Source organism: Leptonotus elevatus, chromosome 14 (genome assembly GCF_054856555.1).
Source record: "Leptonotus elevatus isolate MCC_2025b chromosome 14, RoL_Lele_1.0, whole genome shotgun sequence".
NCBI classification, from domain to species: Eukaryota; Metazoa; Chordata; class Actinopteri; order Syngnathiformes; family Syngnathidae; genus Leptonotus; species Leptonotus elevatus.
In genome coordinates this window covers 15790772-15851719 of record NC_141252.1, presented here as the reverse complement: position 1 = coordinate 15851719, position 60948 = coordinate 15790772, and the positions used below count along the sequence as shown (strand labels likewise).

The 60948-nt window shown below is 40.3% G+C and overlaps 3 protein-coding genes across 3 annotated transcripts in view; all 3 read left to right on the top strand.

The window, feature by feature from the left end:
- The first annotated feature begins 435 nt into the window (after window positions 1-435).
- On the top strand, window positions 436-5969 carry LOC147163152 (potassium channel, subfamily K, member 16-like). The gene is made up of 7 exons (XM_086095157.1): window positions 436-1614; window positions 1697-1968; window positions 2057-2281; window positions 2794-2908; window positions 2986-3152; window positions 3229-3397; window positions 5149-5969. Exons 2-7 carry the CDS (start codon window positions 1921-1923, stop codon window positions 5355-5357), a joined length of 933 nt encoding a protein of 310 aa, XP_085951283.1. The 5' UTR covers window positions 436-1614; window positions 1697-1920; the 3' UTR covers window positions 5358-5969.
- Window positions 5970-8273: 2304 nt separating this feature from the next.
- On the top strand, window positions 8274-16047 carry LOC147163151 (potassium channel subfamily K member 17-like). Its single transcript, XM_086095168.1, has 5 exons — window positions 8274-8489; window positions 13925-14039; window positions 15342-15508; window positions 15569-15737; window positions 15809-16047. Exons 1-5 carry the CDS (start codon window positions 8274-8276, stop codon window positions 16045-16047), a joined length of 906 nt encoding a protein of 301 aa, XP_085951294.1.
- Window positions 16048-48553: 32506 nt separating this feature from the next.
- The window catches only part of LOC147163150 (potassium channel subfamily K member 5-like), a 12643-nt gene continuing 248 nt past the window's right edge, over window positions 48554-60948 (top strand). The window contains exons 1-5 of the mRNA XM_086095626.1: window positions 48554-49013; window positions 56715-56826; window positions 56956-57122; window positions 57221-57389; window positions 58641-60948. The exon at window positions 58641-60948 is cut by the window's right edge and continues 248 nt beyond it. Coding sequence (XP_085951752.1) covers window positions 48828-49013; window positions 56715-56826; window positions 56956-57122; window positions 57221-57389; window positions 58641-59578 — 1572 coding nt within the window. The 5' untranslated portion in view covers window positions 48554-48827 and the 3' untranslated portion in view covers window positions 59579-60948. The remainder of the gene's footprint in view (window positions 49014-56714; window positions 56827-56955; window positions 57123-57220; window positions 57390-58640) is intronic.

Sequence of the window (60948 nt, the reverse complement as noted above, 5' to 3'; positions counted from 1 at the left end):
TTGGCTACGCATTGGTTCCTCTTTTGGTAGCCTGGAGAATGCTCGATCCTTGTATTGCCTTTTTTTGTTGTTGCAGCTGGTCTACAACAGCTGTCAATCATTGTTAAAGCGTGGCGTTTGCGGTTTACTCAAAGTGACACTCGTTTTCTTTGCTGACAAAAATGCCCATTTTGGGACGTGTGACGTCAACGTCCGGAACTCTATTGAAGGACAAATATTTCACCTCTCTTTCTGTTGAGCCTTTTTGAAATACTGCAAAATCCAGCTGAAATAATGAATATATTGAGTGTTATCTGTGCATGCAGAAGATTATTGAATCACATTGTCTAGGTGTGTGTTTAGTAATTTAATGTTATGTTTTACTCTAAACATTAGCAAATGTCAGTTAACAGTTTTTTCTTTTCCTACAGAATTATTACACCATCTCAGAAAGGATAGCATCCATTCATTCATTTTCAACGCCACATATGCTGTTCAGGGTTGTGGGCTGCTGCAGTTTCTCCCAGCTGACTTTGGGTAAATGGCGGACTACATCCTGAATTGGTTGTCAGTCAGTCACAGGACACATATGGAGACAAACAACCATCAACTGAACCCATGCTGCTTGCACACAAGTTAGGCGAGTGTATCATTGGGTAGCAGTCCTGTCAAAATCCTTCACAATTATCCCAATTGTTGGCATCGTGCTCTGATTCTTTTCATGCTTTCTGAAGACAAAAGCCACAGAAATCCATTAGAATCCCTCTCGTCGCTTTGTGGCTGGCAGTCAAATACTGCTCAGTCCACCTCTCCAATGTCAACCCTTTTCTTTTCTTATTTTTTTCCTGGAGAGCTCAGTATTGTTCATTTGGTAATTTTATCGATTTGACATGTCATCACCATTGTTCTCTTTTTTTTTTTTTTTTTTACATATTTTTTAAATATAAATTTTTATTTTGTATGTGGGTGAGAATGTGTATGTGCATGTGCGTGTGTGCGTGCGTGTGAGTGTGTATTCATTAGTTCACCTAAAACCTATTAAAAAATTCCCATACCGTTCACCTAAACCGAACACTTCAGAATCCAGCCAGTCGTGAGGCCGTCAGGAGACCCGAGGAAGGACCAAAGAAAGGAAAGTGAAATCCAGCACCGACCAGACACTACCCACCGGGCCACCAACCGAGTCCTTCACCAACCCCAGAAACATCTAAATTCCAAAAAATCAGGGAGACCTCAAGAGACCAAAGGAGAGACTGAGGAAAGGAAGGAAGGACAGACGAAGCAGAGTGACATCCACAGACACCAGCCTCCATGTCAACCCTTTTTTAATACCTACTCCACCATAAACATTAACGCCATTTCAATTTGGTAAAAACGTATGATTGTTCTAGCAGGCGCCGTTGAGGTAGAGGGAAAAAAATGATGCTTTCAAATTGTCAACATATAATGACATTAAATTACCCCGCTTTGACACATGTCAAGCTGTGGCAGCAATCTACATTATTTTGACAATTTCCACAAAGGTGTTAAATCATTTGTGACAGATTGACATTATCCCCGGGTTTCCACTCGACTTGTTGGTACCCTTGCAGCGTACAGCTCTACTGAACTGCTTAACCGCCGGACAGCCGTCAGGTGAATTATTAACTTTTGTTCTGCAGACAAGATGCTTCCTTATTAGTAGAAACGGTTGAAACGGTTGTCTGTGTGTGTCCAGATGTCGTCCTAATGGAGAAGAGGTGTTTAGTCATCACCCGAGCGACTCATAAATCATGTCCCGGCAGATACTGGGCTTCTTTGACCAATCAGAGGAAAAGCAATGAGTGGGGATGCTCCTACTTTGGAGGGCAATCCACTGGTCACAAGATGCAGCTTTACTGAAGAACAACACTTGTTGTGTTATAGAAACTCAGATACGAAGAAAGTTTTTCTCTCTCAACAATGGCATCGTCAGTCTCCATGGGATATCTCCAAAGATGCCGATCTACGGTGTCGACTCAAGACCTTTAATGTTAAATCTTTTCATAAGATTTAGATCTCAATCTGATCACCAGCCTGTGTGTCTATTGTGGTTTAGCGGAAATTTTTGATGGCGAGGATCCAGCTGGTCCGTGTCAAAGTGAGCTGGACCGTACTTTTGGCTCTGGCCCACCTCACCTACCTGCTATTTGGAGCCATCATTTTCCAGATTCTGGAGCGAGAGGCTGAAAGCAACAACCGGAACCACTTCCAACTTGAGAAGTTGAATTTCTTGGCTAATTACACCTGCCTGGATGGACCGGCTTTGGAGAAGTTTGTTCAGGTTTGGCTTGTTTTTGTTCCTCTCGTTAATCTGCTGTAGAGCAAAACCTTGTCAATAATGTGAGGATAAACAGACAGCTTAGTGTAGCTGTCTGTTTTAATCATTGAGTAAATTTGAGGAGGGAAAGAAAACAGCAAAATATCAATATCATTAAAGGGTTAAGCACATGCTAATAAAATGCTTAGCAGATAACGGCCTGGCCTAATAAATCAACAATCGGTCAATTTTACTGTGTATGTATTGTAGGCTACTTGTTCGGCTTTTAATACAATGGCTGTAACTTGTAAAGAATTAAAGCTTCATTGTGACAAGTGAGATTTTAAGACCTTGTACTCTGCGATCTGTAAAAAACAATGATTCCATAGTGATTTTTTATTTTTTTTTGCCTTATCTTACCTTAGCTAGCTTAGATAGATAATAAATAATTGACAACATAGTGACATGGGATGTTGAAATTTCTAGTTTTGTTTTTAATAAAATACTTAAATACACATGTATGGATACATTCACAGGTGATATTAGATGCCTGGGAAAGGGGCGTGAATCCCTCGGGCAACTCGACTAACCCAAGTAATTGGGATTTCAGCAGTGCCTTCTTTTTTGCCGGCACTGTGGTCACAACGATAGGTGAGAGCCCACCAGGCGCATGGTTTCAATGTCCGACCTGCGCTGAATGACAAAATAAATCCTCCCTTGCTTGACAGGCTATGGCAACCTGTCTCCCAGCACTGTGTCCGGTCAGGTATTCTGTGTCTTTTATGCGCTGTGCGGCATCCCGCTCAACCTGGCCTTCCTCAAACAGCTGGGCAAGTGTCTCACCATCCACCTGGGTCGTCTGGAGAGAGGCATGGTCTCTGTGGTTCCGCACAAGGTAATAATAATAAAGGATAAACTTGTTTGGCTCCGTGTGGAATGTTCAAATATATGTTTGCTGTGCTCCTCTGCAGCAAACTGTCGAGGCGCTGGCAGTGAGTTCCTTCTTCATCACTGGTAGTCTGCTGTTCCTGGTCATCCCGCCGATTCTGTTCAGTTACGTGGAAGGCTGGACATTTGGCGAGGGATTCTATTTTGCTTTCATTACCCTCAGCACCATTGGGTTTGGAGATTATGTGGTGGGTGAGTAGAGAGCGCAAAACAAGCACTAAAAAAGTTTGGGGTTTGGGATCTTGGTTTATTGTGATTTCATAGATTATCTTGGATGAGGCAGATCCCGAATAGATTACAGCGTTCACAATTAACGGTGTCAAGCTTGTGTTCGGCTCATAGACTTCAATTGTAACATCGATCCAGAAAACCTTTTTCAGATGCCATAAAACCTTACAAAAAAAGTTCCAACAAGCAAAATGGTGCAGTGATGTGCCCGTGGATTGTGTAAATCGGACATGAGGTTTCCCAGATTTGTCAGATGGAGTCCTATTATTTCCAAAGGCATAAACAAAGCGGGAGCTGTGTCTTCAATGGATTAAACCGTGTGGACGACCTCACTTCCAGCTAAGTGTCTTCAAGATAAACACGCATTATACATTTGGGTCTGGGCCTGTAAAGTAGCTGTAGATGGGCTAGGCTATAGCCAAATCGATAACTAGCAACTGAACGAGCTAGCTAGCTTTTAGCTCTGTTGAAAATGTACTTAAGCTCTAGATGCAAGATCGTCCACAAAACTGGACATCGGTTGTATTTGCTTATTATTTAATATTGTATATCAGATATCATTACTAGACCACCAGAGATGGGCAAAAATATGTTCTTTCATCAGCTAGTCATCACCTAAATTGGCGAGTGCCTCCACATTTTCAGCAAGTTCTTTATGACGCGACGATTCGTAAAAATACGCAAGACTGAGAAGGACCATCTATACTTACCCTGATCGACTGTCGTAAACCTGCTTCCGTCTGTGCTCAATCCGTGTATTTTTACGAAGCTTTGCATCATAAATAACTCACTAGGTTTAGCTTGATGATTGTTATTAATGTTAGGCGGATAACTTGGTAGCATACGCTGGGTGTAGGAGCCAAACAGAATGTTTGGTGGTTTCTTCCTGTCTAGGCTGCGTGCATGTGTTGTGTTGCTGTTTTAGAGTGTAAAATGTGATAAATATTTATTCATCTACATATTTCTTTTGTGTTAAATCTAGGGCTGGGCAATAAATCGAATTAATTTGTCATTTTAAAAATCGAAATGTTGAAAATTTGCTAAATCGTAAAATCGCGTTTTTTCTTTTGGATTATTAAAAGCTGTTGTTCTTATGTTCTGTTATATCCAAATGTTTTTGTAAGTTGTAATTTTGCACAAGTGGTAGAATGCTAGATGGGTGGTTACAAGACATGTTTACAATAGCTACCAACTACTTAATTGTGGCATTTAAGCACAAACTATGAATGCTAAGTTAATTTTAAAAGTGATTTTTAATCAGTATACATTATTGTTGTCTGAACATTTTGCACAGGAATTCTTTTTGAATAAATTAAACCTTTAAATAAACGTTTGCTGGGTTTATTAGATTAAAATCGATTTAAATCGTAATTGTCCTGAATGACTGCAAAAATCGAAATTTTATTTTTGGGCCATATCACCCAGCCCTAGTTAAATCCCAAAAAAAAAACCACATCTAAAATCATATTGGAAAGAAAAATACATCTGAGGACCCAGTTTTCGTGGATTGGTAGGTTATATTTTGCAGCTAATTGGTGGTGGTTGCCATGTCAATGACACACATTGAGACACTGGTGTCCTTATTAAAAGTCAGTGTACCATCAAGATAAGCAAGCAATAACACATATTGTTGATTTAAGATGATCCTTTGATTTGAGAGTGAGTACCAGGAGCTTTTCAATGGACGTATGCTAAGCAGATGTCTACTCTCGCAGGGACCGACCCAGGCAAGGAGTATATCTCTCTGTACCGTAGCCTGGCCGGTATATGGATCATCTTTGCCTTGGCCTGGCTTGCTCTTATCCTCAGCATGGGATCACGAATAATGGTGCATGTCATCGGCTTGACTCATCCCAGCTTTAAGAAACAAAAGGAGGAAGAGGACGTGTCATCCAATAAACTGGAAGACACTTCAAAGATCTGACAGCTTACTATATGTCAGATCTTTTGGGGTGGTAATAATGACATGGTGAAATGAATTTCAAGTGCATGTTTGATGCTCTTTTATTTTATACCCAGAGGGAAATTTGATTTACACTTCAGACTTTTCATGTGGCATTCATTACTGTGTATCACATAGAGTCATTCTCCATTTCTCCCCTTTCGTCATTAATATTGTACATTTGCCTCTTTACATCTTGAGTTTAATGTGGTGCTAAGTCTACCTCAATAAGCCATTACGAAAGGTTGGAATTGCTATGTAAGTTGTATCATTATTGTGATAGACTAAAATTGTGTTTGTTCTATTCTGTATGTACTGTTTGTTTTATAATAATAATAACACAAAAGACTTGAACATTTAAATTCTTATACATATGTAATGTACATACTGGACTCTTTAATGGGTAGAGTTGTATCAAAACTATGCCTTTACAGAGATAGTAATGTAATGTAGCTGTACGGCATCCTACTGAGAATTTTCTCATACAGTACTGTAGATCTATTTGGTCAGCTTTTTCATTTTAAGATAACATTGTAGTTGTACACCGCTACAAACTAAAAACAACAATATTAAACGTATTGTAACTTCAGTTCATACATGTCTTAATCAGACCATCCATCTTCTTTTGCTTATCCGGGATCGGGTCACAAGTATTGGTTTCGGGCCGATACCCGGCCTTCTCTCAAGGTAGCGGTACTCACGGCTACCCTCTTGTGGCCATCAGGAACTAGAAATTGGAAGAATAAAATAGAAAATTGCCAGTAATTTTAAGGAAAAATGCTATTATGTGACAAATAGGTCTTACCGTATTTTCACGACCATAAGGCGCACCACACTATTGGGCGCAGGCACGGTTAAACATCCACTAGCTCAAAACATATGGTAGCATGCTATTACGCTAAAACATATTCTAATGCTAGCGCATGTTTTTAAAAAGGCAGCGAGCGGAACAAAACTGAGTTTGGTTGAAGTAACAATGTAAACAGTGAGTTCAGTTGTACTTGAAGTATATAACAATGTCCTCACATTGCTTTTGATCAATCCTAATCCACAAATCCCTCAAAGTCCTTATGATTTTCTGTATCTGAAACAAACAACGGGGCAAGCCAAGTTCCCCATCAAACACGCCGTGTTATTGTCAGAGTCAGTCTCGTTGCCGTGTCCTCTGAAATGATGCCGGCTTTTGCGTTTGCCCAAGCATTTACGATCCATTGACAAATTGTGGTGGCGTAACTCTGCACGGCGCCGCCTCCCAGTCTTGGTAAAGCTGTGTTCGCCAGCCTCCCGGAATGATAGCAAGCTCCGCGTTCATTTGCCGAACTTTGTTTTTCACAGCGGCTGAGAAATGTGCACGCATTGAGTCACAGAAATAAGGAAGGAAAGTTGACACACGGAAAAAAACAAAACACTTTAGTATGTAGTGTGTAGACTTGCACTTCAAAGTGACTTTTGCGATGTCTGTTGCTGTAAGAGCACGTTGTTCGGGAAACGATACACTACTGTATGTAGTAGTTTACCCCGGACACCCCTTTGCATTTGGTATGTTCCATCTCCCTCACTCCACTGCATGTATTATTATCAGATTTTGGAACTTGGTCCATACACAAGGCGCACCTTACTGTTAGGCGCACCGTCGATTTTTGAGAAAATGTAAGACTTGAAAGTGCGCCTTATAGTCGTGAAAATACAGTACTTAAAATAATCTGTGGGGGGGGGGGTTCAGGGAAATTGTATGTATCAAAAGTAGTAGTGGTACAGCACTCTGAAAAAAAGTTGTATCAAACATTCCTACTATATATATATATATATATATATATATATACAGCACTCTAGGCTATATATTAAAAGTGTCATCTTAAACCTGTATAACTGAATTGGGGTTTCTTTTCGAGACTGTAAATAAAAATAAACTGAGATATGATGGTTGCACGGGTATGCACAAGACTCGCTTTCAAACCCATTTAAATGGGAGTCAAAAGACATTTGGTACCTGCTAAGTGTGCCTGGTTAACCATAAATGAAGTTGATATTCTAGTAGGTGTTCCCTGACTTTCTTGCTTTCACTGAAGCCTCAAAGGTCTAGAACTGTTCAAAATTCCTTCCACCTTGTCAAAAGCCCCAATTCTAGCTGCCCAATTATAAAGGGTGTGCATACTTGTGCATACTTGTGCAAGCACATGATCTCATTTGTTTATTACCCCCCCCCCCCCCCCCCAATTGAGTTGTACAGTTCATAGGTACTGTAACATAAGTGGTGCCGAGAAGTTTGAAAATGATTCATCTTTGTCTTCTTTTTTTTATACCACAAGAAACTGGCATTTGAACAGGGGTGCGCAGACTTTGTATATCCACTGTGTATACGCATTAACATGCGAGTCAACATCTGTGTTTGTGTGCCGACGGAAAACTGCAGAGAATAGCGCCTGTTTGGGCTATCTAAAGCAAACACATTAATCAGGATGCGAGGTAGCCTGAGAGCACATTACACGCAAAAGTGACCCCAGGAAAAAAAGGAGAAAAGTGCCTTTTACCTGTCACATTTTAATGTGTTTGCTTTTAAAATGGACGCTAGTGTCACTTTGTGAAATCTTAAAGAATGAAATGTTAGACAGTATCACCTCAAATGTTGGTTTATGGACAACAGGCAAATAGTAGTCTTGACATTTATGAGATATTCTTGTCTGCAAATAGTCACATCTGACATCATACTGTGGTCCAGCCGCAGCCGGCATCTCATTTCTCTGCACCAAATTTGCATGACAGGCCTCGGATGTGATTAAAACAGTAGTGCAGGTGGAGTTCGATTTGCCTTTACGTTTATGCACGCCTTGTTGTCGACAGTCGATAGCCGTGGCGTCTACCTGCCGTTACCACAAAAATCTTCCACAGAGAATTGAGATGGGAATAAAGGAAATGTTCCATTTGGCCCGAGTGCCCTCCATCTTGATGCTGGGGGCGGTTTATGTGGCCTACGTGCTCATTGGCGGGGTGGTATTTTGGAAGTTGGAGGGGGATCTCGGGGAGAAGGACATCAGTCTCTTATTGATGAACAAAGAGAAGCTGTTGTCGACGTACACGTGTCTGGACCAAGATGGCCTCCAGGAGGTGGCTCAGGTAAGGAAGATCACTTCTAGTAAACACTCTGCTGTTCAATACTTTCATCCAATTTTATTTATTTATTTTCTGGAGAGCTCAGTTCATTCGGTAATTTTACCGATTTGACATGTCATCATCATTGCTCTCTTTTTTTAATTAATTAATTTTTTTTTTTTTTTATTTATTTATTTATTTTTTATACATTTTTATTTTGTATGTATACTTTCATCCTAGTTAGGTGGACATCAGACTGGCCCCACTAGTTCATGTTGTAACCAGAAACCGTCTTATAAATGGTCACAAATGGAAATCCACTCTGAATTAAAATAAGCGAATAACCGGGATAAGCCATTTTTTCTTTTCTTTTTTTTTCTTTTTTTTACACTTATGAGACAGTGTTTAGGATTTAGTGCCATCTATTGATGAACTAATAATTCTTTCATTTTAAAAACCCACTATTAACTCATTCACTGCCATTATAGAAACTATAGAAAAATTCCTTTTAACTATTTCTATTAGTTTTTTCCCCACTTTTGTTAACAAGAGTATGAAAACCTAGATGTTTTTATTGTATTAGAACAGACAAAATTTGTGAAGTCATGCGATTAATTACGATAAAAATTGTAATCACTTGACGCCCCTAATTTGTAATAATCTTTTCTTAAAAAAATATATATATATTATTTAAAATTATTATTATTTTTTTTTTTAAAGAAAAGATTATTAAAAAGCTTTTAAAAAGGGGCACTAGGCGATTAAAATTTGTAATCGTAATTAATCGCATGACTTCACTAGTTAACACAATTAATCACAAATTTTATATCTGCTCTAAATGTAAAAAAATAAAATAAAAATTCTAGGTTTTCATACTCTTGTTAACAAAAATGGAACAAAAATGTTAAACTAATAGAAATTGTTCCAATGAATTTTTGACGTCTATAGCTGTCAATGGCAGTGAATGAGTTAATTTCAATAGTATGCAAAAAAATATATGTTCAACATTTCTTATATAATCATAGGTCTAGTAATCGCTAATTATATTACATAGGTCGCGCCGCACCTTACGGAAGGCTGACATGTTTCGCCACCATCTTTCTGCTACGGATAACCAAGGGAGAAGAATTACGCGAACGTAGTTAGCCTATGGTGGTGCTTGCAGCTAATGTTGGACCCAATGCGTTGACCGCCGCTTACCTTCCGCAGCTGAGTCCCGTGATTCAAGCTTATGGCCCTGGTCTCCATTTGCTTTGCTCTTGCTATCTTTTGCTAGCGTCTCCCACGAACCGCGCTTGTTATCCGCTCCAGCTCGTCCTTAATAGCCATTACTCCTCGCTCGCTCAAAATAATAATTGTAGTAATTGGAGGTTGCCTTGTGAAGTGTAGTCTGCTAACATAGCCAATTTGGGGTTTTCAGCAGGGCTTGTAAAAAGTGGCAAAGATGTTTGCAGGTGTTTTTTGAGAGTTTTTGTTCAAGATTAATTTTGAGCAACAAGTAAAAATCTGTCTATCTTTGCAACATTTTATGAATTCAAAAGAGTATTTTTGTAATAAATGTACATTTTATATCTTGCAGTTAAGCTATAACACATTTACTTTTTAATGAAAACTAATTGAAAAACTATTATGGCCGAATAACTTTCCGCCATATATGGTACAGTCTAGAACATTCCTGGCCGCAATCAACGTGCGCCATTTTAAACAAGGCCGGCGACGTAGTCTTCGCTAACTCGGGCAAGCGTTGGCTCGTTGCATTTTGAGCAAATTACTCCACATACAACAGTACATTTCAATTTGTACAAATAGGAAAATAACCCTCAAATGACCAGGAGCCAAATAAAAATAAAACGAAAAATTAAGTGACTGCGTCATATGCTAGTTTCAAGCTACATTGCACCGAGTTGCAAACCGTAACATTTTAAACATATTTAAAGCACATTTAGCTCACATTTAACACATCACTGGGCATTTGGGGTTGCTTATAAACATTTAGCCACACAACAATGTAAAAAAGAACCTGTAAGTATCAGAAATACACCACGTAATTCAGCGACGCTGGACACTTTTGTCCATGCACTCGGATTATGAGCAACCCTTCTCCGCTGTACAATACGTTGGTCCCTGTGACATTGCAGGTTAGTGCTGCCACCCAGTGTTCATTTCGCAAAACAGAAAATCACCTCTCAATGTAAATAAACACATTGCAGTAAAACAATTACAATGAAGCCCAAAAAGTGACATGATGGATAAAACATCTCAACAAAAGTATCACACATAAAGCACATAGAAGAAACTAAACAGACAAACACAACAGAGAAGATCCTGAGAGTTTCATATCGTCGACTGGAATCTTTCCACACTTTAAGACAAAGCAAGCATTGCCCGCAAATGCTTGAATAATTCTATTCTTCAGTCTTCCATTACCTTCAGGATCACTTATCAACTCGTGGTTTTAAATGGGGGACCACCTGATTTCCATCTGACCGCTTTGCTTTTCTGCTGTTTATACAATTTGCTTTCAGACTGCATGTCGCCTCTTAAAATACTTCAACAGATGCTCTTTTAAGCTGTAGTTATGCAAAACATTTTTGGGGTATGATTCTACATCTTCTAGGTGCCATATACTACAGCTGCTTTATTTGGGCAGTGCGTCCCGGCGAGCCTGTGAAAGCGTTTAGCTTTAAATGTAGCGTCATATTCATTTGCAATGGGCATGTAATTGTCGCAATTCTTCAAGCTGGCTGCTCAGTTATCATTTATAGCGTGTGACACATATTGAAAAGTGATGAAGCTCTGACCGTGTCCTGTTCACAGTTGGGCCCTTGGGCCACATTTGAACCATCATTCACTTCCAAATGCGCACCACATCCTTGAGTTTTATTTACCGCACATCCTCGCCAAAGGAAATTTTGCTTTGGTGACGATGACAGCTAGAATAACTGCTCGTCACGGCTTTACTCTCAATTTTCAGTTTTCACTCACCGTAGTGGCCAAACTAAATGCTCTTGCCAAGTCAAAACACATCTTTCATAGTGACACTTTAATTTTCACTTCCTATCATTTGCAGAATCAACATCTTATCTGGGAACAGAAACTAGTCTGGCAAGACATACGAGGTTGAGAAAAAAAAAAAAAGGCACTGATGGTGTAATAGTGGGTCATTCACCCAAACAAGTCACTCCGATTCAAATACTCTAACATGCACGAATGCGGGACAAAGCCGGCAAACTCATGCAGAGAAAACGCACACAAGCACGGGGAGAACATGTTGATCCAAACAGGAAAGCCCGAGACAAGATTCGAACCTCAACTGTGCTAACCACTAGTCCACTGTGCTGCTCTCAGTCACGTGTATTAACATTTATTGTTCATATAAGTAGCCACATAATGTCATTGCCTAATGTTCTTGAATCTCTTTTCTCCACTTTGCTCCCATTTCCCAATTGTGAGAATAAGACTTAACGGGACAGTGTGTAGAATTTTTCAATGTTCATTCATTTTAAAGATGTATTGTGGAATTTGTCACTTTTTGTCACTTTTATTGCACCTAAGGCGCAGCTGCAGCCTCTGTGTTAAGCTTGTGCATGGTGCGCGTGAGTGCTTGTGCTTGAATAAACTCTTCTTCTGAAAATTACATCACAGTTGCTTAGGTAATGACCAATCACTGTACATTTGAACAGGTGAGCCGTGATTGGCTGTGATGTCATTTTCTGTTGACAGCAAGTGGCAAAATGGCCGCCTCCTGAGATAAAAGCAGGTGGATTTTGCTGCTTAACTTCTATTCCACAAACACAATATTAATCAGACTATCATGTGCAGGCAGGCGTTGCATATTTGAAACAACTTATTGCTTATCCCATGATTAATCCACATTCATATTTTTTTAGCCTTTTTTTTACTCAAAAGTACCAACAGTTTCCCAGTAGCTCACTAGATGGCGAGCTCTCTCATTTTCAAAATTGAAATGGATTTTCTAGGCAGTGGAATTGGATCTATCCATTTTTTATTCATAATTGGGTTACTTTTGACCCAACTGTTTTTAGAGTGCATCGAGATCATTTTTTTATATATTATTGTAGGTCTAGTAATTACTAATTATATTACATAGGTGCCCCATGTAGTGGTGAACTTTTACACACTGTCCCTCTTTTGGCGTCTTTTTGACTTTGTGACTTCATCCACGCAGGTTCAGAAAGTAAATTTTGCCAAACTAGGCTCTCGACATAAATTTTCAAAATCAGGGACTAGAAGTAGAAAATTGTTAGAATGATAAATAATAGACCTACTCAAGTAAAGTTCAAAGCCCCAGAACAAAAGTACGCCCTGGCGCGGTCCGTCGCTTCACGCCCGGCGACGCGGTTCAGGGCGGGTGGGCCTCCGGGGTGCCCCGTGGTTCCCTCTCCCTTTCCCTTTCCTCCCCCTTGCCGCCTCTCCCTCCTCGCCTCCCCCCTCCCGTCCTCATCCGTCCCTTCTCCCTCGTCACACTTCCTCCTCCTCCCCCCTCTCCCTGCTGCCCTGGCGCCACCCCTTCTTGTCGTCTCCTCCCCCTGTCCCGTTCCCCTTCATCCCCCTCCCCTGTCTCGGGGCTCTGGGGGCCGGGCGGTCGGGTGGGGGTGTTGTGGCCTGCCCTGCTCCAGAGAGCCTCCTGCCCCGATATCCGGGGGGCGAGTCCTATCGCCCTGCCATGCTGTCTCCAGGTTGCTGGGGGCGGGTGCACCTCCTGCCCCCGCCGGGCTGGTCGCTCCTCTTAACTCACTCCACTAGTTTTGCACAATACACTTTGTAAATAGGCACATAGGGCACATAACACACTCCTTGTGGTGGTGGGGTAGGGTGGAGACACTGTCTTTGCCCTGCAACTCCCCTTCAATTTTAATGCACCCCACAACTAGGAGGGGCGGATGAGTTGGGATGGGAAGCCATCGGTTGGGGCAGACCGTAGGTCACCCATCTGTATTCCCGGCGCACCACCAAGCCCCCCCTTTTTTTTTTTAATGCACCACATACACTCACCAACACATTTCTGGGATGCAGGTGGATCGGAGCGGGGGGATATCATTTCCCTCTGCTCCATCTCACCTGCTCCCAATTTTAATGAACCACACACACACACTTGTATATGAACTGGGTGGGGTCACATCCACGGTGTGGGGGTAGAGTTCGCCAGTCGGTGTCTGGGGTTTTGGGGGCCGGGGCGCGGCGATGGCTGGGTTGTGTATATCATTGCTGATATACTGTATGTTGTACATCACAAGGCTGTCGATGTTAAGACTGTTTGTTGTCTAGCCTGGTTGTATTTCACACAGAGATGATGACTATTATGTAAGACTGCTGAATTCTGAGAAGTGTCTTCACCCTACAGCACAACCCCCCCCAAAAAAACAAATGTCAACACGTTGTCTGCAGACATTTTGCTTTTTGTGTTGTTGTGCCCCCCCCCCCTCCTTTCCCCCCAGGTTATTGAAGATGCCTCTAAAGTGGGCCTGAGCTTGAAAGGCAACAGCACCTCAGACGGATTCTGGAAATTCACCAGCTCAGCTCTGTTTGCTGCCACCGTGGTCACAACAATAGGTTAGTTAGTAATAAAAACAAAAATGCTTTAAAAAAAAAAATTATTTAAATTTTAGGTTTTCAAAACTATAATAATAGTAAAATGTCCGTTTTCGTATTTCTCAATTAATTTAATACATGAGCTATTGGAGTTGATTTTTAAATGTTTTTATTTGGGTAGCAAGACAGCACAGACGTTAAGCCAGAAGAATGGAGGGCGAACACACAAATTCATACCACAAATAAACTTTAGAAGTTGGCAACTTGATAAACAAGGGATGGTAAGCGAGACCATCCTAGCTTGAAGATGTCAGGGTTGGGATGCATCTAAATTTAGAAGAAGTATTATGCATTGTACTAATTGTACTTCAAAATCTGTGGACTGTTATCGCAGTACCTGTATTTGATTTGTGGATGATTGTTTTTAAAAATGCTTTCAAACAATATTTGTGTTGTTTTATTTACTACACAATATTTACCGTGATATATATTTTTTATCTTGCACACAAGAAATACACGCACGTACACACACACACACAAATTAAAGTTAAAACAAATACTAAAACTAATCAATTAAAATGACCACGTGTGTAGTGTATTCTTGCTCACAAACACACACACACTAGTCTCACAGTTCTGAGATTCAGGGTTCCAATCTGGGTTTTCTGGGGTTTTAATGATATTATATACAGTATATGCAAATTTTTGTTTGCCCATCTATGTAATCTGGCATTATATGTTAGCATTAAGCAACAATATATGTTTTGGTTAAACAGTTTGCAGTTTAAATATACGTTGTTTAATTTTCACTAATTTTAGGTGACTTACAGCAAACTTATTAATTAGGAGTGACAATTGAATAGCCTGAAGCAAGCACATGTAGCTTCTGATTCGGAGAACGGTATGAAGGCACTAAAAACATGTACTTCAAAAAGTGTGTGTTAATGAGTTTAAATGTGTTTTAAGCATGGGGGAGAATTTATTAAAAAAAAAAAATGTATATGGTCTCTGGGGTTCACTACAGCCGCAAAACTGTCGCACTGACCCTGGTCACCATGGTAACAAAAGCCAGACTCGCCATTAGCTCAGCTGTATATATGAGATGGGATCAGGGTTGGCTCACTAACATTAGACAGCCCCCCCCCCCCTCCAAAAGGGCTGATTTCAACAGGACAAAAAAAAAGTGTTAAGTGTGACATAATTCTTGACTGTTGTGGTATTTCAACAAAAGCATATCACATACATGTTACAAAGACACTAGGAACTGTTTTGAAATGTGACAAATAAGAAGAATGTAATCTGCAACATGTTTATCAATTTCAGGTTATGGAAAAATTAGTCCCAGCTCCACCCCTGGTCAGATTTTCTGTGTGTTCTTCGCCCTTTTTGGCATCCCGCTCAATATGGTGGTACTTAACAGGGTGGGCAAGTACATGCTCGCCATTGAGCGGAACATCTCCGACTTCCTGGAGGGAAAGACGGGCAGACGGGTGAGGAGCTCTTTGGTGATCGTTTTGTTGATGTTTCACCTTCTCTTTTTCTCCTCTTAGAGATGGTCGCACTTCTTGGTCTACTCGGTGTGCTACCTGTCCGGGGTCCTCCTCTTCTTCATTGTTCCCATGCTCGTCTTCCAGCTTCATGAAGGTTGGACCTACTCACAGGCCATCTACTACTGCTTCATCACTCTCAGCACCATCGGATTTGGAGACTTCGTGGCAGGTACGTCTCAGCGAACGCTCGTCACGCTTTCTCACCACCATCGTCATCTTATTTAGATGTTTCATTTGCAGACAGTAACCCAGACAAAGCGTACCCGGAGTGGTACAGCGTCCTCATGGCCTCATGGATATTCTTCGGCCTGGCCTGGTTGTCGCTCGTCATCAACCACTCCATTGACATCCTGGAGAGGCTCAACACGCATGTCAAACAGTGGTGGGGGGGTCACAAGCAGGATGAACAGGAGAGGCGCAGCTGTGACAAACAGGTGGAGGAGGTAGACAAGGTCAAGAGGCCGCCTCCAACTCAATGAATAAGAAAACGTGGACTTTCTTATTCATATGGACATGATTTGTGGGGGCATGAATGTCAAGAAAATCTAAATCTTGAGGAAATTTAGATATTTTGTATAATGCTTGAAATTTGAAAATTATTTGGGGGGGGGGGGTTAATTTAAAAAAAGAATACATTTGTATTTTTAGTTTTTTACAAGACAAGAATTTTGAGAATGTAATTGCTATGTTGTGAGAAAAAAAAGTGCAAACAATATTCTTAATTTTAATGGCCCTGTACTCCTTTGGAATTTTTTATACTATAAAATCTTAATAAATTATTTTATTTCTTCTATCAGATGAGTTGGCTATTCTCTAGTCTAGGCTGTAATAATCCCTCTTTCCACTAGGTGGTGGTATTACAAAGAGCAGCAAAGGGAACTGAAACTGGAGCGTCAGCTCTTTTGAAATTGTTTTCCCAACTACTGTGGTCAGTTGTAACGTACAGACAGACATAAAGAGGCTCTTTATATGTCTTGTTTCCTAGTCTGAATTTAAATACACTAAAATCCACATTTACCACAACACATTTTTCTGTACTGAAGCAGGCCTATGTGTACTTTTTTCCCCACATGGAAATAAATATATGCGCAGTAGTGTAGGCGGTATGCTTGTAAAGGTCACAGTGGACCTTCCAACGGACAAACTCTCTCATCGTTTGTTTATCTAATTGAAAGTGAGTAAGGAGGAGCAATGTTTAAGACAGATGGCGGGCAGAAGGAACGTCAGAATGGAAAATGACAATATGCCAAAGGCCGCAAATCATGCAAAGGGGAAAGAAGAATAGGAGAGATGTTAGGAAAAGTGCAAAATTCCAAACCGTGGAGGAGCACAGAGAAGGCAAAGGCATAGTTCTGTAACTTCTGTGTGGCTCTCTAGAGCTTTCCCATAACCAAGCAGAGGAGGGGATCCCCTCCTCTGCTTGGTTATGGGAAAGCTATGGGGAGTAAGAGTGACCGATTGCAACCATTGCACAAGGGAAAAAACGAAACAAAAAAACTCATGTTTGACAACGGTTCAGTTCAGGTTCAGGTCTCATTATGCGTGGTGACAACGGTGCTTCTAATTTCCACGTTTCAGTCAGATAGGGACGATTGGAACTTTGTCATTAATAATATATTTTTAAAGACGCAACATGCCATCCAAACAGAAATTTCATTGCGACATTTAGGGACTGGTTAATACATTAAACCTGTAGTGTAACAGGATTATGATAATTAAAAAAACAACAACAACAACAACAACAACAACAACAACAAATCCATAATGAGCTCAACTGTCACAGACACATTTGCGCATTTGAATTTGGTTGATTTCTAGAGCTGTCAAACAATTACATTTTCAATCAGATTAATCACATTTTAGAGCTGTGATTAATCAGGATTAATCGCTTAAGTAAAAAAAAAAGTAGCCGCAAGGGGGTACAAGCCAGTGTCTTCTTGTGCCGGTCCCAAGCCCGGATAAATGCAAAGGGTTGTGTCAGGAAGGGCATCCGACGTAAAAACTTTGGCCAAATCAAACATGCGAATCAAAAACATGACTTCCATACCGGAAGGACTTGAGACAGGCGCTGGATGGTCAGGAGGTGCTTCCAAATGACTGGACAACTACAGCAAATGTGATCAGGGAGACAGGTAGCACAGTCCTTGGTGTGTCATCTGGAAGGAAAGGGGTTAAGGAGACTTAGTGGTGGAAAGAGGAGGTGCAGAAGTGGATCCAGAAAAAGAGGTTAGCTAAGAAGAAGTGGGACACTGAGAGGACTGAAGAAAGTAAAAAGGAGTACAGGGAAATGCAGCGTAAGGTGAAAGTAGAAGTGGCAAAGGCCAAACAAGGGGTTTATCATGACTTGTATGCTAGGTTGGACAGTAAGGAGGGAGATACTGATCTATACAGGTTGGCAAGGCAAAGAGACAGAGATGGGAAGGATGTGCAACAGGTTAGGGTAATAAAGGATAGGGATGGAAGTGTGTTGACAGATGCCAGTAGTGTGATGGGAAGATGGAAAGAGTACTTTGAAGAGTTGATGAATGAGGAAAATGTGAGAGAACGAAGAGTAGAAGACATGACTGTTGTGGACCAGGAAGTAGCAAAGATTAGTAAGTATGAAGTGAGAAGGGCGTTGAAGAGGACGAAAAGTGGAAAGGCACTTGGTCCTGATAAATTACCTGTAAAGATATGGAAGTGTTTGGTAGTCTGACTGGGTTGTTCAACAGGATCTTAGATAGTGAGAAGATGTCTGAGGAATAGAGGAGAAGTGTGCTGGTGCCCATTTTTAAGAACAAGGGAGACGTGCAGAGTTGTGGCAACTACAAAGGAATAAAGCTAATGAGCCACACAATGAAGCTATGGGAAAGAGTAGTTGAAGCTCTGTCTCCAGACCAAACAACATGGCTGGTCTTTTATAAACCTTTCCTTTCATTTGAGCTGAAACTCTTCTACATAAGTATTTTTTGTGATACATATCATTTATATATGATGTGTGATGATGTGTATTGCTGCTGGTAACGCTGTGAATTCCTTCAGTGTGGGATAGATAAAGGTGTATCTTATCTGATCTGATCTTATTTTATCTTATTTTATGTCAGATTCCTCCAGCTCGGATTGTTTCAGTTCCAATCTCAAAGCGTTCGAGGCGAATGCAAACAAAGATGGCTGATTCCGATAAAATTGTTTGTTCTGGTTCACGCAGTCAGTCCAAATCATGTTGTTACGTGGACCTATGTCAAAAAATTAAATGAAAGTAACAATAAATTAAGATTTAAAAAATATCTGTTCAAAATGTTATGTTTTGCAATTCGCAGTTTGCGTCTCTATGAGGGTTGTCCTCGTCGAGTGACGTCAGATCCAAGCTCAAAAGGCCGTTGTAGCGCACACTTCCTAGTATGAGGTCAGAAAAGTCCGGCTAATTCCCACCTTCCTCAAATGCAGCATGAGCCCATGGATTTGATCTCACAAGGAGTGGCCATTTTGCCACATGCTGTCAACTGGAAATGACACCGGTTTCATAGGACTGAGGTAACGCCCAATCATGGCACGCCCGTTTTTTGAAGCTGGTTGTTACCTGAGCCCTGAGCAACTGTGATGTCCATTTTGTCATGTTTGGCCTTACAGCCGTTTTCTCTCCCATGATATTATTTCTCTCTCTTATGGCGTCCATTACTATTACAGTATATGCCGATTGCCAGTTGTGTAAATTAGGTGATGACAGACAGCCAATCGGTACTTTCCTTACTGGGGAGTTGGCAACACTTCTCTAATCTATTGTTTGAATGGGATATTTTACAATTGGCCACCAGATGTCACTGTGGGGAGATTTTTCGAACGTTCCAAAACGATCGATTCTTTTTCTGAATCAATTCCAAATGATTTGATCGTTTCAATGTTCCATTTCTGCCAACTCGAGGAACAACAACAGGAACAAAGCAAGAACTGCAAGCTGCAAAACAGCTTGCAAAGCAGTACTCCGGCACCTTCCTTCATTTGGAGCTGAACTTAAAGTCTCATATTATTCACCTTTTCAACATACTAAAATAGTTCTCAAATGTGTAAAAGACATGTCTGTGACATGCATTCGTCAAAATTGACTTTGGATATAATATTTTTGCTGTCCCTAAATCAGCCAAAAAACGCTCTGTTCGAAACAGCCTGTTTTAGGGGTGTGTCACTTTTATGTAAATAGCTGCTCCAGGCCACGCCCTTCTCTCTGGAAGGGGCAGTGATTTCGGTCATGGTAGCCATGTGCTAATGTTGTGAATGGAAACGACATGTATTTTACACATTTGACAACTATTTTAATATGTGGAAAAGTGGCATAACGTTTTACCATAAGAAAAAGTAGCATAACGTTACTACAAAGACTATGTTGTAGCGTTAGTTTGTGATTGTTTAGGCAATGGTTATTTTGCCGTAACCAGCAAATCTCCCGCAAACGTTATTTTGCCGTGAATGTCTGAGATTTGCCGTGAATGCTTGTAGACATTTACAAGCGGTTATGAAAAACACAAATGTGCACATTTAGGCCACTGTGCGGTCGCAACGTGCAAGCCGTCAAGACCACTTAGCGGCCGGTTAGTATCACAAAGTCATGTAAACTAGCTGGCGAGTTGCCAGTCACGGCAAATTAACCACCGCGGATTGTATCTTGACAAAACATTACACAACCGCTTCATATTATCCAACCACTGTCTACTTTATCATATCTGACCTCTTGTAACCAAACAACCTCCACACGACAAATGTACCTCCCACTTTAGGCACTAAAAATACACAAGATGGTGCACATCTCTTATTAGAAAGGATAGGAAGGAAGGCTAAATAAAAAATGTTAAGCTTGCATCTTTCTCGTTTGCAGTCGTGCCACACTGTTGGGACTGAGCCATTATGTTTAAACGTGTTGCTAATCCAGCTCTGAACAGGCTTTCACTAACAAAACAGTCCTTTGAGAAATGATGTCGGTACACGTCCTTCAAAAATAAAAGTAATCCACTGTCTTCTCAAAGACTCGGGACGAAGGAAGCAACCACTTTTTCCTCATCAATGTTTCCCCTCTCAACGGAGCATTTGCGAGCAGGGAGAGAAAAAGAAAAGCACTGATTAGGCTCCCAAAACGACACTGTTAATGACATCACAACCGCTGAAGGGCAGAAGTGAAGTGGACATCTCACCATCTACTGTTTGCATAAGATTTCATGACTAAAAGCTCAGTGGCCAAACGCAAAGATGCTGATGCTAACCATTCATTAGCAAGAAGGAAAGGTTGGCGGGCTGGAATGTACTGGAAAGTACAGAGGCGAACCTCAAAGACTGCGGCAGAAAATTATATAGACTGTTGATGCAAGACTAAACCTTTACCAAAGTGAAGCTTGGGAAACATCACTTTCCTGATAAAAAAAAAAAAAAAATATTGTAATAAATTTTAATTAATAAATAAATAAATACATACATACATAGGGAGTGTTTTTTGAGTGATTTTTTCCCCCAATCTTGGCCAGATGATCCCTTTAATTAAAATAATTATATAAACAAATACAATTCTCTCTATATTGCAGTGTGAGTGTAAGTTAACAACTGCCATTTTTAAGCTACTGCCAAGGTTGGAACAGTTTTACTGATGAAATATGATTGAAAAATCGTGCCTTTTTTACTGTTTCAAATAAAATCATCGTGACTATGCTACGTCACTCTTTAAATCTTTCTGTAAAGATGACAGGCCAGATGACAGCAATATCTACAACAAAGCCTAGAGCAGTGTGGGTGTATTTTTTTTTTAAGATACTGTAATCGCCCTGGATGTGGAGAATGCAGGAAAAACATCACACCATCACTGTTTTCTCAGTAATTTGATTTCAATTTTATGGGTTTTTGTCTGCATGAAGATGAATTTTGGTTATTGGTATTTCTACTACTAATTAGTCAAAAAGTATACACTGTTGCTAACTTTGTATCTTTTTTATGTTGTGTTTGCTATGCTTTGGTGATCGAGAATTTCTATTTCTGTTAGCCAAACAGTGATGTTACTGATAATTAGGGGTTGGATCAGAGGATGTCGCTGATCTTGGGCCAGTGGAGCCCTTTGAGACTCTTTTGAGATTAAGGGCTAGAAAAGTAAACCTTGACTTGACCGTACTGTATGCTATGTCGATAAATACTATTATGTATTGACCAGCATCCATTGTGAATTATGTGTCTGTGACATCATCTCTTCAGCATTCACGTGTCGGTCGTGAGCGCATGGCCCTTTGAAGCCTGAAAGGCTTCCATTGAAAGATTTTTTTTTTAGCTTTTTTTTTTTTTTTTTGCAAACGATTACTGAGAATGTCATGTGTGAAATGTAGCCGCTTGCTGCACTGGAAAGTCCAACTTTTCCAAACCCTTGAGGAAAGATAGCAATCTTTCATGCTTATGAAATGAGCACTAATACATTACTTGTAATAAAAGCATGTACGAGCTTCTGTGCCCCCTTTTTCATGGTGAATCATTTAAATGATCACATTTTGATGCCATGCCGTGCTCACATTTGATGGTGAAGGCAAACAAGCTTCACAAGTTAGCATCAACCCTCAGTCTAGATTGGCTGCTTCCATATGTGACCCCGATCTAGCACTAAAAAGACCACGTGAATCAAATTTCAGAAATTCAGATACATTTTCCAAAAGGGCAGTGAAAATGCTTTTTTCATTATACATACACAGGACATTTTGGCCTTCAGGAATTTTGACAAAACTCCCATATGGCCAGTCCATGCCAGGCCGAAATGTGCGCGCATTGGCTGTGCACTTGGTAGACATTTTGTGTAGTAGCACAAATGTAATCCAACTCAGAATGTCAAATTTGTATTTAATGGTGTCAGTGCTCCCACAACTGCTCCAGCACCAACAGCAAAGATCAAGCAATGCCAATGACGACCACGCGAGGTGTATTATCACGAAACATTTGAGTCAGGTGTATGTCTTCACCTCCGCCAAACCCCTGGAGTCCGATCGAACCCAGGTTAAGAACCTCTGAGTTAGAGGGATAAGTAATCAAAAAGGCAGAAAAATTGAAAATGTCTCAATGCCTCTGTTATAGGGGTACAACTGGCATTTGATATAATATACATATATATATGTACAGTGGACCCCCACATATTTGTGGCTCGGCATGCATGGATTCACCTATTTTCAATACATTTTTTTTTTTCACCCAAAATTTTTTTTACTCCTACTCCTCGACCAATTTTAGTTTTTTAAATTTTTACCTATTACCTATTAATAAATACCTATTCCACCTGGATTTTTTCCCTCCAATTTTGTAAAAAAAAATAATAATAATTATATTTTTAATACTCCTATTCCCCCGTTGTTGTTTTTGTTGTTGTTGTTGTTGTTGTGTGTTTTTTGTTGGGGGGGGGGGGGTGGAAAACACAGTGTTTTTTAAAATAATTTTTGGTTATTTTTTTTACCCCCAATGCATTTCAATGGGTGTCAATTATAAACTTGAGGTGGCCTCTGAACCCCGCATCACAGCGCACTGGTGTATTGCCAGGTACACACAAATTTGTTTTAAAAATTCATCTTTCAAAAACAAGACAGTTGTTGCAACTGCAGATTATCAAATGTTAAATAGGTAAAACTTGTCGAGTCATGTAGATTAAGTCAAGTTAGCCAAGCAAGTTCCATGTCCTAAAATTGGCGACTTAAGTCTGGCTCGAGCCAGGTCATGTGACTCGAGCCCCGAGTTAGTTTTATTTTTATTTTTTTGTTTTAATTCGTTTTCAGGGCGGTTCTGTTAATTTTTATTATTATTATATATTTTTTATGCTTAGGTTTAGTATTAGTTTTTATTTAAAAAAAAAGTGTTTTACTTGTGAGCAATATTTAATAAACACAATGGTAAAATGAATAAAGTAACGCATTTCTTACCTAGCGTTGCATTTCGGCTCAGTTAAATGAAAAAGCAGGCGTGCTGAGCCATTGGAGCCAAAAGTCAAGCATGCAAAATTTTCGGCTTGGAGCGACATCATCTGAAGGTGCTTTTCTATTGGCTGCTGCTAGATGACATCACTTCTGTGTGACACGTTTTCAAACGCCCTTATTCCGGTTAAAGTAGCACTAAGGAACTTTTCAACCTTAATAAAATATTTTCATAACTCTTCTGATAAAACATCAACTTAAAACTAGTTGAATGGTACCTTTGCCATGGCCTGCCGGGGTCTGTATCATTTTTACTGGCACTAAACAACTTTGAGGAGGATGCCACACAAAAAACTACAAATGCGCTGACTGCTTTATGGCATACGTCAAAAGCTACCCTGGATGAAAGGACAGTCAAGGATCAACATTGTCCCAGATTTCACCCGCTGGAGTGAGCTAAAAAACGACGCAATGCTCTTGTCCTCATAGGAAACGTGGTCTTCCTTCAGACATAACAATACCGCTTTTGTCCATTTGGCGCTGCCATAATAAATGTAAACTGAAAGTTCCTTAGTGTTGCTTTAATATAAAAAATATATATAAATATATATACACTTAAAATCAACCCCAAACGCTCATGTATTAAATTACTAAAGACGGACATTTTCGTTATAATTAGAATTTGTTTTAGTTAGTTTTGTAAACGTAAAATGTTTTTGAACAGCATTTTAGTTTTTATTGAATTTCGTTAACAAAAATGTTTTTTGAATTTTTGTTTTAGTTATTTTGTTAATTTTCTAAAATAACCTTGGTCAAGACCCTGAAAAAGTGATAGAGAGCCGTAAAAAAAAAAGAAAAAAAGAGTTGCAACAGTCAAGGGTCATGTTGCTTAAATCTGTATTTGAAAGCATTCCAAAGTGCTGAATGTGAAGTTGTGGCTTGGAGGCAGATGTTACGTTCATCTTTTTTAGTCACTGGAATCCTCCTTGTTGAAGACAAAGAAAAGGAAAGGCTGAGGGTAGTGTTACACTGATCAAACTTATTTTGTTGTCGAGAACATTGCAGGTGAGCTACAGTAAATACCTGCAAGGAGACACTCATCAATAAAAAACATTCTTGGAAGCCGTTCAAGAGACAAAACAAAGCATTTCGTGACACATTTAACTCACTTGTTGAACCTACTTCTTTTTTCCTCTTTCAAATGAGTGAACTGATCTGTTTGCCTTATGCGTGACCCTTTCCGGACAGTCTCATTGGCCCTCAACTCTGCTTTGCAAGCCAATGGGACGACATAACACACAACCTGCCTCCAACATCTGTGTACATACGACAATGCACTAAATGCTTGCAAGATAACCTAACTTAACCTTCCTGCCACTAGCTCACTCTTTTTTAACCTGCTTAAAAAAATTAAAAAAAAACTTCCATCAGCTGATGACTGCAATCAGGCCACTGCTGAGCTGGCACAATGGCACGTGTGTTACCACAAAGTCATGCATCCAGAGAAGAGCGTGAGTGCTGTGGGCTAAACTGAAGAAAAACAAATTTATGAGGCGGAAAAGGGTGAAAAAAATCAATTATTTCCTTGCACCCTACAAACATAACATGCAATAAACTAATAGCTTCTAATTGATTAATTAATCGGCCAAGCTCCTTAGTGCATACTGAATCTTAGCTTCCCAAGACAATGTTTGCTTTTTTTTATTTTTTGCTTCACCGGCCTTACTGGATGAATTAGGGGAACCCGTGATCATCTGATTTGCCTTGCAAATGTGATCCAACTCCACTTTCAATACTTCTGTCCCTTTTCACCCTCACGTGCAAGTAAGTGTATGTTTATATGTTCAAATGAGGCACTTTAAACACTGACCAAAAAAACAACACGTGTGCTGAGTCATGTGTTGACCTGCATATTAGTCATGGGGCTGCTCCTCTGCCCATCTGTGTTTCTTAACGTCAGCATGCCCCTGTTATGTACAAAACATACCGGGACCAAGATGAGTGTAAGGACATTGGCCAAACAGAAGCAGCAAGGTCATACCGATACACTTCGCACAAAGCATCTGCCAGGTCAATGGCCAAAAACTGCTAAACAGTTCACCTCAAGTGCTGTGACATAGCACACACGTGTCAAAACATGTCGGTACGCGCGCACCAAGAGGTCAAAGCGACACCGTTAGGAACGAATCGCTGTGCTTCTTACTACATTACTGAATGATGGGCACAAATATGTATCATACTTCCGTAAGTTGATGTAACAGGAATATGTGAAGTGACCACGACCCATTAACACAGCTTTACAGTATGCGCTCGTGACGCAACGTGTGTTAAAATTGCATGGCGGTGCCTCAGAAGAAAGGCTTCGAAAATGTCACGGTGGGTCTGTCAGGATGCTGACATAAGGTCCAATTAATTCATTTCAGGATTCATCATTGTTCAGGCCATGAGTATTTTTTCTGTTGCTAATTTCATTCATCAATTTAAGAGAATAGAAGGGCTCATTGTTTGCACCCGCAGATCTATTGTAATAATGGCCGCTGTCCCAAAGGTTTAGATTTAATAGTGTTTAGTATTGTAATTGTGAAAGAACGTATCATATATGTACGTATACAGATGTTTATTGTAATTTACTTATAGTAATAAGAGTGATTGAAAAGTAACTATTTCAATTCTAAATTATTTATCATTTATTGTAATAAGAAAAACATGTTTTGTCTTTGTTTTTTAATGTGTAAGAGCTCTCAAACGATATGTTTTAAAAAATCAGATTAATCATGTTTAATCACTTAATTAAAAAGGCTTCTTATCAACATTTTCTGTCCGCCAAATTTGAAGAGCACCTGTGGGACGTCTTCAACATCGGGGAAAAATGGTCCCAGTAATTTGACATGAACAAATATTCTGAATGTCATACGCAAACATTTATTAATTGCTTTACTTGAATGCATGTTTATTGCTTAAACACAACCTGTCCTACCTTTAACATAACGATCGGCTGTCAAGTCATTCCATGCCAGATCACCCAAACAATCAAATTTTAACCAAGCAGATTTACATTTTAATGAAACTTGCTGTGCTTGTTGATCGTGATGGCACAACACAAAATCGCAAATGTTTGGTCAATCGGAGTAAGGGTTTGGGAGCTACAACCTGCCGAATTTTGAGTTTTTCTGTAAAAGGGGTGTGGCGGCCTTTCTTTGAACCCTTATATCAATCTTCACAAAACAGGTATTTTTGGAAAGAGAATTCATTAAGGTTTCCAAACCTGCAATCATTTAGAAGATTGGTGTAACTTTTAGTAACATATTGAGCCATTGTTCTAGTTGACCTTGAAATTGACCTTGTGAATCACGTGATTTAAACAACATTTTTCATGAAATGAAATCTCTCATGGGAGAGATTACATTTCATGAAAAATGTTGTTAAGGGCACGTGATCCACAAGATCAATGAAAAGAAAAGGTCAAAAGGTTACTAAAATGCACCAGTGATTTCCTTCTCAATGATTGTAGATTCAGAATCATTGTTGAATTCCCTTTCCAACAATATCTGACCAAGAAGTTCCTGAGATATAATGGTTCAAACTTCAAAATAAGTTGGCCAGGGCCTCTTTTCCCGAAAATGTCCAAATTTGGCAAACCATACCTACCAAAACCTGGTCCGATTGACCTAACATTTGATTTACTAAGATAGAGTGTTGCATAAGATTTAGTGTTGTGCCATCACTATCAACAGGTGCACAAATAGAGATGAAATTATCAGTCAATAAGTATTTCAAAATAGGAACTAGTTTTCCAACAACTTGTAGTTTGCAGTGGTACACTCATGTTGTTTCTAAAAATTGGACTCTCGTGCAGCTAAATGAGGTAACCAGCACAAATTTCACTGTGAAACTGTTCAATTTTACAACAATAATAACCATTGTTGAATTTGCATGAGCACATGTGGAGGGTGTGGCAAGTCGTACCGTGGCACATATTTCACAGTCAGTCCCAAAACATGTTAGATGAATTGACAACTGTAAATTAGGCAGAGGTGTGCCGCTGATTGACTGACAGCCAGCACCAAAGTCAGCTTACTCCAGTTTACACGTGGCAATGAACAGGATAAACATTAGGAAATTGATGGATTACTATGACTTTGTCAGTGTCATTGAAAAGTGAGCACTATTGCCCACAGAAGAGCAGGCGCTTTTGTGCTAACATGTATTTGATTGCACAGGTGCACCAGCATCGAATATGATCTGAAACTGGGGACAAGGCTTTCAAGACATTTTAATTGGGCTAATTACAGCAGCAATCAATCAATGGTGTGTACCATCGTGCCCGCAGGCGCCTGGTAGCCGCCAACCATCACATGAGTAGCCCGCGGGCCTGTTCTAAAAATAACGCACCTGTTATGGGATATTGAAATTTCCTAGGAATGTTGTACAAATTTGTATCTTTGAACACTAGCAGAGATTTATGGAAATGGTGTCACATGCAATATTGATCTTTTTCCTAATTGTTGTTAGAAATAATCAACAGAATCAGTGCCTTCACCGAAATGAATGTCATGAATTATTAATAAGAAAATAAAAAGGGAAATTTGAGCAAACCTCAGGAGTGTGTACCCATAAAGTATAGCGCTCAGTTTCAAAATGTTTGGTGACCGTCGTATTACAGTATGCACTTGAAGTGCCTCTGTTGTCAGGGAAATGAAATTTGCATTCACTTTCAATATCATCAATCCATTTGGATTGATCTGGAAAAAAGTAATTGCACCTGCAATGCCACTTTTTCATCTGCCCCCACACCAACGCCATCTCCTTTGTGTGATGTTGGCGAATTTCCTGGAGACAATTAGTATTTTCTAAAACGCTTAAATTACTTTGCTTATAATGTCCAAAAACTTTGATTAATCGTCACTAAAATGTATATGCACATCTCTTCTTGTGCCCATTTCACCCTCTGAAAATATCAAAATGATCACACTAATATTCTGGATTTTACAGAAGAGATTCGTTTTTTTATGTACATGCATTGTTTTAAGTCCATTAGAGACTCCCTTAAAGTAGAAGTACAGATTATTTTCTTTAAAAAAATAAAATAAAATTATTCAACACCTTTACTTGAGTAAAAAAAAAAAAAAAGACAAATGCATTTCAATTACATGAAAACCCAACTTAGCACAACAACAAAAATGCTGATTAACTAAGTTAATTAACTTACATGGTGCTTGTGCTGAGAAGAAGAAAAAAAGTTAAATCACATTTTGCTTTTTTTTTTTTACCAAGACGTTGCTATTGTTGGTTGAACTTTTATGCCATCAAATGCGCATAAACCCCAACTGATGTGCTGACAGCATTAAACAAAAAAGGTCATCAATTTAGATCATCATTCTCCAAAACCTTTGCCATATTCCTGCATGTTGCTGTTGTTGCCCTTTTTTTCCCTGCCATCTGGTCCCATGATCAATCAATCAATCTATCTATCAATCAATCCAAAAAAAGGAAAAAGAAACAAGCCAATTACATACAAAACTAGGACGGCATATTAGGGCCACGTATAAATATATATGTTTTAGAGGGCGGGGGCAATATTCAGAGAAAAAAACTTGCAAATTTGCCATTTTATAAAGTCGCAAATGTAAGAGTTTTTTCTTTTCTTTATATAGTGGCAGAATTGCGAGGAAAAAAAAATGACGAGAAATACACGTAGCGTACTACTCGACTGTTTGTGCCAATACTTTTCGGTTGAGTTTCCAAATAAGGAGATGGTAATTTGCTTTAGCATAGATTACCATAACATGTTAAGTATTCGCTCTTTGAACCGTTGTGTACGGCCACTGGCCAGCGACAAAAACGTCCACACCCTGAGTATTACGCATTTAAGTTAATTTGTTAAAATGTATATTTACATGTACATTTATGTTTCCAGAATTATTATTTACACATTCATACATCTTGGTATTTTTTTGTACAAGTATCTTAGTTGATGTGTCGAATCTGCTGCTGTCCGTCATTCACTTGCATTTACCTATGGTATGCTAGCATCTGATTGGATAGTGTTAGTCAGCTGATAGGGGATCAGGAAGTGTTGTCGCTCTGGCTGCGGTGAATGACGAGTAAAGTTTTAATTAAAGAATGAATCCGTCTCCATCCTGCCTTTTCATTTTATAAACAGTGTCTCATTAACCACCATCGAATCCTCACATGATTAGACTATAGCTACGCTACGTGTATTTATACGCTACGCGTATTTCTCGTAAGTTTCTCGTTTCTGAGGGGGTTTTCCTCGCAAAACTGCCACTATATAAAGTGGCAAATTTGCGAGTTTTTTTCTGGGAATATATATATCCGCGATCTAAAAATATATATTTATACGCGGCCCTAATACGGCGTCGTACAAAACAGGTACTTGTTTTCAAAAGTAGGGGCGTCCACCATCCATCTATCCATCATTTTCAGCTGCAAAAATGTATGGAGGTAAGTAATAATAATTATTTTTTTAAATACTCAAGTACTAATGCAGTAGATGAAAAATCTTCAGTACATAAACAAAGTATTTGTACTTTGTTACTCCCCACTACGGTTTGTTGGGAGGTGCTTGTTAAGACAAGGTGTGTCCTTTTATCCCTTCTCTCTTCCACAAAGTGCATTTTAATGATTGTCAATCTAGGTCAACAATGTCTTGTACTGTTTTCATAGCACATTGAAGGCTGTTGTTGTTATCCGCAGCTGCAGCTCTTCGCTCTCACGCAGTTTGTCATACAGCGGTTTGTTTTATTCCCCAACATTTCCAAGCATTTTGGCTTCTCCATTTAGGGTGGGGAAACCGCAGCATTTACTACTCCCACGCGCAAATTGCAATACTGTCTCTCAGGTTGCAAAACTTTAAAGAGTGACCTTGACTTGACCAATTGGGCAACAACCATAAATACCAACATTTCTGTGTTCATTGAGTGGAAACACTTTGTTTACCCATGTTCAGATTATCTGGACGGCGACAAGTACTCAGTGTCACTTCAGGGTCTTTTGGCATATAGACACACGGAAAAGTGACTTCTGTGTGTTTAGTCTGTCTCGCTCTGTTTTTCATTAAGTGAACCTGTCAGGATGTTTACAAGTCAGTCATTTGAGAGTATAATAGATGACTGATAAGTACAAAGTAAAACTAAAAAAACGCAGAAATGAAAAACTATTGCTATTGTATGCTTCAAGTTAAGTACCATAATGGCACAACATTGTGCAAATTGAATTCCAATCAACATTTTCCGGAAAACAGGCTTCTGACTTTAGTTACCCACATGATCTGGAACTGGCATGCGGAGTAATGTCATAGCAGATAACCTGTTGCTCATGAAACCAACACAAAGAAGAGCTTGCTTCCACAAGCATCAATTTAACTTGGCTGTTGTGTTTTTCTTTTTCTTTTATTGCTTTTTATGGTTTTTCTGCATATTAAATATACACTGGACAGGAACTATTAAGCATTCAATTAGCATGTTGTGTGAATAGAATAGAATCTAACAAAATGGGGGCGCATTGAGACTGATGAGCAGTGTTGTCTGTACACCAAACATAGCGTTTGAAATGTAGGCCAAAAAGTTCAATCTTGGTCTCATCTGACTAGAGCAAACTCGGTCCTCGAGGGCCGGAGTTCTGCAGATTTTGGAGGTCTCCCTTTTCCAACACAAGCTGATTCCAATCATCATGATCGTTATCAGTCTTGCAGAGCTTGCTGATGAGGTAATCATATATCAGCTGAGCTGGAGCTGTTATGTAAGGAGGAATGGGCAAACATTTCAGCCTCCCGATGTGCAAAACTGGATAGAGACATACCCCTAGACCTGAAGGGGGTTCGACAAAGTATTAGTTCAGGAGGGGCTGAATACTTTTGCACGCGCTAAGGCCCCGTCCACACGAAAGCCCGTTTCAATGTATCCTCACAAGTTTTTTACCGTTTAAGCCGTTCGCCCACATGGCGGCGCGGTTTCAGAGCTTGAAACCGATCACTTTTGAAACCGGGCTCCAGAGTGGAAAGATTTCAAAACGCGCCCCATACGCGTCCGTCTGGACACCATATGCAGGATACTCCTCCAGCGATGACGTAATGGTCGCAGCTCGATGACGACGCATTGTCGCAGATTGATGACGTATGCGCCAATTCTCGCGTGACTGCGCAGTCAGTCTGTCAACAACAATGGCGGATAGCCGTGTTGTAGTCGTTTTGCGCAGCCTCCTTAGCTTGCTTATGCAGCAAAATATTTTGCTTCTTTATTCCCACGTTCAACAAGCGGTGTTGTACTTGAATCACCCGCCATTGTCACTTCTCCTGTGTTTGTCTTTTTCATGTTGTTTTGATACATGCAAAGCTATGTTTGTCTGTGGCTGCGCTACAGCGCCACTCCAGACTTGGCATATATATTACAGCCGTTAAACGTCCTCAGCGTCTTCTTTTGGACACACGCAAGTCTTGAAATGATTCTGTGTGTACAAGATTTTGCATGAACACAGAGACTGGCAAGTTAGAACCACTATGGTTTGAGGGTGTTTCGAATATTATTTGAGATTTTATTTAAATGCAGAAAAATAGCTTAATCCCATTTGAAATGGTAATTCTTCAGTTTGTTCCCCGATTTAGGGTACAGTGGATTATTTTGGTCATAGCTCCTCTAATACTTCAGATAGAACGCTCATCTTTGACTTAAATTGAAGGTTACAAATGTGGGAGTGAGATGCATAATAAAATCTTTGAAATAGATCTCTTTTGATGCTAATTTGTCAGGCGGAGATACTTATTTTTTCTTTTTTTTTTCTTTTAGGGTATGTAGAGAGTGATATTTGAGAATTGAAATAGAGGACGCCCATAATTATTTTCCTGCTAGTTCCTCCATGTGTCAGGATACACCATGCAAAATTTGAGAGTTTTCTGACCATATATGCAGTTGCTGTACCGTGGCATTTGCAATTACACAATTTCGCCAGAAGCTTTTCCCAAAATGGGTGTTTTTGGCTGCTGTGACCAAACAGCCTCGAGTTGGGGGTTGTCCCTATCAACTTGTGATGGCCCAAAGTATGAGATAACAGCAAATCCTAGTTAAAAAATAAAATAAAATAAAAAGGTAACAAAAATCATCCAGAGGAGTGGACCTGGCTCCCGGCCTACAATTTTCACTAAAGGTGAATCAATTGTCTTGTAAGTTTCAAATATTCGCATACATCTCAAAAGTCAAACAAAGTGTCCTTTTCCTTTCAGCAAAATGATCATGCATTAATGATTTTGGGGGTCAATCTCATGGTAGCGCTTCTCATAATGGCATTTTGTTTTCACGTTGTTTTTTTTGTTTTTTTAATCAGAGTCACCATGCTTTTACACAAAAGACACATTGGCGTTGTGTTCGAAGGAGGTAAGATAAACATATGTGACCCGCTCCGGCAAAAGGGTCCGCATATCGGCAACATTAGTTTTGAGCTAGACACAAAAATAGATCGTTTGGACAAAAAAATTCAATTTTGAGATATTTCCAGAAATAGCCTCTTTTAGGTCGCCATTTGCATTTCCCAGTAGCACAAAAGTTAAAATTGTGAAGTGTATGAAAATAAGCAATTATTAGAACAAGTGCATCTTAAGCTGTGTGTTTTTAGCCGACTTTAACAAGCAGCCTGTCTCTGAAACCTGCCTGAAAATAACCCAGAGTTCCTCGCCTCTATCATCATTTCATAAATGGTTTATATAAATGGACAACAAAAAAAGTCTAAATTTAACACAACTAGTCTAATTCCAGGACAGTATGCAATTAAAATAAAGTTATTTTAAAGTCAAATGATGACATTTTGCTGTATCCAAATGGGCGATGGAGCAAAATAATAATAATAAAATAACTGAACATGTCACACGGTTCCTAAAAAGGAAATACTGTGATTTTGAAAGTAGAACAAGTGTCACACACAAGCATCATGCGCTGCAAGTTATAGAATTACCTCATACCGGCCTGCAGTTTCTTATGTAATACCCCCCCCCCCCCCCCAAAAAAAAATACGCACATGCAGAATTGGTCCCCTTGCCACTCTACTAACCTGAAGGCCAAAACTATAACAACTATAACTGAACACCGGAAAGCTGGAATGGAAAAACTATGTTTTTGTGGGTTACATGATTATATAAGGCAGACTGGAAATACTGACATTTTCACCCATGCCTTATGTCATGTAATTCTTTCATACCCTACATTAAACCTTACATAAGATATTTTTCCCCCCACCATAATCGATGTTTCCATTCAAATATGCAGGCTAATTTTAAAGATGTTAAAGACGTAAACAGATGACGTCACAAACATTGGAGGGCGTGCTCCCTCCGGCTGAATGAAGGCTCACATGCTCGTGTCTGTCCCAGGATAAAGGGCAAAGATAGTGAGTGTAACCTGTGACTGCTATCAGATAAGAGGTGAAGATTGCAAGTTCTGATTCATACTTGGAGGTTTTGCGAGATAAAATGTACTGCATCTGAGTACAACTGAAATTGCACCTGTGTCTGAGTATGATTGTGATAACTGTCTACTCTACTTATTATGTAACCTCTAAACTTGTGATATGGTGTGTCTGTCTGCCCTTATGTTTAAAAGAAATACTTTGCTGGTCGGGACAAACACCAATTCCAATGAAGTTGAGTAAATAAAAATAGAATACTGTACAGTGATTGGCAAATCCTTGTTTTCAGTTACATACTACGCTACAAAAACAATATATTTAAGATGCTCCAGTTGAAATTGATAAAGTTACTAGTTTTTTTTCCTTCAACGATTCACTCATTTTGAATTTCATGCCTCAAACACGTTCCAAAAAAGGTGAGAAAGGGGCATGTTGACCACTGTATTGCATCACCTTTGCTTTTAACAATATTTAGTAAGCATTTGAACTGAGGGCGCTAATTGTTGAAGCTTGGTTGGTTCCCATTGTCGTATTTTGCGCTTTATAATATGCCGCACATTTTTGTGTTTTATCTCATCCACTGGTTCGCTAGCTAACAGCCAATCAGAGTAATCGAATGGCCGATGCCATTTTGAATCTGAATGAATACAATTTATTTCGAACAGTCATAAAAAAACAAAACATAAATAAATACAACAGACAGGTCTGTCGTAAAAAAGAAACATACAGACGCTTATCTGCAATTGACAGTTCATTTATTCTAATCATATTTAAGACACAATGACACAACAATCTTGCAATTCTTCACAATTCTAAAAAAAAAAATTATTGGGCAAGGTCGGTATGTGCATGCATTCTTATTCATGAATCCCTGATATCTCTGCCATGTTGATTGTGTGTGAAGGTATGAAAGTAATAGTCTTAATGAATGCGCACTACAAATATTTCACTGTCATATAAGATTCTAAGAAGCTCAACAATATCAACATTTATTTAGATGGTCAGTCTATATGTATGGTGGTAGAGCATCCAAGTGCCTTAATGGGACCAAATGGATACAACAGAATGGTGGAAATAATTACAGTATCTGTTATCTGTGCCACAAAAGGTCACAGGCATTCACCAAGAGCATGTGTGAAAAAAAAGAACAATTCTAACTGCAGTCGTTGCTTTCAGACAAACTCCAAGCCGCCAGTGCGAGTCAGCAGCCGCTCTGTCACACGACTGACACGAGTAGAGCACGGAAGCAGTTCATTGGATCAAAACGTGCAATTTGATGAGCCACCTTCAAGAGGTACTATACAGCCTCCTAAGTGCATTAGAGAAAATCTGTTTCAGCCTCTGGGAGAATACACGCACCACCCATTTTGAAAGGCAACACCCTCATATCAGTGTTACTCCGGCCAGACTGCACACATTATGAAAGTGCATAAGTGGCACATTTTAAGTCAATGGGAGAATCTGTGTAGCCCAAAAAGTTGGCAGCAGTGTGCCATCTGTGACGTAGGCACACTGGAGATATGCACCAAAGTGTTAAACCTCACCCCATCCTTACTTGTGAACAACAAATCCTTTCGGGGATGCTCCTGTTACACCCACTCATTACACTCATCTGTTTCCAATTAGCCTGCTCACCTGTGGAATATTCCAAACGGGTACTTTCTGTTACCCCTGTCCCAGCTATTTTTTTTTATGTGTTGCAGGCATCAAAAAGGATTTGCAAATCATTATATTCTGTTTTGAAATGATTGCCGATTACAATGCGGTTCAGCTTGAAATATTGACGGACTGACAATGACGGAAAGGTGTCCCGACTGTTGATGAGTGACGGATGCTCAAAATTCATTGACACGCCCACCTCTGCTGTTTTTAGTTACAATTTCATTGGAATTAGGGTTTGTATTTATACCTATTCTGTAAAATTGCATCATCAACAGATATCCCATGCCTTATTTTCTCCTGCTTATATCCACTCAGAAGCTCAGACATACTTTTGCATAAGCTAAGCATGGAAGCATGACAGATTTCTCTAACAAGCTCAACACTCAAAACTTTTCTTCCATATTTCCTAAGAAGTATTTAAAATGTCTTGTTCAGTGCTTTGTCTGAGTCCCCACTCCCGTACCGTGTGAGCAAGTTCTTCCCAATGCCCATTGTTGCGGAATAAGTCATAATTTGGTTTTGTAGTAAGTCTGTTGGAATTTCCTCTCAAAGTTAATGTTTTATTACATAATCACAACCTTTACCCTTAAAGTGAACTCAGTTTCAGAACACTTTTTGACCTCATAAAACCTTGCACACACACACACACACATTAAGTTGCAAAATGATGTTCAAAATAATAGGTATAATTGGTTGACACAAAAAGTGCCAATAACTAAAGCTCAAAATATTCACATTAGTACCTTAACTCAAGAATGCCCCCAATTTACGAGCATTTGAGACAAAAGCTGTCCTTATATTTGACCTGGGGGCATTGACTTGAGTTATGAGTGAGCTTCAGGCTGTACACAGCAGAATGAAGTGAACAATTCCGTAATTAAGGTGAAAGCTCAGTTTGTAGAGACTTAATTGGGCTTTGGAGTCAAGAACCTAATGATTGAGTTCCACTATGGATAAAAATGTAAAAAGTCATTCTGCTAGTCTGCTTGCTGGTGGCTTTCGACGTAAGGCTTTGTCCCCACTATCACTCTCCCTTGACATCTGGCAACCAACCATGCCAAGCGATATTCATACATAGCATTAACTACTTATGTTTTATCAAAAATATAATTGTTCTATGGGTTTCCTCTTACTATAAAAGTCGTGTTGTGTCTAGTATTCTGTTTAGTGACATTCATTGTTTACTGTTAATACCATCATGTGACAAGTTCAATGCAACTCTGCTAATGACCGTTACTTGTCTATTCCCCAAGCAAAGTTGAAGCACTGCTCATAACTAGTGTGACTCAACATTGTTACAATATGACTGATTCTAACAGTTGTACAAGAATGAGGAGGAGTCACTCTTGTGACTGCTACGGCTACAGATTGTTGTCTCAAAGATGGCTAGGGGGCTGCCCTCTTTAAATTGTAGATCAGATTCTTAGATAGATTAAATTTTGAGAGTCCAATAGCCCACCGGGAAAACGCCTAGCCCTCTTTTTCTTTTTTCCTTCTTTGGAGTAGAATCAATAGACGTGTCGCACAGAGTAAGCCTGTATGTTCAGCCCAAGGAGGAATGAATGGGGATTTGTAGGTATTATCACTTGTAGTAATAATTGCTGAATAACTGATATTGTGTTAAAAAAAACTATGTGTGTGTAAAATATAACAATAACATAATGTTCTGTTTGATAACACCATGACTCAAGATTTAGCTGTTGATTACTTTAGCAGAGTTGAGCTGAATCTTCCCCTTTGTAGCTGATCTTTGGCCTGCAGGAAGTTGGTGTCAATTAACCTTACCTAATCAATATGGCAATTGATGTTTTTACAATGTAAAGAATGTAACTAAACAGGTATTTCTGTTATATATATATATATATATATGTAACCGGCTCTGGCAATAGGGTCCTCGTGTGTCAAAAAAAAAAAATCAAAATTGGAAAAAGATATCACCCCCAACTTTTCAGGAACTGTTGTAATACCACTGGAACGTCAATTCCAATAGCAGTTAAGGACATCATCTGAGATATGAACCCTTAAAAAGTTTAACAGATGAAATCAGCTTCAACTTTGAAGATCACATTGAGTTTACCATTCATCTTCTGAGGCATCAGCCAAAGTTAGGTTATTTTATTGTTGCTCCTTGTGGTATGTTCTTGTTTAAATGAGGTCATATAACCGCAGTGGGAAATTAGATTTGAATAATTTTGTGTGCATTAAAAAAATATTTGCCATTTGGTGTGGCCTGTGACAAGGAAGTTGACTGTTAACTTACCATCAATGTGATGTCTCAATTTAATCATCCCACCAAGGTGATTTCTGGCGAGTCGTGGCGACATCAGCACATCATAACAAAAGCCCTTTAACAGATTGCAGGTTTCCTTACTACAGAAGAGTGGAAAAAATGCACAACAACAAAACAATAGGTGTGGGAAGCAGTTCCACTGTCTTTTCACATGGTCCACAAGTGAACACACACACACACATATTGTGGACAAAAATAACTCTTTGAATAGAATGACACTACTAAACAAAACGCGACAAACACACTTAAGCACATTGAAGTAGAGAAATGGAGAAACAAATGCAAGTGCAGCTTTTATTCTTGTGATGAACAAAACAAAACCTGTTTTGCAGAAAGATGTACTATCACAAGTTACAACTATTATTTATGACATTAAGTAGGTCAAGATGTAACAATCTGTCAATAAAATGCCATCCAAGGGCATACTGCATGAAGTCATTACTCATTTTAATTGTTGATAAGATATGTGCTATGAAAGCATCACCAGCAAAATAGTCTGAATTCTGGGATGCTTCTAAATATGGAGGGGGTGGAGGGGGTACCGTGTAATCTTTGGGTATTCTGACAAAATCGTGATGTCATGAAGAATCATGATGTCTCTTCCTCTCTTCCTGTAGGTATAAGATCAGCATAAGAACTGTGACTTAAAGTAACCAAAGCTGGTTCTACCACATTTGCCTCAAGACGATTTAAATGTTTTAATTGTTGTGGTGTCTTGCTAGTACTTGGAGATCTGACAGAGGTAACCATATTTGGAAAGCTGTTGCCAAGAACACATTTGCTTAATCATGCAAATCGTTTCATAAAAAAAAATATAATTATCTACACCAACAGGATCACAATTTGTTGCTAAGCTACATTAAAAAAAAATCCATTGCAAGTTTCTCTCGCACAGATCAACACGTCTCATTCACACAGACCAACGCTATGCATGTCGGGCCTGGAGTTTGCAATAGGCAGGGGTGTAGTTAAGGAGGGGTGCAGTGGGATCTATACCCCCACAGTCTAGATCCTTCTTATCTCTCAAAACTCATTGTACACTCCAAACCCTCACAAGCATTGAAGTCCTCTGGCTCTGGCCGCTTTATAATCCCGAGGGTCAGGACACACACTCACAGCGAGGCAGTGTTTCAGTTCTACGGCCCCCGTTTGTGGATCAACCTGTTGGAGAACGTCAGGGCTGCAGAGAATCTTCTTGCTTTTAACAACAGGCTTAAGACCCACCCATTGAACTTAGCTTTGAACTAATATTTCCTTATATTACCTTTTTTTTCTCATTTTACCTATCTCACGTTACTCCATTCCGCCTGAATTACTTTTTGTTTCTTATCCTCATTTATGTCCGTAGGTCTTACTTATGTTTTATCATATTGTGTCCTGTGGTCTGGTCCTGGTGCAGATGGTTTCTTGAGATGGTGATTCTTCACTTGGATGCTCTCTGCTCAGTCTCATTTTTTTTTACCTGTCCTGTTAAGCTGTGCATGCAGAATGGAGGATCTTTATCTCTTTTATGTCACAACAGCTTTTCTGTGTAAAAGTGGAGTTTTATAGATTGCCACCGTTTGCGTTATGATGGATATTTATTGAACTTTGCAGTCGGATAGAACAAGTTTTAAGGTGAGAAAAGAGAGGAGAAAAAGAAAATAAGTAAATACAGAAGTAAATACAGCAGATGTAGAGAAAACTATCAATAAGTATTATGAATACAGGGAGTCCTCAAGTTACGGCGGAGTTCCGTTCCTACGCTGGCGATGTAACCCAAATTTCGACTTAAGTCGGATGTCCCCGTTAAAGTGGATATTTACATCAAAATACTTTGAACAGTAATTTAAAAAAACATATTTGCGCGACCCAGAAGACCCAGAACCAATATTTGGTGTTTCCGCACAGACATTAATTGCTGATGGACAGCAGAGCGGAGCTAATTCAAACTTAAACACGGAAATGTGACACACCTGATGGCGAGCCGACCTGCTGCTCGACGTCCGCTGCTGGAGGAAACAACACAACTTTAAATAACTTTAATATGGCGTGATTACTGTGGCAAATTAATGAAAAAGAAGGTGCTACGGACTAGGCACGGGTACCGTAAAGTCAAAACAACGTTGGTCACGTACGACGTAACTTGAGGACTCCCTGTACTGTCCTGATGGAGTACACTTCTATGCAGGATAGTAGTGAGGGAAGAACAGTACAATGTAGGATAGGAGAAGACAGGACAGGCAAAGAAGAGAAAGAGAGCAGGACAAGGGTAGTGTTCCCAGCTGTTCAATTGGAGTGTGATGGAATTGGTTGCATAAATTCAAAACACCTGTCGCCGCAGAGTGCAAGTGAAAGGACTGCCCATGAAGTTTGCAAGGTCATAAAAGTTGTTTATAGTAATTTAAGAGCAGCCCCACACCAAGCAGCTGAGTCCAATGGATGGATGTCTATGGGCACATGCTAGTGAATTGACACCATCTCACATGAATAATAAACATAGGAGTTAACCTAAAATTGCTGTGTAATGACCTAAAACCTGGACGATGGACAAGGCAGAGAAGCAAAGCATCTGGCCCGTGAAAGAGTTTGTAATCTTTCTATGTAATCATCTAGTTGATTATTGTGTTTTTGCCGATATTTCGCCATTTAGAATTTTTCATTGTACGGTACGGTACGGTTTGTTTGTTTTTTAAATAAATGATTTTATTGCAAAAGTAAATATTCCGACCCAAACCATCCCAGTTTTCTGCACCCTCTGTTTGTGATTTAATGATAAAAAAAGTAGACAAGACTATAAGACTCTGTAAAATCAGATCTAACTAGGGGTGCAGGTGGTGTAGAGAGATTTTAGTAGGTTAGATTAGGGCGCAGACAGATAGATTTAGTGCTCCGCAAATGTGTGTGGTGGATGTCATCGTATTTCATTCATAAATAAGACAACAGCGTCAGACAATCTGAATTCTTGTAGAAAACAACGAATTGAACGGATTATTATCATTATCATCTTAAAAATATTGTAATATCACCCCTATAAGACCACATCACAATTGTGAGGGAGTCAAACATAGATGCATGATCGGGGGGTCTAAGGTGGTCTTCAATTATCCATCTCATATGCGGCCAAGTACATCATCCACAAGGGGAGATCTTGCCGTTTACATATATAAACACACTTTGCATGTGCCACTCTCATCTCTTGGAACCCAATTTGTTTCTGCGATAAACACGCATTGTGCGCTTCCACCAACCTGATTTTAATAGGAATGAGAGGATCACCACTTCAATTGGCTGGAATATGGCTATGTCCCATCCCACAACCGCGCGTAAAGGGGCAAATGCTACGAGGTCTACAAAAACAACAAAAATAAAAAACCCACTTATGCGCACAAAAACTGCTCACCAGGTGTTAATATTAAAATGATCATGTTTTCAAGCTCCAAAATGCCATTAACATGTAAACGAAACATAAATCAAAAGCAAGACGGAGCTCACAAAACATGGCACATGGGTCATAGATTTGTTGCCGACCCAAATAAAAGCTTGGCACCTTCTTGGCAAAGCTCATTACCACCACGCTGTAGCAGGACATGATTTTTCAATCGTAAGTGAAGACAGAGACGAGTTGAGGAGAGTTACGCCTTGGTGGAGGTTAGATTACCTATATAGCGCTGTCAAGATTAAAGCATTAAAGCGTGATGCCTTGACATGCACAATGTTTGTATGATGGCATATTGTGAGGAGGTTGCCAAAACCTTGCAAGAAATTGAACATTAATTTAACGCTACAAAATGAATGAAAATGCTGATAGAGAGAGGACAATGATTCTGAATTATTTTTTTCCATACTGTAGAATATAGCAGTGTTTTTCAGATTTGTAGACTTTTTGTCACCAAGCAAAATAATGCATCTTGTGTGTCAGTTGTAACTCTGGAAATCCGCCAGTCAGTGACCTCAAAAGGACTTAACTTGGCTACTTTGATAGTCGGTAAGAATGCACTGCTCATGATGACAGCCCCAAGTGCCCAACCAATGCATCCATTTTGAAAATCAATCAATGTCATTAAAACCCCAAAATAATACTGATCTCAAATGTTGTTTTATTTTTTATTCGAGAAGAACAAACCTTGCATTCTGTTACGGCAGATTGATTTAGCTCTGTGTCACATGCAAGACAATCCATGATCCTATGACAGCAACGAGAATACTTTAGCTTTAGGGCTGGGCGATATATCGATTTTTTGAATCAATTCGAGTGTTTTGTTGTGGACGATTAAAAAATATATAACATCGATGTTTTTTTCCCCCTTTCGTTGCGCCGCGGCTAATTTTGCTCCCATGGGCTTCCATAGCTTTTGCTCTGCCAGTCGTGTCACAAACTCCATACGGCAACAGGAAACAAACGCACAAAAAAAACAGTTTACTATGTTGCCGTGGATCACCAAAGTGGACACATTGCACCTCGCTAATAATATGGCACCCATGTACACTACAGTGAGGAGGGCTCAGTTTCACCAACGAACGAGCCAGTTAGTTTTTGAATGAAATCGTATGAACTTCTCGATGCTTTTTTTTTCTTACTTCATGAAATTTTTATTGTTTGTGAACTTTACTATGATTTCTCAATGAGCTGTTTTTAACCAAAAGATAATTATAAAACCAATAAAATATCCTTTTTCTACAAGAGAGCTTACTTTTGAGAACCTCAAGGGAATACAATAATGCTGCAGGTACTTCAAGCATGCTACTAAACATCGATGAACTCAAAGCTCAAAACGTATATATACGTTGTTTTTTTTATTTTTTATGCTAGAGCACACATAAGGCTTTGATACAGCTTCTGACATGAAGAGGTCGCTTAAAGCAATGGTAGTTATTACCAAAAACGGCCAGCGGGTGGCAGCAGAGTATAAGAGGCAACAAGCTCTTTTTCTCAGTGTTTTAAACAGGTTTGAGAATAATGATGAAACTTAGTGGGTGACTATAATAATATATTAATATCTGGGTTACACAGGGAAAATGTATATGGTATAAAACAGGGATTAGGCAAATTAACTGCTGAAGGGGGCCACAATTTTTCATCAGTGCTTTTTGGGGGTTACATAGGACCACACGGCCTAGACCAGAAAAATGCTTTTCAAGATATAGACAAAATACATGCACATGCAAAATATGTGCTCTTAATGTACCATTTCATTTTCGTCACAATACATTTCTCAATGTATGCATGTATTTGTTCTGCCTCCAGTTTATTTTGGATGTAATTTCACTGTTGGCCACTTGATTTTTTTTTTTTTTCTTTTTTTTCTATAGAGCTCAGTATTGTTCATTCGGAAATGTCATCATCATTGCTCTTTTTTTTTTTTTTTTTAAATATATATATATATATATATATACACATATATACATACATATATACATATATACATACATACATACATACATTTTTTTTTTTTTTTGTGTGTGGGTGAGTATGTGTGTGTGCGTGCGTGCGTGCGTGCGTGCGTGCGTGTGTTTGTTAGCTCACCAGAAAACCTATTAGAAAAAAAAAATTCTCATACCGTTCACCTAAATCGAACACCAGGAGACCCGAGGGGACCGAAGAAAACCAAGGAAGGTGAAATCCAGCACCGACCAGACACCCCCCACCAGAACTCCTCCCCAGCCCAAGAAACATCCAGACCCCAACAAATCCAAAAAACATAAAATCAGGGAGGCCTCAAGAGACCAACGGAGAGACCGAGAAAAGGAAGGAAGGACAGACGAAGCCGCGTGAGATCCGAGACACCAGCCTCCACCGATTCAATAACCTGAGGAGGAAACAGATTGTGTCTGAGTTTCGGTAGATGCTGGTGTGGTGGATCTGGCATGCATGAAAATCTCCACCAAAGAGGGGAGCCGTCGACCCCCGCCGGAACAGAGCAAGCGCAACACCTCAGGGCCCCCCAGGCCGCGGCAGCGCCAAAGGACGACCCCCGGGCCCCACCAGGGCCACCGGCCGGAGAGCAAACCCAGGAGCAGGAGCGCCCCCCGCCCCAACCCGGCCCGCGCCCCCGGCCCAACGCAGCAGGACGGGGCACTGCAGGCCCACCAGGCACCCCACCGGCCCCAACCCCCGCCCCCCCCACAACCCCCCGCCCCCCATCCACCCCCGCCACCCACCCCAACCCAGCCCCAGCCGCCCCCATGCCCCCAATCCCCCAGACACCCCCCACCCCCAGCACCCCCCCACCCCGCAACCCCCACCACCGCCCCCCCCCCCCAACAAAGCCGCCCCCCCCCCGACCCCACCCCGACCAACCGGCAGCCCCCCAACCCCCGACCCCCAGCCCCCGGGGACCACCCGCACCCAGGCACCGGCGCCGAAGAGGGGCCGGGCAGCGGAGCGGAGAGGGCAGCCGCGCCCACCCCACCCCCCGCCGTGTGGAAGGACGGAACACCGGGGGCAGAAGGGGGAGATGGGGGCACCGGAGGGCGGCCGACACCCCCGAACCCCAGGCCCAGCGGGGGAAGGCCCCGGTCGTCACCCCAGCGTTCTTTGTGAAAATTAACCCCTGTTACTGAGTCCGCCAGCTCGCGGACTGGCGAACTCTACCCCTAAACCGTGAATGTGACCCCACCCAGTGTATATACAAGTGTGTGTGTGTGGTGCATTAAAATTAGGAGCAGGTGAACCGGAGCCGATGGAAATGATATTCCCACGCTCCGATCCACCCGCCACCCAAGCATGTTGCTGAGTGTATGTGGTGCATTAAAAAAAAATAGATAGGGCGGGGGGGGGGGGGCGGGTGGCGACACGGACAGGGGACCGCAGCACTGCTCTATACTGCGGCCCCCAACCGATGGCACCCCCACAAGCCCCCCCCCCACCCACAAGTTGTGTGGTGTATTAAAATTGGAGGGGAGTTGTAGGGTGAAGACGGTGTTTCCACCCTACCCCACCCCCCAAAGTGTGTTATGTGCCCTATATGTCTATAAAAGTGTATTGTGCAAACCTAGTGTAGTGAGTTAAGAGGTGTGACCAGCGGGGCCCCCCCCAACCGGGCGGGGGCAGGAGGCGCACCGGCCCACCAAGCCCCCACCCACCCCACCAAGCCCCCACCCACCCCACCAGGACCCCGGCGGGCATATGGGACCCGTCCGGCGGGGCGATAGGGCTCGCCCCCCGGATACTGGGTCCCGCCCGAGGTGTCAGGACGCCCACCGGAGCGGGGCGGGCACGACACCAAACCCCAGCCACCCCCGCCGGCCCCCATAGCACCGAGACCCGGGCCATGGATGGAGCCCCCGGCCCAGGGGAGGGGAAGGAAGGCGTACCGGGGAAGGGGAAGGGAGGAGGGAAGGGGACGACAAGAAGGGCAGGGGGCAGCGGCAGGGACGCAAGGAGAGGGGGAGAGGAGGAGGAAGGGCGACGAGGGAGAGGGGACAGGGAGGCGGAGGACGGGCGGGGAGAGGCGAGGAGGGAGAGGCAGCAAGGGGGAGGAAGGGGGAGGGGAGAGGGAACCACCGGGCACCCCGGCGGCCCACAGGCCCCGAACCGCGTCGCCGGGCCCAGAGCGACGGACCGCGCCGGAACGGCGCCGCCCCCGACACCAGGGAAAGCCCCGCAACGCAGCACCCCCCAAGAGACCCAGGGAACGGCCAAGACGCAGCCGCCACCCAGCAGCCAACAGAGGGGCAGACCCGCCCACTCCCCGCCAGGGGGGACAGCACTTGATGGCGGCACACTACTTTGACTGTGTAAATTTTAAAGAAGAATGAAAACAGTAAGTTTTTTCAAGATCAGCCAAGTTTTGCTGAAGATTATTGAAAGTGAAATCCTTCTTAATCCTGCATTTTTTGTCTACAGAATACGACAGCTATAGATTCATTTTATAATGTTCATCTTTAGGCATGTTTGTGGGATGATAAGATAAGTTTGTTTGGGGGATTTTTTTTAAATGTGTTTAGCATAAAGACATAGAGGGATCAGTACACTGTAACATTGTACGTATATTTGTATCTCATACATTGCCGTAGCCCTGTGTGTTTGTATCATTTCAAAAGTTTAAACACCTATACAAAATAGTGCCATAAATGCAGGTCACAATCACAAAGGTGTGAAGACAGCCTGGAGGAGATGATCTTGAAATGCTTCCAAATGACCTCGGAATGCTTCATTTAATGTAATGATGAAATCTAATCCAACCTTGTTCTCAGGTGACTGGAATCTAAAACAATCAGGTTTTTAACTTAGATATCATAGAGTACAGCCAACTTCCTGTTTACATTTTTGATTATTAAGAGAGACATTTTTGTTGACGCACATGTTGGTTCACGTGTTTGTTGCCTGAGAAAATCCACCTGAACTTGTTTTAAATGAACACATCCAGTCAAGTATGAACAATATTGAAGTAAAGTTCCACACGGATCTATTTTTCGGGCTCCAACTAGACAGCGATTAAAAACCCGCATATGCAACCCGCAATTCAGGTCTGTTGTATCAGAGCTTTATGCCGCCTTAGAAAATCAAAAATTGCTAGAGTGCAATTTTATCAGAGAGCATCACAAGTTTCTGAATTAGTTGTCCTCTGAATGCATTAAAAAAAAACATAAACGCGTGTGTGCATAACTAGACATAGTCACAAAAAAAAAGTGCCTGAGGAAAACTAAATAGCAGGGATGATGATGCAATGTCTGCTTGTCTTGCAAGCTGTGAATTCTCAGAGACGCTCACTTGCACAGTTACACCACAAGCGTATATTGAAGTCTTGTGACAGCGATGATCATGGGGTTCCAACTTCTAACTAAACAGAGAGTTCTACAATTGACAGTAGCAAAGAATGCCTGCCTGTGGACATTTGCTGATATTCACAATGCCCTAGTATTATGTACTCTTCTTTACTTTAACGCTACATATTCAGGAAGCTCTCCAGGTAGCCCTAAAGGTACATTTTGCAGGGGACGAAACATGCACCCTTGAACATGTAAAATATTCTTGAAACCTTCGAAGAAGACAAATGCACTGGGTTGTGTATTTCAATGAACATTTAAAACAAAGAAAAGTGGCTCAGGATGCGGTTTAGAAGAAACATCAATTCAACATGCATTAACAACTTAGGATTGGCCTCCAATGAACATTTTGTGCAAAAATAATACATTCACGCATATAGTTTCCTGACTGTTTTCGGGTCTTAAGCATTACAGTACTATACTGTGATACTAGGTTGTAGTTTTTAGAAAGCTTCTTTAATGACCCTTGCAAGATTGGTACACAACTTCAACAGTGAATTACTTCGTTTTACACTTGTGTGACAAGAATGAATGAATGCTAACATGCCACAAATCGCCTACACACCCATTGTCATTGTTCAAGTTAAAACTGTTTTGTCCAGGTCAGTAAAAATAATTTTGTATGATAGACATCTGGGAATAGGAACTGTATTTGAACTCACCGCCTTCTTCCTTTTGCAGTGAAGCAATAGCAGTTACAAATCCAACATCCAATGTCTACCACTTACTCTGTTCTTGGTCACAGATTACACCCCGGACTGGTCGACAGTCAATCGCAGGGCACATATGCAGCCAACCATTAATGCTCACATGCACACCTGTCACGGAGCAGCAATAAATCCCATGCTGGCTGAACAAATGTCAGCTGTGTGTACAACAACATGATCCCTAACTAACAACACTATTCTATTGTATTTTAAGAGGTCTCTGCAGCTCTCAGTGATCCAAGCCTCGGGCTAAGTGATTTTGCAGGTGGCAAATGTTAAAGCATAGAATCTAATGTTTCCGAACATGTTTCTCATTGCAGCGTACTCTGAAATTTCTTAGCAAAAATGAGTGTGTTTTTTTTGCATCAAATACAATTTCAGAATGGCACTTGTGTGGTCCTCAGTGTGCTCTCCAGTGGACCAAACTAGCAAAAACAGTTCATTTTCTGTTTTGTTCTGTCCTCATGAACCAGATTGGACCATCTGATGGGTTGGTTCTGGACTGCGCGGGCCTTATGTTTGACACCCCTGGGCGGCAAGAGTAATTTGTGATCAATGTGTTGTGCCCTGTGTCAGCCCTACAAGTGCATATATACCAGTAGTTATTAGCTAATTTAGCATGTTTGTTTCTCAACTTCTCTATGGACAATTCCAAACATTAGGGCATTTCTGATATCCCCACAATGCAAATTTTTCCTTTAAACGATGAAAACAAACACATATTATATTGCTGATTGTAGTAATCAAATGACATTTCATCTAATTTTGAAATGACAATAATCCTCACAAATCAGATGACAACAATCGAAAGTCCAATGCTTTTCAATGAGCTGACAGCATCATTTCACCGAGTAAGACCGCCATTTTGACTCTAGGTTAAAAAACAATATGCATTCATGTGATGTATTTTGTTTCCCCACCTCCCTTTTAGTACGAGCACCAAGTTATTAAAACGGGGAAAAGTGTAAAGTTGGTTTAAGATACCAAAACAGATTATCTGTACCACTAGTGCAGGTACTTTTTGCCGCCTCTATTCCGTCTAAAAATTACACTTGACTGTTCCCGACTGCTCTTGCGCGTCTACTCACTGTGCAGCGTACACCTTTATACGACAAGTAGTCGTCCAAAGCAGCCAAAACGGGAAAGGGGTCAAAGTAAAAGTAAAGTTGACACCCCGACTCCTCCTCGTGGCCGCGGTCGAGCCTTTTCCCTCCTCTCTTTCTGGGCGGATCTTGTCAAGACCTCCACTCCCCTACTCCGGCTTCTCCTTATTTCTCCTGCCGCACGTGGAAACAATAGCAGTGCAGCCGCACTTTATTTGCCGGGGACATTTTACTACCCATGTTAGCCTTTTTGGCTATGTCGCGAGGACAAATGCTGTTAACTGTGGCGCGCGTCGGCTCTCCATAAACCTTGCGTGGAACAAGAAGACGCGGAGCATTCTCCAACAATGACTGCTTGAGCTGCACTCTTATTGCCGCTGCTGTCAGCCTCCCCCTCCCAACTTTCCTCCTCTTATCCCCCACTTTGAGTCACTGCACACCAGTATGGTGGATAAAGGCCCCTTGTTGACTTCTGCGATTATTTTCTACCTGTCCATCGGGGCAGCTATTTTTCAAGTCCTGGAGGAGTCCAATTGGAAGCAGGCAGCATTGCACTATAGACTACAGAAGGAAAAAATACTTAAGGACTACCCCTGTCTGACGAAAGATGACTTGAACAAAATATTACAGGTATGAATAAGTCACTCATTCAGCCGACACTTTACTTTATGACGCGAGAGAAGAATGCACTTCTAAATTCTCAAGTTAAGGGAAACCGCTGAGGAGTTAAGTGATGTCATGTCATGTCATCCTATGGATTAACGCTGCCATTGCTAATGTGGCTGCAGGGCTGAATTTTGCAGCCCCAGGGTTACATTTTGAAATATATACATTACTGTAGGTCAGGGTTTACTTGAGATGACACAAGCCTTCATGGTCCCTATAAGCAGTATTTTCACCATCCATAACAATTGTTGCACTACTAGATGTGCAACAATTAATCGACAACTAATCAATTAGCAAATTAATCAATACATATTTTTGATAATGGATTATTTATTTAGGTAGCTTCTTTTTTCTTTTCTTTTTTATTGTGCAAATGCCGTAATTTCATCCTCTCAACTGTAAATATTATAATGATACAAAAACTGATTATCTTTTTGTTGAATCAAAATTAAACAATTGATTTTACTTTGGAAAACAACTCTTTGGAAGTGCGCTATAATGAGACCGATAGATGAAGGCAAGTCATGTGTCTTTTACTTTCCACACAAATCTGATCAGAGCAAGTAGCAAACTGCTCTCCTTCAATCCTTTCAAGTCTATCATCTGTTTCTGGTCTATCATCACTTTGAACCCTGTCCCCTCCCTTATTTTATGACACATTATGGACTAAACCAGTCACTGAATCATAATTAATGTTTGATCACTGTAAATTTTTAATTAATGTCCTGTTTTTGAATAAAGGGATGGAAATTCAAGCATGTTTTTAAAAAAAAATCTGATTCTTGGCAGAGAATCTGCAGCCATATTGCAATTTGTTTTCCTTTTTAACAGATGATCCAAGCATTTTCTATACCAAATTCCAACCGAATATAAATTGAACAACAGTTGCTTATACTTAATTTAAATATTTGCTTTGCACAACTTAATACAGTAAATATCTAAATAGAGTCAGACAGACAGACAGACAGACAGACAGACACAGACAGATGGAATTTCAGGGCAAATTGTGTTCAATACTAGGCTTTTGTTTTGCTTTTATAGGATTTTCAGACATTTTTACATATTTTTTCTTAATTCTGTACAGTGTAGGTCGAGCTTATGACAATTAATGTTGTTTTTTTTAGTAAGTTTGGATCCAAATTCTACTTTGAGTCAATGCTGTAAAAGTTTGTAAACCCTGTTGTAGAGCCATACATTTTCAATCATCCCTAACTTGATACCATTCACGTTATCTGGTGCTTGTGTCCATGCCAACATAATAATTTCTTTATGCCAATGTTGTGTTCTTGTAAACCTGATAGTCAGCATTTTACCATTGGTGCATGGAAGAAGTTGCCCTGTGTAATCTCAGCTTTAAAAATGTGCAGTACAAGGTGTTCTATTGCAATGTCCAAAGTTGCCAATGTCAGAACTGCTTGGCTAGTAAAGCGAGAACTACTGACCTCTCCCGCCAATGAATACATTAGAAGTGTAGCATTCCTTTCAACAGGTGTTTTTCTCATAGTGCTTTCTTCCACCAAGATGAAATGTGTTTTTACTTTTCAACATTTAGTTTTTACTTTTGTTTTTTGTTTTTAAGTTTTGAGATAAAACAGGAAGCATGTCTGAACATGTCCCACAGTATGGGCCCACATCAGTATTTGGGAGATTTATTACTTTACCCATCCCCCCCCTTTTTTTTTTCTTTGCCTTTGCTTTTTGTGTTTGAGGGGACTGAAAAGGATATACCCATGAACCTCCCCCCTTTCCTTGCACTTCAGTAACAGCCTAATCCCCACAAAGGCCTCAATTGAATGGGAATATGAAGCACATAAAAATGTTGGAAGTGTGATGTCAATTTGCTGTGAAGAGCTAAGGACTTGTAGTATGAGTGTTTCCGGAGAGTTCCCAGTGCGACTTTTGACATCAAAATGAAAGTGTCATCTTGTTTGTTCTCCTGCCAGACACCTGTTGCAGAGGCATGTGGCGTATGATCTTTACATACTACTACTACTACGTATATTTAAATGTGTATTCTTTCTTTTTTTCTTTCTGTTATGGGAAAAAAAATCCTCTCCCGTCCCGCTCCTGGTGAAAAAGACACCTGTCGTCCTGCTCCCGTTTAGAATGTGTGTGTGTGTGTGTGTGTGTAAGAAAACTTTGAACTTCAAGTTTACCATTCACATCAGGTTAGTTAAAGTGGTTACTGTTTATGATCCCATCGATGTAAACACTTAAGTAGCTGTCATAAAAGTTCAAGTAAAGCATGGGCGGTGTTCGTTATCTTTATAATGCAAATAAATGATCATTATGCAAGCATCCTGTTAGTTGCTTGAAATATGCACAAGGTAGCTTCCAGAAAGTTGAATGACAACATCATTTGCATATTGACGACTGTATATATTTTTTACAGTGACAAAAAAAATTGAATGTTTTTTCCAATATTCCTACAATCTGCAGACTTAAATGCAATGTCTTCTGAACAATGACATACGTTTAACAATAGGGCCAGTGTCCGTTAAATTCATGCATGAAATCCACAATACAACACCCCCATTGAGCACATACTTGGTGGACATAATGGGCAGTGTGACAGCTTGAGAACCATATTGAAAGGAAATGAAGAGTTTTTTTCTCCAGGAAAAAGGGACATATGTTTATGGCATATGAAATGACTGGGACTCTCCCACCAAGCTTGAATGAATCACCTACCATGATGTAATCTCTGATTTTTAAACATTTGTACACAGCAATGTCCAGCCACACATCACATTGATTGGTTGATCACATTTGAAAGGCCAAGTAAAGCCTGTAAACACTTGATGTGTTTATCAATGCTACCGTCTGATTTTCATTAAACATAGCCCGTGGTCAGAGTGAAACTTCTACAGTGAATAAACTAACACACTGTTTTCTGTACGAGTGAACTTTTTCATGTCCCTACGTGGCTTGAAATAGCAAAGCGTGACTTTCAATCACATTCTTTCTTTCTCTTTTCATGCATTAATTACTTCTGAGTCTGTGATTTGACCTTAATTTTCTCTCATGCCTCTCGCTTTCTCAGAAAAACAGACATTGTATTCAGAAGAATTTGGGAAATGATAGTTGCGCCTTCTCATCACTTGTGGTTGGGTTAAAACAAAAGCTGGCATTGTCGTTCTGCTAGTGTGTTCTATTTGGTCATTATCCGATCAGTTGCCACCAACAAATAAGTCCCGTTTGGTTCGGTTGGCGTTTTGGGGTCGTGACAAATGCACAAGCGAGTGGAAGGACACTGCCGTCGCATATAGAAAAATGCACACACACCGCCTCATCTCTCCTAAAGTTAAGCCACATGTTTATATTATCCAATGCATGCGCGATACACCTGTTTTGTAAGGGTGTGTGTGCATATCTGACTTAATAGTCCTAAAGCTGTGACTGTGTGTGCAGGTTGAGGAGGTTGAGTGTGTGTGTGTGTGTGTGTGTGTGTGTGTGTGTGTGTGTGTGTGTGTGTGTGTGTGTGTGTGTGTGTGTGTGTGTGTGTGTGTGTGTGTGTGTGTGTGTGTGTGTGTGTGTGTGTGTGTGTGTGTGTGTGTGTGTGTGAGTGTGTGAGTGTGTGTTATGTTTTTAGTGGTAAAAATGTGCTGGAATGCGTACCACTAACCTGCACTACAGCAGTAGTAATCAGTCGTAAATAAACAAATGGAAAACAATAAATCATTATTACATACAATACAATAATGTCAGTAAGGAAGGACCCCATGTCATTTTTTACCTACCTATAAAGTATCCGCCACCAACTTTTGCGTTTTGACCCACCAGTTGAGAATCTCCTATTTAAATGTTAGCTAGCTCAAACAAAGGATTAACAAGGAAGAGCAGCTATTGCTCATGTGGTGTTAATTGGACAAGTCTTGTAATCGCATAACATTTAACGAGAGACTTTAAAAGCAGCCAAACGTGTTTATGGCATAGCTACATATGCTCTGCCTACCACCTTTTTTGGTGACTTTAATGTAGAAACAAAGCAGTAAACATGACATAATACTGCTTTGTCTGCTTTATGCATTTATGTTCAGTAACAAAAGTCTGGTTAAGAAATACAACCAATCATACCACCTAGGTTTTCCAGATTGCAATTTTTTAGGCAGGATTTTCAGCAGCACATTCAGTTAAGCCGCTAACATTGCTTGGTATTTGCAAGCCACCAACCTCGGACCCTGAAATCAATACCAAATTATATTGAGAGAGCATGAGTGACTTCACTGTTTATGACTTGGTTGATCTTGCCTACGGGCAGCTGTTGCTCCTTGGCTCTGTCATGCTCATATGCTGTAAGTGGAAAAATACCTCGCAATGGAGTGGTGTGCTCGGCTGCCAGCTGCCAGATAACAGTTGGAGTTTGTCATTGTGGTTTTTACAGTTCTTTGGTTATCAGAATGGCAGCAGCAGACTGCTAAGCCTGCAATTTGGCGATGGTTTCAGTTCTTTAATATTATCAAGGAATCCTTTCTTTGCAATTTTAGCCCAGTCACAATTAACCTCATTTTCAGGGGAAAATACACATTGTTAAATACTAATATCAACATAGCTCACACTTTAGGTATTGTTGATCATGCTACCTATGCCTGTTTGTCATTTGTGTCCTAAAGCACTGGTCGCCAAGACTCGTGACATGGAGGACTACCAGAAGCAAAACGAGTTATGTGGCGAGCTGATTGTTTGACAAGCCCTCCATTAATGCTCATAATTAACTCATTCACTCCCATTGACGGCTATAGACGTCAAAAACTCATTTGAACTATTTCTATTAGTTTCACATTTTTTTCCACTTTTGTTAACAAGAGTATGAAAACCTAGAAACAAATATATTGTACATTTAAACAGACATAAAATTTGTGATTAATCGTGAGTTAACTATTGAAGTCATGTGATTAAAAAATAAATAAAAAAATTTAATCGCCTGATGCCCCTAATTAAAAAAAAGAAAGAAGAAAATATTATTAAAAATTAGGGGCGTCAGACGATTAAAATGTTTAATTGTAATTAATTGCATGACTTCAATGGTTACTCACAATTAACCAACATTTTTATTATGATTATTATCAAAAAAATTATAGGTTTTCATACTCTTCTTAACAAAAGTGGGAAAAAATGTGAAACTAATAGAAATAGTTCAAATGAATTTTTTACGTCTATAGCCGTCAATGGCAGTGAATGAGTTAATAAAAATGTTGCGCATATTTATCACTCCAACCAATGACTGTGACATTTGATTATCTCAAAATCGAGTTGCTGAGCTATATTTTCACATGTGTACAGTATATATATATACACAGTATTATGTAAACATCAAACTTAAGACCCGGACGATCAGCAGCTTAAATGTGTGCATGTAAAAGGGTACATTATGCAAATGACAGTCTATTCAAGGCATTTTTGCATCTCTGTGTGACTAGTAAAAGCTTTAATAACGTTTTCTGTTTGCTGAACATTACAGAAACACAAACAAAATGTCTTGTTTTTAAAGCACTGTTAACACTGCAGATGTGCTTTGGCAATGTTGCTCCCTCCTGTCTCCACGCTCGTTTTGCTCTGAACTTATCCTCACTTCCTTTTACATGAGCCATCACTTGATAAAAACAACACTATATTACTATAATAACTTGCCTAAATTGAGGGTTGGTTTGAGTATTTTTGTTTGTGCAAGCTGGTGGTTAACATTTACAAATGTTTGGATAAATAATTGCAATAATTATACAGCACATCCAGGTGTCTTTGTCTTCTGTGGGCGACTCAACGGTTCCCTGCTGGAATTTTGTTGACTGCACCTGGTTTCAAGTTTTATATTAATTATCTCTCTGTGCTTTGTAAAGGCTCAAGGTGAATTGAGAAATGGACAACCTTTACCTGAAGTCGAGAACACAATAAAAATAACAGGGAGAAATTAGTGACCAGATTTTCAAAATTAAAAACCGGGACACTACACAAAAAATCAAATGCACAATGAATTCTCACCAGAACTATTTTAGCAAATGCTATCGCTAGTTAATCTAGTGACCAGTGATTGTGTTATTGCTTTAGCTAATGCTAAATGTTATCATGATTGACAGTTCAACATCGCTAAACAAATCAATGCACTCACCATTATCCAACCGTTTTTGCTCGGTACCAGCAGCTATTGGAAGTTGGCTGTGCCGTTTATCTTTCGCCGTCCCACATTGTAATATTCGAATTATGCCGTCAGAAAAGCTCAACATGCGTTGAGTCTTACCAGCGACCACTACTAGAACTACATTTCCTATGCTTCCTAGACACGGACGCAGGAAGTAGTTCTAGTTCCGGTATGACGAAAACACACCTGTTGATGATTAGATGAGTTGTATGAATCGCTGTGGCAACTGTGTGATTGACATACGCATAGCCTAAACAATTGGCTTAGTGTCCGGACTTTAAAAAAAGAAAAAGAAAAACGGGACCTGTTTAAATGTCGGGTCAAAACAAAGGGGCTGGAGAAATCTCAGGACACAAGGCTCAAAACAGGGACTCAGCTGGTAAAACTCGGACATCTGGTCACCCGAGCAGACGTGTTGACCAGAAATTAGCACCACAATGGAGTTAGCAGCCTCGCTGCAGATGTCTATGACAGTATAGTCCAGGTTCTATGTTGGTTGACTTTCATCAGACAAGACTTTTGGTGTGGTGTGCGCTGTTGGTACACTAATCAACAGAGCGCACTTGGCCTTTTGTTTAGTATGATTTGTGGGCTCCGTCACAAAATTTTGACATTACAAATATTTTTGTATAGACTGCTTAACAATCCTGCTTGTCCCCAACTGAATGTCCCAGTGTCACAGACTATTGCAGTGCCATGCCATAAGCTGGCCGTCATTTTTAAAGATCAACCTAAAGGGAATCAATCCACACCGCTTGGTTTGATTGAAGATCCAGTTCTCCCAATAATCAGCTTTGTAATACCACCTTGCACGAGTTTGACAACTCCCATTAAAGCGGTTTAATTTTTAGATGTGTGGTATATATCGTAGAATGACTTTTGAGGGCATGTTGACCTCCATTTTCCATATTTGAAATGGTTGTACTTTGCCCCTATTGTATTTCTGCAAATCAGCGTTTTGTCTTTCATGAAATTCAGCACTTTTTTATCTGGCAGATCAAATGAATACATGCAATTCATGCCCTTCCCACTGAAAGAAGGTGAGAGATGTCCTCAAACTATGCTTAGTTTGGCAAATATTCATATGATGTGTGTCAGAAAAGTTTTAGGATTGGCATCACAAATGATAATTTTTCAAATCAGAACTACAAACTAAAAGTTCTCCCCTTCAAAGCCGTGTAAATGTTCTTTCTTAAAACATTGTGCACATTGTGCATAACTTCTTCTTAATCTAAAATCTGAAAGCTGTTAAGGGATGTTGCACTCTCCTTCCTTTTTGTAAGCAGTGGTTAGAATGAAGATTTGAAGCTAAATGGGCCGTAGCATCAATTCATCTTATCTGTAGTGACTCAGATACGTCAACATTTTCCACAGGAAGTATACGGCGGAGAAAATATAAACACACACGAAATACATATGGTTTTCAACGTAACAAATGGATTATTTTATTTTTGTTGAAATATTTTTCACAATTCACTCAGACCTTAGAACAGGATTGATCTAACATACTTTTTGTCCTGTTTGTCTAGATAGTTTCTGAAGCTGCTGACCAAGGAGTCACTATAACTGGCAACAAGACCTTCAACAACTGGAACTGGCCAAATGCCGTCATCTTTGCTGCCACAGTCATAACTACGATAGGTAACTAATCTTATCTTAAGGTGATGTAAACTTGTTGGACAAAAGTTACCAAGGTGGTGGTTGCAAGTCAAGTTTAGTTCAATTATCCCAAGTATTTAATTAAATTTATTTGTACTCTTTATTTTTAAGGATATGGCAACATTGCTCCCAAAACGGAAGTGGGACGTGGATTTTGCATCTTCTATGGGCTTTTTGGCGTGCCTTTGTGTCTTACCTGGATCAGTGAGCTTGGGAAGTTCTTTGGTGGACGAGCCAAGCACTTTGGTCATTATCTTACCAAGAAAGGATTTTCACTGGTAACTTCATATTTTCTTTATTATCTGTCAATGCAAAAGACTGCACATCTCCATTACAGAACCTCACCTGAACAGATGTTTTGTTGTTTCTGTTCCAGAGAAAGGCTCAGTTTACCTGTACGGCCATTTTTCTTCTCTGGGGGTTGCTGATTCATCTAGTCCTTCCACCATTTGTGTTTATGTACCAGGAGGGTTGGTCATATATTGAAGGCTTGTACTTCTCATTTGTCACCTTAACTACAATTGGATTTGGTGACTTGGTAGCAGGTATGTTTGATTTCCTATTAATCAGAGAATGTATACTGCTGCTGCCGGATAACGTTTAAAGTCCACTTAATGCTGTAATCATTTAGCCTTTTTAACAGAAGTTTTGAGTTTTCCCGCGCGTTAATACAGTTAAATCTTCACAAACCTCACAAGCTCATCCATTCCTTGCCAGAAACAAACAACAAACATTCTGCCCCAAACCATTAGCCCTGTTGTTTTAATTTGGAATGAAAACAACACTGTTAAGACCAGAGCTCTTATTTTGCTTTTGTAAATTCAAAAACAACCTTTAATGATTAATACTTTGAAAGTATCAATGAAGGTAACTAATACAAAGTTGCGGCTTATCATCAGATTACAATGGGGCGCACTATAAAAGAAGCGCAAGAGTGTGAAGGCAGAGCAAAACAAACTAAGTGAGCCCAAATATAGTAGGCGACAAAACGAGAGCAAGACAATTTGCGCCCTCATTATGGAAAAGAAAGTAGTTGGAACCCTTAACGGTAACATTAAAACACCTGCGACTTACAGTCGGGTGCAGCTTGTATGTGTAGCAAACTCGAGTATTCCCCAAATTTAGCTAGCGCGGCTTATAGTCAGGTGGGCCTTATAGTCCAGAAATTACTGTATGCTTAGGCTTATCCTTGTTAGCATCATTACAAGATGAGGGAGGTAATTGGCTCGTAATTATCCATTCGTCTAAAGAATCCCTTATTACATTTAAACATGTCTTGATACAAATGGATATTCCTGACATTTCAAAACATTAAATCACACGTTAAAGTTATAGTTAACATTCTTGTGCTAAACATGCCTAATAATAGAAGAATAGAGATGTTTGTGAGTTTTAAAGCATTTTTTAAAAGAAAAAGTAGGTCAGCGAGATACGTACCTCACTTCCTGACCGTTCAAATAAGGTCCTTAGCTATATAGGCGGCCCAGAGGTTTAGCTCACTGGTAATAAATACTATGCGTTTCCAAACCAGAGGACGTGGGTTCAATCCCCGATCACCCCATCAAAAAAAAAGAAGAAAAAAAAGATTGGACTTAGAATATTATGTCATTATGTATAAATTTTTTAAGTACGAGTTCAAAAGCGAGATTTTTTTGTTTTGTTTTCTACCCATACAGAATTAAAACAATTATAATTAATGGTCCAATGTAACGTTCATCGTTCAGTTTCATTATGGCAGTTGTTAATTCCAATACTTTGTTGTTGCTTACACTTCTTGTTTTTCTGTTTCCTTTCAGGTGTAGAACCCACCAAAGAGTACCCGACTCTATACCGCTACTTTGTGGAGGTCTGGATTTATCTAGGTCTGGCTTGGCTTTCTTTATTCTTCAACTGGAAAGTGCGAATGGTGATCGAGGCTCACAAAGCGCTAAAGAAACGACGCAAGCTCCGCAAACTATCCCTCGATGAGCTGAGGCTCTATAAAGAGTCTCACAAAGCTGCGCTTCGTCTGCCGCCCACTCCCAACGACGTCAACATCTTCCGCTTCCTGTCCAAGAAGCAGGAAGGCTACAACGACCTGATCAAGCAGATTGGCACTAAAAACGCAGAGAGACTCGACGCCAGGGCAGACAACGACGAAGCAAAAGCAAAAGACATGGCTCGCTCCAAGAGCTGCAATGAATCTCCCATGTTTAACGGCCACACCATCCTCAGTTTAGACCGTTCACCACGCCAGAAGAGAAGATATAGCTTTAGTGACCGTGTCACAGTTGCCTTTTCCAAGTCCAAAAACTACCTCCTGGGCTCTGACAATGGTTTGCTGCTAACAGAGGATCACGCTGACAGGGACAGGGAACTTGACCAGGGCCAAGTATATGAAAACCAGCTTGACAAAGACGTGGATCAGGAGAGCGGAGGTGTGGGAGATTGTGGGAGAACTGCTCGGAGGACGTGGGATTCGAAAGAATACCATTCTCTAACATTCCAAAATGCAAACATTACTTTCATTGATGAGGAAAACTTTCTTGGCAATAATCTGGAGGAGGAGGATGACGATGATTCCAAAGCAAAACTATCGATAACAACATGTGATGAAAACATTGAAACCGTCTCCAAGGAGGAGCGGAGTTCTGAGTCGGACGGCTCGGTTTTTGCCAGTGATGTTTCAGAACACAGTCACTCTTACGAGACTCTTGTAGAGGAATACGCAAAGGAGGACAATACAGAACCTTAGTTGCTGTGCACACAGTCAACACGGCCTTTGTTGTGAACGGTGTTGCTTTGGAAGCTTTTCTAATGTGAACTCAAAAGACTGGTAATCCCATTGCACTGTAGGGTTTGGAAAAGGATCAACTGCCGAGCCAAATGAATGTTCTTTTCTCTAATGACTTCAAATCCATATCAATTGGGATATAAACACATTGTACATTCTCAATCAATATTGACTTGAGACTTGATTAGCTCTAGTCAAACACATCAGGTATTGCTTCTCCCAATCCTGCACAAATTGACTGATTTTCCTTGAGTGCATCTGTTCTTCACATATTCTAAAAAATAAATTATGTATATGTTTAAATATATTAGCTGTCGCATACGCCATATTGGTGTTTTCAAAATATCTGATATGATGAGCATGGAAGTAGTCTGTAGCTATGTGGGGTTTTGTCTCCAGACCAAAGTCCATTCCAGTGCAGATGTTTTTTTCTTTCCTTAACCTGAGCCAAACCCTTCCTCTTCTTATTTGTTTCTTTTTCGAAGTTCTTGATGAATAGCTGTCTGAGATTGCCTTTTCCTTTGACTGTAAGGAGCAGACTTTGTCAAGGCTCCATCAGTGAGTGATAGAGACATTGTAAAGCTGTAAAGGAAAAAAAAAACATTGAGAGAAGATTACTGGTGTATGTAAGTTCCCCAAAGTGATACAACAAAGCTTCCTTGCAAATGTATTCGGAAAACTCCCCCTAGAATAATATCCAATTATGTTTTTACTAAATACTACATTCATGTACTGTGCCACTAATGAATGAAGTGGCCCATTGATGTGGCAATCAGATGGAAAAGTATTAGCAACTTTTTTTTCTGCAGCACCCCCTCCATTGCATTGTATTTGTCAAGTAAATATTGTCTGAAAGCCCATCGGCAGCCACAAACACCTCCGCTAAGGACATGGCCTTGCCACTTGTTTGCTTTTGGGGGCTCGCACTGACACAGATGACTGTAGTACTGCAAATGACGGCCAGCTAGGTTAACGCGCCGCAGATCCATGCTCTCATGACGTATGTGGGTGTGCATGTGTAAGTGTGTCAAAAAGTCCTGTCCGATGCCTATATTTGCTCACCACCTGCTTTTTGCACATGCACTTGAGCACAAAAATGTGTTATTAGTAATGGGAAGATGCCAACAATCGCAGTGTCACAAAGGGTTGTTGTGAGTTTGGAAATCTGAGTCATTTTAAGTTACTAGAGTGTAAATATTGGCCGGGTAATAAAATAATTTTGGTGGCACATTGAATACCCTCTGCCTTACAGACTGCCTTAAATCCACTGCAAAGCAGAAGAAATAAAGTACAATGCTGAAATTCGAGTACGTTTCACACTGGGTGTTCTT

Excerpts from the sequence above, each read along its gene's own strand:
- LOC147163151 (XM_086095168.1), top strand. The coding sequence starts at position 8,274 with ATGGGAATAAAGGAAATGTTCCATTTGGCCCGAGTGCCCTCCATCTTG. Across the intron at positions 14,040-15,341 it reads CACCGTGGTCACAACAATAG|GTTATGGAAAAATTAGTCCC; the intron begins GTTAGTTAGTAA and ends TATCAATTTCAG. Across the intron at positions 15,509-15,568 it reads AGGGAAAGACGGGCAGACGG|AGATGGTCGCACTTCTTGGT; the intron begins GTGAGGAGCTCT and ends TTCTCCTCTTAG.
- LOC147163152 (XM_086095157.1), top strand. The coding sequence starts at position 1,921 with ATGGCATCGTCAGTCTCCATGGGATATCTCCAAAGATGCCGATCTACG. Across the intron at positions 3,153-3,228 it reads TCTCTGTGGTTCCGCACAAG|CAAACTGTCGAGGCGCTGGC; the intron begins GTAATAATAATA and ends GCTCCTCTGCAG. Across the intron at positions 3,398-5,148 it reads GTTTGGAGATTATGTGGTGG|GGACCGACCCAGGCAAGGAG; the intron begins GTGAGTAGAGAG and ends CTACTCTCGCAG.